The sequence below is a fragment of the Carcharhinus amblyrhynchos genome, chromosome 12 (assembly GCF_965287045.1).
Source record: "Carcharhinus amblyrhynchos chromosome 12, sCarAmb.v2.hapA, whole genome shotgun sequence".
Lineage (NCBI taxonomy): Eukaryota > Metazoa > Chordata > Chondrichthyes > Carcharhiniformes > Carcharhinidae > Carcharhinus > Carcharhinus amblyrhynchos.
Genome location: NC_137335.1, coordinates 48,490,957 through 48,551,904, shown reverse-complemented (window position 1 = coordinate 48,551,904; position 60,948 = coordinate 48,490,957). Strand labels below are relative to the sequence as shown.

The 60,948-nt window shown below is 41.9% G+C and overlaps 1 protein-coding gene across 1 annotated transcript; it reads left to right on the top strand.

Moving 5' to 3' along the window:
• The first annotated feature begins 4,836 nt into the window (after positions 1 to 4,836).
• marc1 (mitochondrial amidoxime reducing component 1) lies at positions 4,837 to 32,368 on the top strand. Its single transcript, XM_080200477.1, has 7 exons — positions 4,837 to 5,443; positions 14,079 to 14,252; positions 16,508 to 16,673; positions 19,054 to 19,194; positions 19,921 to 19,982; positions 20,260 to 20,331; positions 30,625 to 32,368. The coding sequence occupies exons 1-7, from the start codon at positions 5,166 to 5,168 to the stop codon at positions 30,752 to 30,754; spliced, it is 1,023 nt and encodes a 340-aa protein (XP_080056603.1). The 5' UTR covers positions 4,837 to 5,165; the 3' UTR covers positions 30,755 to 32,368.
• Positions 32,369 to 60,948: the final 28,580 nt, after the last annotated feature.

Here is a 60,948-nt window from a genome sequence, read left to right as displayed (position 1 = left end):
GCTGTGAGGAGAGGCAGAATAAACTAGGCTTGTACTTGTTAGAGTTTAGAAGAATGAGGGGAGATCTCATTGAGACATATAAGATGATGAATGGGATGGATAGGATAGAGGTGGAGAGACTCTTCCCGCTCAGAAAGGACAGTAGGACTAGGGGGCACAGCCTCAAGATAAAGGGGGGACAGTTTAGAACGGAGTTGAGGAAGAACTTCTTCACTCAAAGGGTGGTGAATCTCTGGAATTCTCTGCCCGTTGAAGTGGTGGAGGCTACCTCGCTAAATATTTTTAAGACGCGGGTTGATGGGTTTTTGATAAGCGAGGGGATTAAGGGTTATGAGGAGAGGGCGGGAATGTGGAACTGAGCCACGACAGATCAGCCATGATCTTATTGAGTGGCGGGGCAGGCTCGAGGGGCCAGATGGCCTACTCCTGCTCCTATTTCTATTTCTTATCTGCAGGCTTGGCACAGATCCTTTCTGTGTGGACATCCTGTGGCCCACAGTGGCTGGGGTTCCAGTCACACCCCCTCACCAGAAAAACATCCCTATCCTGCTGGGCACATTGCCACTGGCTGCAAAATTTTCTGCACGTCGACAATGTTGGCTCATTTTAAGCTGTGACCTCTGATCTTGACTGCAGCAGAAATAGGCCAGTTCAGACTTTTCAGAACAAGCATAAGAGAGGGAAGAGGAAGAGAGGACATGCTCCCTTTTTAAGGCACTAATTGCCATATTCAGGTAAGTTTTTCAACGTCTTAAAGCCATTCATGAGTTCTTGGATCAATGAATTGTTGAGTGGGTGGGTGGGTGAGTGGGGTGGACGAGTGGGTGGGTGAGTGAGTGGGTGAGTGAGTGAGTGTGTCGGTGAGTGGGTAGGGGGTATGTGGGTAGGTGAGTGAATGAGTGGGTAGGTGAGTGAATGGGTGGGAGAGTGAATGAGTGGGTGGATGAGTGAATGGGTGGGTGAGTGAATGAGTGAGTGGATGAGTGAATGAGTGGGTGGGCGACTGGGTAGGGGGTAAGTGGGTAGGAGAGTGAGTAGAGGGCGAGTGCGTGAATAGGGGGTGAGTGAGTGGCGGGCGAGTGGGCAGATGAGCAAGTGAATGAATGGGCGGGCAAGTGATTAGTGGGCGAGTGAGTGGGGAAGTGAGCAGCCAGGCAAGTGAGTGAGTGGGTAGGTGAGTGAGTGGGTAGGTGAGTGAGTGAGCAGGCGGGTGAGTTAGTGGGTGGGTGAGTAGGCGGGCAAGTGAGTGGCTGAGTGGCTGGCTGGGTGAGTCAGTGGGTGGCTGCATTAGTGGGGTGGGTGAGTGAGTGTGTCAGTGAGTGAATGAGTGGGTGGGTTAGTGAGTGAATATGTGAGTGGCTGCGTGAGTGGGCAGTTGGGTCAGGTTAAGATGACAGTCAGGTTGGGGTGTAGTAGTGTGTAGTAGTATCAAGCTGGGTTGGGGTGATTGTGAGGGGAGGGTCTGTTGTAGTGCTCAGTTCACTTACACTGGCTAATCACTGAGTTATATCAGATATTAACTCGCATAACAGGTCCCTTGTGTCTGGCCAAAGTTGGTGACACTGAAATCTGGGTCAGACACTTTTGTGTAATGTTCATGGTAGTGCAGCTCAACCCATTGGATGGTTAAACTTCCCAGGCAATTGCAGCACAAGTTTGTGCTCCAAGACATCATACGGGTCATGATTTGCAAAAGCAATTTAAAACCAGATTTCACTGCTCTGGCCATTGGAAGATTAGAGATGTCAATGTGCAGCAGCAAGTCGATGAGAAATATGAAAGGAGTTCTAGAGGTGACTGTAGGAGCTATGCGCAGCAAAAGCTGAATCTCTTGCAGGAGTGATTCTCTGGCTATGATTAGATATATAAGAATGGAATAAGGAAAACGCAGCTCCACCTGGCTGGTTGATGATGGACAGTCATTGGAGGAAGATTGTGTGATCAGTCATGTCAAAGGTTACAGACAGGTTGAGGCGAATGAGGAGGGGATAGTTTACCTTTGTCAGTCACATCGGATGCTCTGTGACTGTTGGTGGAAGGGTTGGAAACCTGGTAGGAGGGATTCAAACCTAGAGATCCAGGAAAGATGGGCATGAATTTGTGAGGCAACAATATGTTCATGGACTTTAGAGAAGAAATGGAGGTTAGAGATTGAGCGGTGGTTTGCAAGAATGGAGGGTCAAGGGTTTTTTTTTCTAACTCAGTTTACAATTTAACAATATGAATGAATAGTAAGTATTTCTGCTGTTGATAATGTTACCTAACGGGTAGAGTATAGAAACACAGAGGGACCTAGGTGTGGAAGTCCACAAATCCTTGAAGGTGGCAGCACAGGTAGAGAAGGTGGTGAAGAAGGCATATGGTATGCTTGCCTTTATAGGACGGGGTATGGAGTATAAAAGCTGGAGTCTGATGTTGCAGCTGTATAGAACATTGGTTAGGCCACATTTGGAGTACTGCGTCCAGTTCTGGTCGCCGCACTACCAGAATGATGTGTTAGAGGCTTTAGAGACAGTGCAGAGGAGGTTTACCAGGATGTTTCCTGGTATGGAGGGTCTTAGCTATGAGGACAGATTGGGTAGACTGGGGTTGTTCTCCCTGGAAAGACGGAGAATGAGGAGAGACCTAATAGAGGTGTACAAAATTATGAAGGGTATAGATAGGGTGAACAGTGGGAAGCTTTTTCCCAGGTCAGAGGTGACGATCACGAGGTGTCACGGGCTCAAAGTGAGAGGGGTGAGGTATAACTCCAATATCAGAGGGACATTTTTTACACAGAGGGTGGTGGGGGCCTGGAACGCACTGCCAAGTAGGGTGGTGGAGGCAGACACGCTGGCATCATTTAAGACTTACCTGGGTAGTCACATGAGCAGACTGGGAATGGAGGGATACAAACGAACGGTCTAGTTGGACCAATGAGCAGCTTGGAGGACTGAAGGGCCTGTTTCCTGTGCTGTACTGTTCTTTGTCCTTTGTAGCCTGAACACACATAGGAAATTTATTTTGTGACCACACTGATCTTTTTGCTAAAGCTAACAACAGAAAGAAATTGTAGAGGGGGTAGGGAATGGAGGGGAAGTGAAGTGGGTTGAATCAAGGTAAAGTGGGGTTTGGGGGAGGTGTGGTGAAGTGCGAGGTGGGGGTAAATGAGGAACTAGGTGGTGAAAATAATCTGTGGGCAGAGGAGAGATGATGTTAAGGGAATGGGGATGGTGAATACGTAGGTGTGTATTGGGGAGTGGAGGAAGGGAGTGCAGCGTTGTTGAAAGTGTGAGTTAACCTTCGAGCATGGACAGAGGAGCGTTCTCTCCTCACAACTCAGACTGGTAGGTGGCCAGGCAATTTCTATGGTTGTTCGCTCTCAAAAGGTATTGCTTCTTCCCATACTCAGCTTGGTTCTTTTGATTAGAACTCAAGGTAATCTATGAATTGGAGCAGCAAACTGGTTAAAGTCAGAGGGTCATCCAGACTCGAAAGGTTGGATGGGATTTTCTGACCACACTCACTCCAAGACTGGACAATCCCGTTTGAAGTCAACAGACCTTTGCATAGTCCATATCCTGCCTGCTATGATTCCCATGGCAAGTGGGATGGGAAAATTCTACTCATTGGCTTTGTTGTCTCTCCACAAGCGTGGCACAATGGTTAGCACTGCTGCCTCACAGTGCTAGGGACCTGGGTTAGATTGCTGGCTTGGAGTACGGCCAACGGTTAAACAAAACGTTTTGTTATTATATCAAGTAAAAAGTCTGACAACACCAGGTTTTAGTCCAACCTATTTATTTGATAATATACTCACAAGCTTTCGAGGGACACCCTCTTCGTCAGGTGAATGGTATGCCGGCGTTGGACTGGCGTAAACACAGTAAAAAGTCTGACAACACCAGGTTTTAGTCCAACCTATTTATTTGATAATATACTCACAAGCTTTCGAGGGACACCCTCTTCGTCAGGTGAATGGAGAGAACTCTCCATTCACCTGACGAAGAGGGTGTCCCTCGAAAGCTTGTGAGTATATTATCAAATAAATAGGTTGGACTAAAACCTGGTGTTGTCAGACTTTTTACTGTGTTTACGCCAGTCCAACGCCGGCATACCCACATCATTATTATATCAACACAGGGTTTGGATTTTCCATCAGCAGATGAGAAGGCTGGAAGTGTCTGCCAAAGACAGACGTGTTGACAGGAAGATGATACAGCCTATTGCGGTTTAACCAGCTTTTAACCCAAAATAAAGGCAAAATACTATGTGTGCGGAGTCTGTACATTTTCCCCTGTGCCTGCGTGGGTTTCATCCGGGTGCTCCGGTTTCCTCCCACAGTCCAAAAGACGTGTTGTTTAGGTGCATTGGCCATGCTAACATTCTCCCTCAGTGTACCCGAACAGACCCTGGAGTGTGGCGACTAGGGGATTTTCACAGTAGCTTCATTGCAGTGTTAATGTAAGCCTACTTGTGGCACTGATAAATAAACTTAAAAAGAAAATGCTGTCAGACTGAGATTTTTCAGCATTTTCTGATTTTGTTTCGAGACCCCAGCGCCCACAGTATTTTGCCTTTATCTTGGGTTAAAAGCTAGTCAGGCCGCCAGAGGCTGGATAATCTACCCTGTCGACCCGTCCGTCTTTGGCAGAGCCTTCCCGCCTGTTGATGGAAAATCTAAACCCTGTGTTGATACAATAACAAAATGTTTTATTTAGCCGCTGGCCGTACCCAGGACGCGATTGCGTCAAGTGTTGATAAGAACATTTAAAGTACATTTACTGAAACTTGGTTGCTCCAAGTGTTCCCGATAACTTTAGCGTAGGTTTGAAATTTGGACTTTTAACTCCGGCAGGATTCGGATTGGGGGAAGAGGATTGACTGGAGGGAAAAAAAAAGCCGCCACAATTGCTCAATGTTTAATTTGGGTAACGGTAACCACCTGGAGCAGTGTATCTATAAAAAAAATCTCTTGAGTCAATTTAATACAGAAGACAAAACAAACGGGCCGTGGAAAACACCCCCCCTTTTTTCAGCCCTGAGAGTGAGTTTGGAAGTGCTGTCTACAAGTTGAGCGCCACTTTCCGCCCACTGAGGAGAGGGTCAGTGAAGGCGGGACAGAAGAGTCGCTCCGGCCGCAGGGGTTGGGTTTGCTTAGCCGCCGGAGGCTGCAGCGGCCGCCAATGGTCCATCTGGCCGAGGCCCGGGAGTTGGTGTCCCCGAAGCGCACGATGCTGGCAGTGGCGGCGGGACTTGGCGTGGCGGCGGGGCTGGGGCTGGCGGCTCTGGGACTCCGGCGCCTCTGGGAAGCCTACCGGTCGGGCCGCCCCCAGGTCAAACTGGTCAAAGTGGCCGAGATCTCCAGGCTCTTCATTTACCCGGTCAAATCCTGCAAAGGCGTCCCCCTGACCGAGGTGGAGGTGGATGGGTTGGGGATGAAGAAGGGACCGCTTAAGGACAGGTACTTCATCCAGTTCTCCTCAACGAATACAAGTTCTCTCTTTTTCATTCTCTGCTTCCAAACGCTCTATCAGGAATCCCATTTCCAGATTTCAGCCTTGCTAAAGTTGGCTTCATCTTTGTTCTCACAAAGCGTCTGCTTTTAACACCACATCATTTTCCTTTCTACCCAAACAGTCACCAACAGAGCTACTCACAGCATCAGCAAAATAATACACTAATTCCATACTTCATAAAGGTTTGTTCTGCCAACATATCAGTTACAACACGTTTAAACACGGGGCGTTGTTTCAACGCGAATATCAGTTTTAATCAAGATAATTTGGATCAAGTTCTGTTCTCAGTTTTAGAAATTGACTGACGATGAATCCTTTGCACAGTGTTTCACTCAGTGGTTCATGCCATTTTTGTGCTAAATTACTTTGTTGAGGTTTCACTGAAGGTAATTGTTAATATTTACCATCACTATTGTGCTGAATAATGTCCTTCACTCCAATTACTAGTTCTAGACTGAACTGCCCCACATTCAGATTACATAGACCAAGGTCAAAGCTGCATTTGACTGAAGCCATAGTGATTTTCTGAAAGGAGCAAGGTAGTACTGACTGAAAAAAAATGATGTAGAGATGCCTGCATTGGACTTGGGTGGGCACAGTATGAAGTCTGACAATACCAGGTTGAAGTTCAACAGGCTTATCTGGAATCATGAACTTTCGGAGCACTGCTCCTTCCTCAGGTGAGTCCTGATGGAGGAGCAGTGCTCCGAGAGCTTATGATTCCAAATAAATCTATTGGACTTCAGCCTGGTATTGTGAGGCTTCTTATTGAAAAAAGGAAAACTTGCCCCTTTATTTGCGCTTTTCTCGACTGCTGGACACCTCAGCACTTTACAGCCAGCGTGTTGTCAGGTAGGAAATGCGGCAGCCAATATGTGCACAGCAAACAGCAGTAGGATAATGGCCAGGTAATTTTTTTTTGTGTGATTTTGATTGAGGGTAAATATTGACGGGCACACCAGGGATCACTCCCCTACTGTTCTTTGAAATTGTGCCATGGGATCCAAGTAGGCAGATTGGGTTCCTGGTTGACATCTCAGTCAAAAGTTAGCACCTCCAGCAGTGCATCAGTACTGCAAGGAAAGGTTGTGGTGATGAGGGAGTGGAGTGATAGACAAATAATGAAGTGTCAGAAGTGTAAAGAATGTGGCCTCAGACTTACACCTGGTGAATATTGCTTGGATAAGGTGAAGTGCAGAGATTAGAAAGTGAGAATAATATTCAAAGATATTTTGAATCTAATACAAAGGTAAAATACTGCAGATGCTGGAACCTGAAAGAAAAACAGAAAATGTTGGAAAATCTCAGCAGGCCTGACAGCACCTATGGAGAGAGAATTGAGCCAGCATTTCATGTCTGGGTGACCCTTCGTCAGAGCTCTATTGAGGCAATGAATTTGGGTTTTGGCCTTATTTGAGGGCAGAGGTGGACATGGGGTGGGGAGGCATATCCAGGCAGTATTCTAGGTGTTAAGGTTATTTAGTATGTCACAAGTAGCTTACATTAATACTGCAATGAAGTTACTGTGAAAATTTCCTAGTCATCACACCTGTTTGGATACATTGAGGGAGAATTTAGCATGGCCAATGCACCTAACCAGCACGTCTTTCAAACAGTGGGTGGAAATCACAGCGCCAGAGGAAACCCACGCAGAGACAGGCAACATGCAGACTCTGCACAGACAGTGACCCAAGCCAGGAATTGAACCCGGGTCCCTGGCATTGTGAGTCAGCAGTGCTAACAACTGTGTCATGCAGGTTGGGTAAATTCTTTAAGCAAGAACCAGGCCAGATATAATAATTTGAGGGGGAAGGGAAGAAGAAAATAAGACTAGTAGATACTGAGGCTGGAAATTTCCAGCCATTCCCGCTGGTGAGATCTTTCAGTCTTGCTGCTGATGAACCCCCACCATGGGTTTCCTGACAAGGGGGTCCTTACAATGGGAAACCCCATTGAGAACAGAAGATATCACTGCAGGCCAGTGGTGGGCCTCCTCCACCACCGCAAAATATGTTGGGGGGTGGGAAAATCTTATCCAGAGTATCAGAATAGACTGACAGTTAACATAAAAGGGAGCCCAGAAGTCTGCTCCAACATGTAAGTAATAATTGGGTTGTAGGAGGCAGGGTGTGTTCTGATGTGGAGTTACTAGCATTAGACTGGGGTAGGCACTGTAAGTAATCTCACGACACCAGGTTAAAGTCCAACAGGTTTATTTGGTAACACGAGCTTCTGGAGTCCTGCTCCTTCATCAGGTGAGTGCTACTTTCCTGATGAGGGAGCAGCACTCCGAAGGCTCATGCTACCAAATAAACCTGTTGGACTTTAATGTGATGTTGTGAGACTACATAGGGTGTGTTCTGTTAAGGACAAAAAAGAAGTGCGGGGTAAGGCTAGAATACTTAATGACTGCTTTGCATCAGTGTTTATGATGGGAGAGACTGCTGACAAAATATCAGTATGAGCCGAGATTCGTAGTGGTAAACTTTTTTTTTAGCATAAATGATCTTTCTCCAGGATTGCTCATGGCAGCACCCTGGAGATTGATCTTCAATTCCCGGAAACTCCAGACCCATCTCAGAAGGTTAGCAAGTCTATTATCAATGACTCCCTCATCGACCTGCTGCTGTTTGACAACCAGATGCAGCGATTGTTATTTTCTCCAGCCAGTGTTTGCTCTGTTTACGTTCTTTCCACATAGAACATAGAACATTACTGCGCAGAACAGGCCCTTCGGCCCACGATGTTGCACCGACCAATTAAAAAAGCAATGACCCTCTAACCTAAACCAATCCCTTTCCATCCATAAACCTATCCACGGATCTCTTAAACGCCCCCAAACTAGGCGCATCTACAACTGCAGCAGGCAGGGCATTCCAATCTCTCACCACCCTCTGGGTAAAGAACCTACCTCTGACATCCGTCCTATAACTACCACCCCTTAATTTAAAGCTATGCCCCCTTGTGCTAGCTTTCTCCATCCGAGGAAAAAGGCTAACACTGTCCACCCTATCTAAACCTCTAATCATCTTGTATGTTTCAATAAGGTCCCCTCTTAGCCGCCTTCTTTCTAATGAAAATAACCTCAAATCCCTCAGTCTCTCCTCATAGGACCTTCCCTCCATACCAGGCAACATCCTGGTAAACCTCCTCTGCACCCTCTCCAATGCCTCCACATCCTTCCTATAGTGTGGGGACCAGAACTGCACACAATACTCCAAGTGCGGACGCACCAGAGTTTTGTACAGTTGCAACATGACGTTGCGGCTCCTAAATTCAATCCCCCTACCAATAAACGCCAAGACACCGTATGCCTTCCTAACAACCTTATCTACTTGATTCCCAACTTTCAGGGATCTATGTACACATACACCTAGATCCCTCTGTTCATCAACACTATTCAGAGTCCTACCGTTAGCCCTATACGCTACACATCTGTTATTCCTGCCAAAGTGAATTACCTCACACTTTTCCGCACTAAACTCCATCCGCCACCTCTCGGCCCAGCTCTGCAACTTGTCCAAGTCTCTCTGTAAACTATGACACCCCTCTTCACTATCTACCACTCCTCCGACTTTGGTGTCATCAGCAAATTTACTGATCCACCCAACTATACCCTCATCCAGATCATTTATAAAAATTACAAACAGCAGTGGCCCCAAAACAGATCCCTGAGGCACACCACTTGTAACCAAACTCCATGACGAATACTTACCATCAACCACCACCCTCTGTCTCCTATCTGCTAGCCAATTCCTGATCCAATTAACTAAATCACCCTCAATCCCATACATCTGCATTTTCTGCAGAAGCCTTCCATGGTGAACCTTATCAAACGCCTTACTAAAGTCCATATATACCACGTCAACTGCCTTACCCCCATCCACCTCTTTGGTCACTTTCTTTAAAAAACTCAATAAGGTTAGTAAGGCACGACCTACCCTTCACAAAACCGTGCTGACTATCTCCAATCAATTCATTACTCTCTAAAAGAAAGTAATGGAAAGATAACCTTTGGCAAGATGACCCTCCTCCTTCCATCTGCACTCTACCTTTAAAAATGGACAGTAGTGTGCTCAGTGTTACTTGTAGACCGTCACAAAGAAGTGAAGTGTTTGAAGTTATATTTTTAGGGAAAAATAAATTGCAAGATTAGGTAGGAAATAAATAAAAATTACAAGTATAAAATATAGGATATTAAACAGGAAATGAAAAGAAGATGAGATCAACTGAATTAAAGTACTCAAAATTTCTTAAATATTCTACAGGCATTTTTGTCATTGAGTTTGTTCTCATTGAATCACAAACTGGCAATCATTTTTGTTTATTTATCAGAGTAGAACGACAGCTGAGAACAAGATTTTCATTTCTGAAGCCACATTCAGTACAAGCTGTAGAAGAAAAATCCAGGAGAATGAGAATAATGATAGGGGTAGAGTGACAAAAAAAGCCTGAAGTTGAACCAGAAGATTAAGGTGAAAAAACAAGAGTGCTAATAGTTGCTTCAATACAAATTTTGTTTGAAACTAGTTCAGATCAGAGTAAGACAAATATATCCGATGAAGTGGAAACTTTAACTGAAAGTCAAGGTCAAAACCAGTGTTTGTTGGGGAAAACTTCTCCACAGATCCAGGCCAAAATGCTAGAAAATAGTCCAAAGGGTTTTCCAGACTCAATGTGGGCTCTATTCTCTCTCCACAGATGCTGTCAGACCTGTTGAAATTTTTCAGCATTTGCTGTTTTTGTTTCAGATTCCAGCATCTGTAGAATTTTTAAAAAAAGATTATCCTCTTGTGATCATTTGTGTGTTTGTATATATTTATATGTAGTTAAACCGGAACAAATTAGTTTTTTGGGCGGGTACTTTGAATTTCCATGTGTTGCTTTTTGTCTTGCAAAGATATCATGTAGACCTATATTAAGAGCCATAAATATAAGAAAATCATTGATAGATTAATCATGGAATTTGAGAAAAATTCCCTTATCCAGATAGAGAGAGAGAGAATAGAATGATGAAGTTGTCACAACATGGATTGGATGAGATGAATAACTTAGTTGTGCTCAAAGAATTTTTATAAATGACCTGGACGAGGAAGTGGTAAGTTTGCTGATGACACAAAGGTTGGAGGTGTTGTGGATAGTATGGAGGGATGTCAGAAGTTGCAGCGTGACATTGATAGGATGCACGACTGAGTGGAGAAGTGGCAGATGGAGTTCAACACAGATGAGTGTGAAGTGGTTCATTTTGCAGGTCAAATAGGATAGCAGAATGTAATATTAATGGTAAGATTCTTGGCAGTATGGACGATCAGAAGGATCTTGGGGTCCGAGTTCATAGGACACTCAAAGCATCTGCGCAGGTTGAAGCTGTGGTTAAGAAGGCGTACGGTGTACTGGCCTTCATCAATCGAGGAATTGAGTTTAGGAATCGAGAGATAATGTTGCAGCTATATAGGACCCTGGTCAGACCCCGCTTGGAGTATTGTGCTCAGTTCTGGTCGCCTCATTACAGGAAGGATGTGGAAGCCATAGAAAGGGTGCAGAGGAGATTTACAAGGATGTTGCCTGGATTGGGGAGCGTGCCTTATGAGGATAGATTGAGGGAGCTCGACCTTTTCTCCTTGGAGAGATGACGGATGAGGGGTGACCTGATAGAGTTGTATAAGATGTTGAGAGGTATTGATCGAGTGGACAGTCAGAGGCTTGTTCCCAGGGCTGAAATGGTTGCCACAAGAGGACACAGATTTAGGGTGCTGGGGAGTAGGTACAGAGGAGATGTCAGGGATAAGTTTTTCTGAGTGGTGGGTGTGTGGAATGGGCTGCTGGCAACAGTGGTGGAGGCAGATTCGATAGGGTCTTTTAAGAGACTTTTAGATAAGTACATGGAACTTAGTAAGATAGACGGTTATAGGTAAGCCTAGTAATCTCTAAGATAGGGACGTGTCCGGCACAACTTCATGGGCCGAAGGGCCTATATTGTGCTGTAGTTTTTCTATGTTTCTACTTTTCTAAGGAGAGCTGGATAAATGCAGAAGGTGGGGGCAGGAATAAAGGAAATAAAGATGGAGGATAGGAAATCTGTGGAGTATAAACATCAGCCGCTTAGGCAGAATGGTCTGTGGTGCACTGTAAATCCTCTGTAAATATGTATCTAAGTACTTCCTTCAGGCACCGTGCCCTAAGAGAGCTTTGGACCTCAATTGGATTAGTAATTGATTACGTGCAGCCAAGTATTGCAGTGGCTTGCCATTGCTTTCTACAGTATGGCCGACCTGGAAATTCTCTCGCTCTTACTGTCTACCATCAACGCTATTGGAAGGATTTACAAGCTGATAATCAATCTGTTTGGCCACACTATGAATGCATCTTCTGTGACCATCAATTCCTAAAGTGGGACTTGAACATAGAGCTTCTGGCCCAGAGTATAGGGATTTTACCACTCCACCATAACACTTACTAATGTTGCCTTTACTCATGTAATGATATCTTTGATTATCTATTGCATTGCCCATTGGTTTAAGGTGTTTCCTGTACCAGCTTAACCAGGTTCCTAACACTAAACTTATTTGTGTGTGGTTTGCACAACATTCCGTTCAATGATTCTATCAGAGGAATGGGACTAATTGAGTCAGTTTTGTAAAGACCCAGTCAGGACACAACAAGCCAAAATGCCTCTTTCTGTGCTGTAACTATTTGAACGCAAACATTCCCTATATTACACTAGCAGCTACACTTTATTTTCATGTATGTAGAGTGTTTTGGGATGTTTTAAGGTAATGAAGTGAGTCACATGAATGCAAGTTCTGTCTGTTTGCTTTATAAGTGGCTGAGACATCAACATGCTTTTTATCTCACTTTGATGGAAAGTAGAATGTAAGTAGTATGGGTGGAATAACAAACTACTTTTGCTGAGTCACTGACGTTTTTAAAGTAAACCTCAATGAGAGCAGCCTCAAAATAACCATCTTGAAGCACGGTGCATCAAAAATATCACTCAAATTAACAATGGCTTATAAAATCCTAATAAATAATTTCAGACCATTAAAAAAGACATGAGTAAACTTTTCATATCAGTGTGGATGCGCTGAAGAAATGGATGTGTTTTAAAAATTAATATTAATCGAACAATTTCACTGCATTGCAAGAATTAACAGAAAATAATTTTTTTTTCAGGGATCAACAGAGTGTGAGGCAATACATAAAGTTATTTGAAAAAAAATGGAAGGTATTTAATAAAAGGGAATTAAAACTTCTGGTGATTCACTATCACCTTGTTTGCCAATTTAGGGGAATTTTGAGGAAAGCTGGGGGAAGAAATGCATGTAGCAGCTAGGAAAATGATAGAGTCACTATAGTCAAAAGGAGGCTATTCAGTCCATCAAGCCTGCACTGACAACAATCCTACTCAGCCCCTATCCCTGTAGCCCCATGTATTTACTCTGCTAGTCCCCCTGCCACTAATGGGCAACTTTAGCATGGCCAACCAACCTAACCTGCATGTCTTTGGACTGTGGGAGGAAACCAGAGCTCCTGGAAGAAACCCATGCAGATACAGGATGGACATGCAAGCTCCACAGAAAGGCCAAATTGAACTCGGGTCCCTGAAGCCGTGAGGCAGCAGTGCTAACCATTGTGCCACCATGCCATGCTTTTGAAAGAGGAACATCCTAATTATGAAAGACCAGTGTTAATGATCATATACACCTAGAATGATCAAGTATAAAGTTAAAAATGTATGGATTTGCTCCATTATGAAGTGATAAGTAATTCTTGGCATATGGTGTGAACAATACAATTCTGTGGGGATAAAGGGATATCTAACAAGTCCGAGATTTGTATTTCTGATTCTTTTTATCTGAGTAATGGAATGAGAAACAAATATTGTGAAAATTCCTTTTAAAGTAAGAGTAAGAGTGGGCATTTGGCACCCAAAACTATTTCACATATTGTGCTCATTTTTTTTTCTTTAATAAAATAAGATAAAGATGGTTGGAAAACATGGGGAAAAGGATCTACAGAGGAGTCAAGTTCAAGAGAGTGGAAATGATGCTTATTTAGACATGTTATTATATGGTGGTGAGGGATGACATTTAAAACTGGTAAAAATGCTTCACACTATGCATTTCATGCCTGAGGAGCTGGGTTTGAATTTTGCTTAGAGGATATGTACCTTTTTAGTAATGTAATATAATAAATAGTTCCGAAATACAAACATAAAACTGTCACGTTGTTTAAACATATATATAGACCCGGTGATTTGATGTAGTCAGATCCACTAAAGTAGCACTTTCCCTGCATGATGATTTCTTAAACCAAAATTGTAATGCTATGGCATAAGGACATGTCAAATATGGACATTTTCAGAGTGTGGCATCATGCCAAGTTCCTTGCTTTACCATAGCCTATTTGAACTGACTTTACCTTTTCTCCCAAGGCAAACAGGAGGTGGTTTTAAAAAGGCTGCATTGCAAAGAAAACTGACAGGCTGTTTTTGACTTTTCAAGCTCACAATCTGTCCCATTATACTTTGTTTAGATGAACTCAAGATCTCCTTGTAAGTATATTTATTTTATCTTCTAGACAATGGCTCATAGTTGATGAGAAGTATCACATGATCACTGGCAGAGTGGAGCCTACTTTGGTGCTTGTCACCGTATCCAGTAAGGATGGCTTTCTGTGTCTTAATGCACCAGAAATGGAAGAGCTGAAGGTCCCTTTGAAACTGCCAAAGTCAAATCCTGTGAAGATGTGCAGGTAACACATTTCAAGTTTTGCATGCCTGCCTAGTAATTACTGTCGCCCATAGCTAAAGGTGAAAAAGTCAGAATAAATGGTGTGTGCTTTACTTCAAAGCAATTATTAAGCAGACTTATCAGTTATGAACGTTTAAAGGAAGGGAAAAAAGATAGAGGTGGACTTTGTCGTGCAGCGAATTAGGCCACTTTGCTGAAAGCGATATTTGTTTTTTTTTAACCTCTGCCCACCTGAACTTAAATCTAATCTAGATAAAGGTTTGCATGGCATGCTTCCTAATTGTGATTAATTATGCTTGACTTTATGTCTCAACTGGTTAAGAGTTATAGGTTCAGTTCTGGATTTTTATACCATATTCTAAATCCATGGAATATTAAGGCCAAATAGGACACTGTCCTGTAAATTTTTTTTGCTGCAGTGATCTAAGGTGATAGAAATGGTATTTATTAAAAGGAAGAACCTTAACACAATAAAATTGTTGTTCAATAATCTAAAGGGGTGGATTGTAATCTGATTATGTTATAGTGAAACAGAAAACAAACATTTTGGTTCATGACCATAGTGCCAGCAGCCTCCCTTAATGGGAATACCAGGCAATGGTCATCTTAGAACAATGTAGAAAGCGTTTCCTGGTTTACGCCTTTGGTTTTAATGGAAGAACACATGGATGAATTGTAAAACAGAATTTGATTAAGTCTGAATTTATAGTAACAAGAGGGTGCGAATTCCTTTGGTCACCTTTATGGTTTTGAATTGGAGGAAACCTTCACAAAATAGGCTTACATATAGGAGACTAAAGGAATTTTTAAGACAGCATCATGTATTCGCCAGCCCACTGGCCTAATTTGATCAAGATCAAATACCAAGTGGTATTTTGAGAGACAAACCTACAGGCATTTAGAGATGCAAGTACTGATTAGGGACAGTCAGCATGGCTTTGTGAGTGGAAAATCATGTCTCACAAATTTGATTGAGTTTTTTGAAGGGGTAACCAAACAGATGGATGAGGGCAGTGGAGGTGATGTTGTCTACATGGACTTTAGCAAGACCTTTGACAAGGTACCACATGGTAGGTTGTTGCATAAGGTTAAATCTCACGGGATTCAGGGTGAGGTATCTAAATGGATACAAAATTGGCTTCTTGACAGAAGCCAGAGGGTGTTGTAGAGAATTGGTTTTCAAACTGGAGGCTTGTGACTAGCGGTGTGCCTCAGGGATCAGTGCCTGGGTCCACTGTTATTTGTCATTTATATTAATGATTTGGATGAGAATATAGGAGGCATGGATAGTAAGTTTGCAAATGACAGTAATATGGTGGCATAGTGTACAGTGAAGAATGTTATCTCCAATTGCAATGGGATCTTGATCAATTGGGCCAGTGGGCTGACGAATGGCAGATGAAGTTTAGTTTAGACAAATGCAAGGTGATGCATTTTGGTAGATTGAACCAGGGCAAGACTTACTCAGTAAATGGTAGGGTGTTGGGCAGAGTTACAGAACAGAGATCTAGGGGTACGTGTTCATAGTTCCTTGAAAGTGGAGTCACAGGTGGACAGAGTTGTGAAGAAGTCATTCGGTATGCTTGGTTTCATCAGTCAGAACATTGAATATAGGAGTTGGGATGTCTTGTTGAAGTTGTACAAGACATTGGTAAGGCCACAGTTGGAATACTGTGTGCAATTCTGGTCACGCTATTAAGAAAGGATATTATTAAACTAGAAAGAGTGCAGAAAAGATTTACTAGGATGCTACTGGGACTTGATGGATTGAGTTATAAGGAGAGGCTGGATAGACTGGGACTTTTTTGTCTGGAGTGTAGGAGGCAGAGGGGTGATCTTATAGAGGTCTATAAAATAATGAAGGGCACAGATCAGCTTGATAGTCAAAATCTTTTCCAAAAGAAGGGGAGTCTCAAACTAGAGGGCATAGGTTTAAGGTGAGAGGGGAGAGATACAAAAGTGTCCAGAGGGGCAATTTTTTTCACAGAGGGTGGTGAGTGTCTGGAACTATCTGCCAGAGATAGTAGTAGAGGCGGGTACAATTTTGCCTTTTAAAAAGCATTTAGATAGTTACGTGGGCACGATGGTATAGAGGGATATGGGCCAAATGCGGGCAATTGGAATTAGCTTAGGAGCTTTAAAAACAAAAGGTGGCATGGACAAGTTGGGCCGAAGGGCCTGTTTCCATGCTGTAAACCTCTATGACTCTACGTGAAACCCATTATTTTACTTTTTCAAACTTTTTTCTTTGCAAAGAGTTTGGGGATGCGATATAGAAGGTAGAGATTGTGGTGATGAAGCTGCCAATTGGATCAGTACCTACTTAAAACATAGCAAGGCTTTTCGACTGGTGGCGTATGAACCTTCAATGAAACCGAGATATATAAAAGAAAAGGAGCCACTTTTCGTGGAAAGTGACAAGGTAATTTGCAGTATATGGCACAGATTTGAAATGTGTGATGAAATTGCAATACTTTAAGTTTTGTATTCATCTTATAAGAAGTATTTTTAATTACTTGAACTCACTATGTCCTTTTGAGAAGAGAGGACTTGCACCTTGGCTTCAGCCTGTGATGACCTATGACCAGTTGCTGAAATGTGCATAAAACAGAACTGTTCACTGAACTTTCTGCTTTGGTCTTGAACTCCCTCCGTATCCACTTCCAGTACTAGAGTTGAGGATGATTGTTCATCTCGTGGGGAATTACCAGTGTTACCTGACAGTATTTAAATATTTCTTCTTTGGTACGTGCTATATATTACTATTTTGAAATGTCAAATCACATCATTTTAACTTGTTTTCTTGTATAGCATTTGGATGGTAAGTGCTTTATTGCCTCCGACCCTATCTTCCTCGCTGATTGCTTCCTCAGCCTAAACCAGACAGTATACAAAAACCTTGATGTTTGGTTTATCCGACTGAATTTCAAAGCTCTCTTCCCCTACTTCATAACCTCTGCTGCCAGAGTACTTACTTTATGTTTTTTCTACCTCAAGAATTAACTTTGACAAAATCTATTCTGCCACCAAAGTGACCAGCCTGCAACAAAAACATCCAAATTCAAAGCTCTACCATCCAGTTTGGATCACTGTCTGTGTGGAGTTTGCACGTTCTCCCCATGTCTTCTTTTCTTGATTGATCTATACTAGCTCCTCATCACCTCCCCCGATTTACATTAAAACTTTCATTTATGGATAGATCCTCAGCCTTGTCTTATGTTAATTCTTCCTCTATGATTTCTGGTTCTTCGACTTTAACTTTCAGTGACTTCCTTTCCCTCCAGCTTTGGTGATAGAACCTTCAACTTTTTCTTCACTGTGCTCTGAAACACCTAGCTTAAACTCCTGCATCTGTCTATTATGATATGTTCCCAGATCCTGCACTACTGTACACAGCATTAATTCTGGCAGCTACACTTTTCCATGTAGGCTCCACAGGTATGCACAGTTCAAAAGCAGTGCACAGCAGTGGAGAATTCAAAGGAACATTCCTTCAAATGGAAACTGGAGAATGTCATCTGGCTCTTCGAGCTTGCTAAGTCATTCAGTAAGATCATGGTGGATCTTCTACATCAACACTATGTCCAGCCCACATCCTATTTTCCTCAGCTTCCTTAGGCCCGGATTTTCACAAAGTCAGTACAACTCCAAAGCCATTTAAAAATGACAGATGGGACTTGATTCTGAGATTCCTGCCCACATTGCCAGTGCCCCCATATTTTTGCTGGCATGGGTTAAGGTTATGAACAGTGAGTCTGCACACTGCATTCCTGACCTGGCTAACCGTAGATGTCTCTTAGCTTCTCTCAATTTCACACAGTTGTGCAACTTCTCCAACACTCGTGCTTCGTGCCCCTCAAAGGTGTGAACCCATAGTCTAGATTTGGGAACATTTTCAGTGATAAATTCAAAAAAATTGCTCATGCTTTGCATGCCTGTTCCTTGTGCCAATGTCAAACAGTGCCATCTCTTGCTTGCAGCCACCCTCCAGGGAAATGCATACTGCCCATTCAATTCAATGCAAATTAATGTCCTTTCACCCAGTATGCAGCTTCACAAAGGCAATTAAATGCTCACCTTGCCAGTGATGCCTACATACCATAGACAAGTATAAAAATGATGGGTGATACACTGGCATGGCGGTTAGCACTGCTGCCTCACAGTGCCAGGCACTTGGGTTCGATTCCCAGTTTGGGTCACTGTCTGTGTGGCGTTTGCACATTCTCCCCATGTCTGCATGGGTTTCCTCCAGGCGCTCTGGTTTCCTCCCAAACGCCATAGATGTATGAGCTAGGCGGATTGGCCATGCTAAATTGATACTTAGTGGACTAGTTAGGGTAAATGCATGGTGTTATGGGGATAGGGCCTGCATGGGATTGTGGTCGGTGCAGACTTGATGGGCCGAATGGCTGCCTTCTGCACTATAGGATTCTGTGACATTTACTCAAAGCGCACCTATCCATTGGGCTAAAATGACAAACCAGATTAAACATAACTAAGTGCAACTGTGCTCTTGACTCCAAACTATCTGTGGGGAAACTCTAATTGCAGATTAGGTGGTTTGAAATACAAATAATATTTTAGTAGCTAGTACGATTTGGTAATGTAGAGGCTGTAACAGTCTCTTGTTGCTGCACATGGGTTTTTGCTGTTCACCCTAGGGTTTGAATGATGCATTGTCGATGTGTGTGAAAGGTTAAACTGATATCCTGCTCCTGCAAATCTCTTGTTTCTCCATTGTAACCCCTGTAGAAATCTTTCATTGCAATGAGGTCAATCTTTTTATTTGTCCCCTGTTCTAGACTGTCTACAATGACACCAGTTCCTGCATGATGATGTCCGAGGCCACTGTGGAAGATTTTAATACCAAGTTGGAGAAAAAGGTTAAAATGGAGAATTTCAGGCCCGTGGTCGTAGTAAAGGATTGCAAACCATATGCAGAGGTAAAGAGTTTACTTAAGTATGCATGAAAATGAACGAAAATTAATGCGTAATCTGTACTTCATGGACCAAATTCCACCCCCCCATCCACCCTGCACCTGTTTTGCAATGGTGGAGGTGGCCTGCTATTGTGTGGTGATGGGACTGATGTCAATGGCTTATTCCGTGGCTTGTACCCTCAGCTGCCAGGGAACCTGCCCCAGGGGATTCACCATTGGTGGGGCTGGAAGATCCCACTGGCAGGAAGGGCTGAAGGTTTCAGCTTATGCACTGGTGACCAGACAATCTTGCAGCAAATGTGGTGATGTGCAAAAGTGTTTTTGTTTTGCGGTTACACCCAAAGCAGCATCAGCTTTGTCGCACTCTTCCTCTGAAGCTGCAGTGGCAGCTTCAATCTCATTCTGGAAACTTGTGAACAGAATTAGGGCTGACGGTTCACTACAATGCTGAGGGAGGGCTGCACTGTTTGAAGGGATGCCCTTTGGATGACGAGGCACAGTGAAGGTATTCGATATCATGAAGGGTTTTGATAGAGTAAATTTTGGAAAACAAAAGGCAGAAAGTGGCAAAAGAATCAGCGATTAATATGAAAAATGACATTTTTATGCGGCACATTGTTATCTGGAATGCTCTGCTTGAAAGGGTGTAGATGAGGTTCAATAATAAATAATTGTGCACAGAAATGCTCCAAAGTTTTTGTTGTAATTAATTTCTATGTTAATTTTTAGGATACATGGAAAGGTTTACAGATTGGGACTGCAAGATTGTACCGTAGAATGTGCTGCACCAGGTTTGTATTTTGGCATTTCTCCTGATTTTCTTGCAGCACAATTTTTGCAGCCTATGGTAAGGGAGAGGTGATTCCCGCCAATATTAAGTTTGCAAAAGCAGTTCTTAAACTTCAATGTCTCTTGATAACTGGCATTTGTCAGTTGAATTTTTTTCTTGCCATTCCTTACTGCTAAACATTGATTCTTCAATGCACTATGTCACTGCGTCACTGCTAGTTATTACTATCACCTTTGCCATGTTGGATATCCTAATGTGTTTACTTTTCCTTTTTTTAGATGCGTTTTCACAACAGTAGATCCTGATACTGGAATCATAGACAGGAAGGAGCCACTGAACACGCTTAAGAGGTACACATAAAGACCAACTCATGCAGTCAGCTATCATCTTGATGTCTCAGCGTGCTTAGTCTGTGGATGACTGAGCCACATGGACAAGCAAGTTTCAGGGTTGATGCTGAATTAGGCAGTCTAGTTTTATAACTGGTCTATGTGCCCTTTGTATTCGGCAGGTAAAATGGGACATGGTTTCTGCTCCTGATTGTTATCCAATAATCTGTGCTAGAATTCTAGGTTCAGGGATTTAGAAGGCACTCGGAATATGAGACAAACTCCCCTGTCACCTTCACTCCCACTTCACTTTGTGCAGTTAAACATTTTTCCTAGATTCATGCTGAGTTCCCTTTTGCAATTTTGAAAACATATCAATCTCTTTTTTTTTCTAAATGATTAATATCCTTGACATTTTTTCAACATATAGATTTCTGATACTTGGAATCATCTTTGCTTCTTGCTTCTGTAAAATAATGCTCTTCCCACAATTATATAAAGTATTCCAGATGGAGATTGAGCAATACTACGACAGCAATGTAACTTTAGATCTGTAATCTATACTGATGCTAAATCACCCCATGTTTTTATACTCAATTTTATTGCTGCTAATCACTAAAGTGGTGATTTCATTGATTTTAAAACCTTTAGATCTTCTCTTATAATTTGACTTTTGCCCCACTTTCTCATTCCCTCTCTTTTGATACCTTTCCCCATTCTAATTAATTTACACCCACTAAAATGAATTCATCTGTCACTTACTAAGCTGATTTCCTGGAAGATCTAAATCTTCTGAATTTCATTAAGTTATATCTCTATCAATCAGTTGTTTTAGTACCACCTGTAAAACTTAATGATTTTAATTTGCTGTGCCCTCCATAATTTATTGAAGTGTCTATCAAGCGTGTAGCTGATATGCCCACAGGTGTCCAATGAAACTGCATTATTTCAAAAGCAAGGATGAGGTTTCATGCTTGTTAAGAAGAAAGTACTCAAAACAAAATCAAAACAGCACAATTCACCAGGCCTCTTAAGAATTTAAGACCAAGAATATGCAAAGTAGAAGAAAAGTGTTAAGAAACAAACATTAAGAAATAAAGTTCAAAGATTGCAATTTTACCAAAAAATGGCAACATGTTAAAACCTGACAGAACCAGAGTGTTTTTTTCCAGAAGAACAGACAGGTTTTCTGTCCCGATCGTATGGCACTTTGTACTCAAATCAGTTTGGATCATGTGGATCAAGCCCAAGACAGGAGGTGAGAGCCCTGTCTTGTCAGCTTGGATCGGGAATGTCTCAACTTGTTGGGACTCTGAATTGGCTTTAATTTGACTTGATTGGATTGGCATAAAGTTTAAAAAAAAACTTTATCGGAAAAACAAAAGCAGGGAGGGCATGTTTCATGCTTCGATTTTGAGGGGCAAGGCCTAAAGACACTGGCAAAGTTGGCCCCACAGATATCGTGATACTGTTTTTAAAGGGCACCTGAAGCAAAGCAAAAGATACCCCCCCGCCCCCAAAACATCAAGGGCTCTCCTCCCACTTCACTGCTCACTACCACCCCTTCCCCTCCACGAACCTTTCCATCCCAAAAGAATTAGTTATCATTGGCATCGTATCTCCTTCTTCCCATCCCACTCCCAACTGTCATTACCGGCATCTCCCAAATACCCCACCATGTCGTTGCTGGCACCCAGCCCCTTCACTGCGATCATCACTAGCGTTGACCCCCTTTTCCTCCCAAACACTGCTGGCATTCTCACCGCTCCCACATCCGCTCCTCCCCACCACCAGAAATAAATGCCTCCCTGCACGTGAAGCTCCCCTCGGGCCTGCCTATTAACCACAGTAGAAGTCCCAATTATATGAAAGAAAGGGAGAAGGGGGTTCAAAGGTCTCACAGTAAGGGCAGGTTAATAATCAGAAATCATGCTGGAGACCCCCGGCTACTTGGGAGGAAGAGAAGAGCAGCTCTATTGGCAACCACGATCTAATTGTAATGGGGGTAATTTTGCATCCATGTTCACCGTGAGCACGAACAGCGACGTGGGCAGCACATTTTGCAAGAATCGGAAAACGAAATTCTCACCAGTGAGACGTCATTTTCTGATTTTTTTTTTCCCTGCCCCTTGTTGGTGACATAATTTTCTGAGTGGGAACCTCATTTAGATAAGCTAAACTGTACTTAAAGGGCTTCCCTGCCTTTTGTTCCCCAGATAAAGAGTTCCTCCCTCGCCAATGTCATTTCGGCAAGATTTAAAACAGGCATTTTAAAACATGAAGCAGCCAAGGGGAACACACTGGGAATGAAAAGTTAAATATAGCCCCCCCGAGGATGTGGGAGGGTGGGGTGTTGACCCATTGCTTGCTGGAAGGTTGGGTGGGCTAAGAAGGCCAATCCGTGGTGATGGCAGGGGGGTGCAGGTTTCTTTTCACACAGAGCTGGGCATACTTTAAAATTGTTGCTCCAAGTTCTGTGGAGCCGGCATCGCCACCCACCCTGCCAGAGTGACAGCAGAAACCATCCCCCCCGCCCCGCCTTCTCTGTACAGAGTGCAGAGAACCTGAAGAGAAACTTTGGCTGTTAAGCTGGAGAGCTGCACGCCTGTTTACTCTCACCAGCCAGCACTCTGTGCACAAGAGTGCAGTGGAAATAAAGTGGCTTTCTGACTATTTTGGTGGGACTACTGTTTTATTATATTGGTGGATGAATAAGTTGCAACTGAACAATGCTGCCACCTTCTGTCTGTAAAAAGTCTGACACCACCAGGTTTTAGTCCAACGGATTTATTTGATAGTAAACTCACAAGCTTTCGGGGTTAGCCCCTTCGTCAGGTGAATGGAGAGTTCTGGCCTCAGACAGAGCATATAAAGCACAGACAGTTTAGAGATTACTGATTAGAATGTGAATCTTTACACCTAACCTGCTGTTCAAGTCCTGAAGTGGCTGACAATGTGTGCGGAAGGAGCACTGATCACAGGTTAGAGAGATGTGTATTGTCTCCAGACAGTACAGTAAGTGAGGTTTTGCACACCCAGGCAAGTCACGGGGGTTACAGGTAGTGCAACATGACTACCTGTGCATGCCCCTTGTTTGACAACAAGGTGGACTGACACCTGTGGAATAAGAAGACAAACCATTAACATGTAATACTACATTTCCGGTGTCGTCCCGAGGCTCTGACCCTATCTAATACCCTCTACTATAACCCTCCATCCCTGTTTCACTCGTGTCTATCTAAGTAAACCTTAAACAAGTCCAAACTGCCTGCCTCCACCACCCTACTTGGTAGCGCGTTCCATACCCCCACAACCCTCTGCGTGAAAAACCTTCCTCTCATATCCAAATTATACTTCTCCCCCCTCACCCTTAGATCGTGACCTCTCGTAATTGTCCCCAATCTAGGGAAAAGCCTACCACTGTTGACTCTATCTATTCCCTTCATTATTTTATATACCTCTATCAGATCCCCCCTTAATCTCCGTCTTTCTAAGGAGAAGAGCCCCAGTTTCTCCAACCTTTCCTCGTAACTCAGTATTTCCATACCAGGCAGCATCCTGGTAAACCTCCTCTGCACCCTCTCCAGGGTCTCCACGTCCTTCCGGTAGTAAGGTGACCAGAACTGGACGCGGTACTAACCAATGCGATCTAACCAACGTTCTGTACAACTGAAGCATTAGACGACAGCTTTTATACTGTATACCCCTTCCTATAAAGGCTAGCATTCCGTAAGCTTTCTTCACAACCTTCTCTACCTGTGTTGATACCTTCAGAGACTTGTGCACCTGCACTCCCAGGTCCCTCTGTATCTCTATACTCTTAATCGGTCTACCTTTTATCACATAACTCCTCCCTGCATTATTCCTTCCAAAATGCATCACTTCGCATTTGTCAGGATTAAATTCCATCTGCCATCTATTTGCCCAATATACCAACCTTATCTATATCCTGCTATGTCACCTGACAGTCCTCCTCAGTATCTGCCAATCCTGCCATCTTGGTGTCATCCGCAAACTTGCTGATCACACCATGTACGCCCTCTTCCAAGTCGTTTGTATATACTACAAAGAGGAGAGGTCCCAGTACTGAGCCCTGCGGCACACCACTGGTGACTGGCCTCCAGCCAGAAAAGGACCCCTCGACAACTACTCTCTGTCTCCTATTTCCCAGCCAGTTTTCGATCCACCTAGCTACCTGTCCTTGTATCCCATGTGCCTTAACCTTTCCTACCAGCCTACCGTGAGGGACTTTGTCAAACGCCTTACTGAAATCCATATAGATGACATCAACGGCTCGCCCATCGTCAACTGTTTTTGTCACCTCCTCGAAGAATTCTACCAGATTCGTAAGGCAAGACCTCCCCGGAACAAAGCCAAAGATAGAATCATGGAGGCTGTTTAGCCCATTGATTCTGCGTTGACAACAATCCCAACCAGGTCATATCCTCATAAGCCTATTTATTTACCCTCTTAGTCCCCCTGACACTAAGGGACAATTTACCATGGCCAATCAACCTAACTCTTTGGACTGTGGGAGGACGCCCACACAGACATGGGCAAACTCTGCACAGACAGTGACCTGAGGCTGGAATTGAACCTGGATCCCTGGCGCTGAGGTTACAGTGCTAACCACTGTGCCAATCAAGGTTCAGTGGTCAAGCCTACCAGTTTTCCAGGCCAGTGAAGGAGTCCACAGCACACTAGTTCTGTTCAATTATCTACATCGTGATTTTACTCTTCCGTTCAAGATTTTTTAGATGGCTAACTTAAGCAGAACTTGTATATTTTTCATGCTTTTTATTTACAGTTTGGACTTAGTGACTGCAAACTCATCAAATTATTTTCAATCAATGTCCTTAAAAATTGACAAATACCTTCAGTGTGCTGGATTTAGCATCCTGATTAAGTATGATGGATTAAGCAATGTCCATGTTTTTGATATGAAAAGAAAATGGATCAGAGCTTGGAGATGGGCAGTAACAAGTTTTTCTTTCTTTTTCCTTCACCCCATTTTATCAAATGATGGAAATAAGTACCGATGTTTAGAAAAAAAGTCAACTGAAATTTAAAAACTGAACTGACATCAGTTTCCTGGCTACTGCTTATGCTTATAGAATCATTGAATCCCTACAGTGCAGAAGGAGACCATACGGCCCATCAAGTCTGTACTGACAACAAACCGACCCAGTCCCTATAATTCCTACTTACCCTAGCTAGTCCTGCTGACACTAAGGGGCAATTTACCATGGCCAATCAACCTAACCTGCACATCTTTGGACTTTGGAAGAAAACTGAGCATCCGGAGGAAACTCATGCTGACATGGTGAGAATGTGCAAACTCCACCCAGACAGCGACTCGAAGCTGGGATTGAACCCGGGTCCCATGTGATGTGAGGCAGCAGTGCTAACCACTGTGCCACTGTGCTGCCTCACGGCTGCCTGATGATTCTCCCTGATTTCAGATCTCTATTACATTCTCTCCCTCTTGGCCATATGGAAAGATATGATAACAGTTCATTTGCTTCCCCGCGACCCACACTGTTGCTGTTAGACTAAAATGGCAACGGTTGGAATCAGAGGGCAGAAAAGCAACCCAAGAATACAGAAAATGAAGGGAAATCTCATAAAGCAAAAAGAAGCTTAAAATGTGTTGATTTTATGACCACCTCCACTGGACATATTATTAGCGTGGGGCTAATATAAAATATTCTGGGTGACAAACCCTCTCTTCCTATCCAACCTGTAATGGTCCTCATACAATGGTGGTGGGACTTTGCAGCCCTCCTCTTGATATGATTTTCCAGTCTCACCAAAGCCTACCCTTGCTGGGGGTTTTCTGGCAGTGAGAAAGGGAAACTGCTATAGACTTCAGCAGGATCAGAGGAAAACACGCTGCAGAGGGGCTGGAAAATTCTGAAGCGGGAGCTGAAGTTGGCAGCCTGTCAGCCATCTTTAAGAAAATAACTATTGGACAATTGAACCTCTTAACAAGCCAGTTGACCTGAATATTACACTGTCCATGCCATGTTATAATTGGTGTGGGCTGGCAGGTCGGAGTGGACGAAATGCTTTATAAACCAACTGATTAAATCCATTCTTAAAATCAATATTATAGCAAACATAAGAATATCAAGAAGGAGAAATGGCCAAGTTACCCATATATTGTACCATGGACTTCCCTTTCACCCACTTGTTGATTCCCTATTCTAGGAAACTCCATATTCCTTTCCCTACTTTTCCTAAACAAAATCAAACTATGCTTTTAATACTTATAATCTGTCTTTTCAGTGGCTTCCTTTCAAAAAAAAAAGCAGCTGCCAGAAATCTCTGTCCTCATTCACGGCTGGTGAATGGAGTTTTGGCCAAATTGTCTGTTCTCACGGCAGTGAGGCCACGGACAACATCAGAGAATCCCGGCAATATTTTTTGTACTAGCTAGACTGTTAGAATAATCTGTGGCTATACTGTACCAATTTCCTAAATAGCCAGTTGGCGCACTGATAATGGTATGAATCAGAATGAATATGGTATGAGCAGCAATGAATCAGAAATTGATTGTAACCTTTCCTGTCTGTTGGAAATCAGGTGGGTGGGAAGTTAAACTGAGCAGGTTAATCCTTTCGCAAATCTACCCATGCTTGCTGTTTTCAAGGTGAACTTGCAGAAATCTACAGGTGAACAAGACATTTACCTGAAGCAGGCAGGAACGTCATGAATTGATGCAAAATTGGTCTATTATATAATTCGGTCCTCAGTGGCACCTTGAGTGATGTTTGTTCAAAGAAATTGTTGTAGCTTTTCTATCAGTCTACTGGTCCCTAGTTGGAAGGATAGCTCAGCCCTTCCACATAAGTCAAAATATGTCCTTCGTGGCTCTAAAAGAAGCAGAAGGCCTCTGAACCACACACAAAAAGTCATAGCCTCCTTGTGTCAGATTCCCTCAGAGTCACAATAGATGTATTTTAACATAAACTAGCTGTGATATTTAAGCAAGGAACACCATTTCAATCCCATACAATGTTTTTTGTGGTTAAATTTGTCAAACATGATTGTTCGCAAGAAAATTTTATATGAACTTCTGATATTATAGTTGCTAAAGGAAGCGTGTCGTGAAAGAAAAAAATCAAAGTTATGGTGTGTGTTTGGTTTAGCTGAGAGCAGGGGTAAAGATTCAATAATTGCCTCAGTGATCCTGGGCTGCAGGAAGATAAACCTGCTGAAATTCCTGCTCCTGATCAGTGGTCCCTGGTGTTTGTGTCAGTGTTGGATGTGTAAATGCTGGAGGAGGATCAGATCAACTTTGTTAAAATGTCCTCCACAATCAGACTTCCTGGGTGGGATTTTTCAGCCGCTCTCCCCAAAACATAAAATCCTGCCTGAGGGTGAATGGACCTTTGCATTGTATCTATTTCCGCAACCACCCCCCCCCACCCCCATTTTATACATGAAATGTAGCCAACTGGGTGAGGTACCAGAGGTTGATGCTTTCAGAAGAAAGGATTGAAAATTATCAAAACAAAATGTTAATGAATATGGGCCTTAGTTGCTGAAAGATCACCCAATCATTAAAAAAATTCATGAAGAATAATTTGTTCATCTCCTTTGTGAATTGGTACTTAATGATTCAAGATATATTTTGAGGATTGTTGAGTTTGATGCTATAATAGAATTAGTTTATGGACACATTCCCACAGAGCATTGGGGGAACTGCATGAAACTGGTCAGATAGGACCTTTTGCTATGCATCACAAATAAACCAATCTTGTGTATCTCCATACCAAGAAGTCTCACAACACCAGGTTAAAGTTGAACAGGTTTATTTGGTATCACGAGCTTTTGGAGCATTGCCCCTTCATCAGGTGACGTGAAGGAACAGTCCTCTGAACGCTCATGATACCAAATAAATCTGTTGGACTTTAACCTGGTGTTGTGCAACTTCTTACTGTGCCCAACGCCAGCATTTCCACGTCATGGCTACCATGTCCATACCAAGTGCCGGCTGGAACTCTGGGTCAGGTAGCAGCTAATGCTTTTGCCACTAGGTGTCATTATTGGAGCTATCTAGAAGCACAGAATAAAAACAACACAAAAACGCCATTGCGTCCATTGAATTCACTCCCAAACCCAAATACAAAACTTCCACTTTGATTTTCCCTAACTTTTTTAGTTCTGCATTTCCATCTTGCAGATAATTCCATCTTTTAGCAGCCTTTGGACAGAAGAAAAGTTTGTTCTTCACTAGCATTGTTCTGATAGCGTGACTTACTGTGAAAAGATTTCCTGGATTTACATTCAAAAGATAAATACCTCAAACAGTTTCTCCTCTTTAAAGGCTGATTTTCATTTGCTTTGCACCCAAAAATAAGCATTCCCTACACGGGGAGAGAGAAGACAGGTACAGATAACTATGCAATTGGCTTTTTGCCCATTTTATATTGCCTGGGCATTTCCTGAGAATTCCTTGTGTGGCATAGATCCCTTGTTGCCAGAAGAAGCTCAGTGATGGAAATTATGCAGAAGAAAAAGACTTGATGGCGCCTCCTAACTTATTATCCTATCTCAACCTTAGCCAATCAAGTGCCCACAAGGAAGTGCACCTAGAATAAGTAGGCTTTAGGCTGACACCTGATTTTGCTCAGGTGGTAAAATCTGAAAGGAGAAAGCAGGAAGGAGGTATAAGGCACTAAGAGGTTAGGCATCTTTTGGCAGTTGTTTTGGATAGAGGCCAGGAAACTCTGCAGCTGATGACCATTGTCAGTGCTGCATGCCTGAGATGCGCAAATTATCACAACTCTCATGAATTTGGATACTTGTTCTGTTAGGACCTGTAAAGACATTGATTTTCTGGGTGATCTGGAGCCAAGTGAGAAAAAAAGTCTTGTCACCCATCTTCCACCCAATCCCTTGCTTGACAATACTCCCAACTAATCATTTTAACACTGAATGCAACACTAGTTTATTTACTCAGTAGTGCAGAAAAAATATATTTTCTTATTGAGAATTAACTAAGTGGACAGCAGCAACCAGGAACTCTTCATGAATGCTCCAGTGAGCAGCATAACCTATGAGATGTTAACTATGCTTCCTGATCATAGCACTTGCTGACTGTACACTGAGCCACATGGTTCCACCCATTGGGAACGCTAAGTTTCAGCAAAAATTACCTACTTCTCTGCAGCCTGTTAATGGTAGATAGTGAGAACATGTTCCTTCCCGCAACTGCCACAAACCCACCTTATAACTTGGTTTTGAACATGGATCAAAGGATGCCCTTCCATTGCATGTCTAGGAATTCTGAAATTGTTGAAGGAGTTGACTTGTTGAAAATTGAACCATGGTTTATCAGTCAGTCAAATCATAGGACATTAGACTGGTTGCATCATTAAAATGGTTCAGTTGAACTTCAGACAGTTTGCAAGTAGCTCATGAGTTAATTAGGTTATCCAGCAGTGAAGGCACACCCAGAATGAGTTTTCTGGTTGCTGACACTTTTGGGGTTACAGGGTCAAATTTATTTCATAATTTATTCCCCTTTCCCATGTGACATCTGTTTGCAGTACCTTTTGGAGGGGTTTAGGAACAAGCTGTTCTCTATTACTTTAGCGTATGAAGTGCTGCCATTGATATTTTTAACTTGACTCAGAGAAGCACATGGAAAATTTGTCCTATGCTAAGATTAACTCTGTTTTAAATGATACCTATTTATGGATTCTTAATTCTGTGATGTTGCATTAAAAGTAACAATACAACCCATTAATCTGAATTAAATAGTCGTTTTGACTTCCCATGTCGCACAGCAATATTCTTCCATTTTGTTGCGTTTTGTGATTTCTGTGGTACCAATGTGATTGTGTACTGGAACGTCATTTAAATTTTATCTATTTGGATTTGATGGTGCTACATCTGCCTCGTGCTGCCAAATAAAGGAGATATTTTAGCTCTGCAGAACTCAGGACTGTATCAGCCTGCCATCGACAGAACAGCTGAGGTATTGCAACAAGTATGGAAAGTTCATGAATACATTGCTGTGGTGGAGTTGAAGAAAGAGACATCTGGTATATGCATTAATTATTGCAGTTCTAGGATTTAAAACTATAACCCAAAAATGGGTTTGCCTTATGAATTAGTTCTTATAACAGATGTTCATATGAGTTGCCATCACTATTTATATTAATCTTGCCTGGATGAACTTTGGTTCTACCTAAACATGGATTGTATAATTTATGTTACTCAAATTTTTTTTTGGGGGGGGGGGTATGAAAGAGTTTGCAAAGACTGCCCATGTCAGTAGCTCTCTTTTTGTTTTTTTTTCAGATACCGTCAGTGTGACCCAGCTGAGAAACACATTTACAAATCTGTTCCTGTGTTTGGTTCTCACTATGGAATTGAAAAACCCGGAATGATTCGCGTCGGAGACCCTGTGTACATGATTGTTGAGCAGTAGGAGTGAACAAGGACAAGTCTGCTGGAGAAAAAACAATTACAAGTTTAATGTCTTTACATCTAGAAGCACTTTTGATTACTGTCATTAATTGCTTGTAAAAGTAGTAGTTTCAGGATTTAATATGAAACTTTTCTCCAGCTGAACATTGGTTTAATCAAATAGCTGAAACTACTTTTTTAAAAAAATGAAATAGCAAATTATTGTGGCCTATTTTTACAGATTTTTATTGGCATGAATCATTTAATTCATCCATAAAAAGAAATGAAAGTTGTTGTTAGGACTTCAAGTTACAATTGGTAACTTTAACACTATTAATTTTTATTCTGCCTGTACATGTAAGTTTTTTTTCAAAATACACAATAATTTTGAACATTCTCATAGGAGAATTGACTTTGAGGGTTTATCGAGCCCAAGGAGCTGAAAGTAACCAATCAAGCTAGTGACAAGTTCACTGAAGTATTTAATATCAAGGACTTATCTCTGCCAATATTAATCCTGCTCCACCTCATTGTATTCAATTCCAATTATAGTGTTCTCCAATTCATTTCAGCACATACGGGTGTTACGTGCTTTGTGCACCTACATCTTAAGCAGTTGGAAATGGATGGGGGAGGCTTGATATTATAATATTAAAAGAAGTGAAAATAGCTGAAACCATGGTACTCAATTGTGAAAGGGGAAAATAAGCCTTAAAAAGTAGGAAGTTCAAGATATATTGAGATATTTGTTATTATTGCCAAACTTTCTCATAGTTTCTGAGAACAACCTCAGCTGTTGGTTAAAATGCTGAGCAAATATCTTCATCTAACTGCCTCACAATTAGGAATTGACTACATAGAGGCTTTAAACCTCATGTTCCTCTCACTCTTTCTCTTTAGGTTAGTGACATGACTCCACAGCTTCATTGTTCTTGTCCTTTAAAAACCTGCACTTTCTTTTCATTGGATTTTTCTGAATTTTCTATTTCAAAAAAAAATCTCGAAACTTGAGCTTCTAATGATTTTTGCAAAGGGTGCATTTCTACTCCTGCAGGTGGTGTGCATAGATTCTTTGTTCAGAGGCACGTCTCCCTGATGAATGTTGTATTTTTATACTGCCGATCACTGGTTCCAGCAGTCAATTAATTTTGGTACTTTATTCCTCCCTGGAGTCTGTGCTGGATGTACTTTTTGATTGTACTAAGGACTAGATAAACAACTTAGGAGCGGTGGTTTATTGGGAAATAAACCACGTTGTGATGATGTGACTGTATAACCCACTCAGCCTTGTGCATTGACTCATGATTTCTATTTTTAATTATTTCTAGGCCAATGCTTTTTATCTCAAATTGACTAAATTTGTATAAATGTTTTCTATGCATCCGTTTGAATCCTATATCAGCTTGAGTGATTTGACATATTTTGTATAATATTGCTCCTGTGAAACACCTTTGGGGTGTTTTATGATATTAAAAGCAGTACATAAATTCAAGTTGATGCTGTTATATTGCCCTTTCTTTTGTTGAGGAGCACAGGACAAATAGTGCCAGTGCATGTTTTATGATAACTTTTGTATCTTATTTTCTGTATACATATAAAGTGATAACAAATAAATCCAGGTAAAGTACTAAAATGACATTTGTCTTTGACGTTATCTTATCAAGTTACTCACTTTGGAGAATGCATTTTGTTTGCACTCAAGTATCAGGGTGTTCTAATCTTATGCCCGTGGAGACTGATAACTGAAAAAGATCATAGAATATCCAGTAACTGACTGGAAGGATCACACAACAAGATGTAAGGTTTAAGACTTTTACCATAATAAACTAAAGCAATATTATCTAGACACTATTTAGTAATAGTATTTGACTTATAACTATTGAAAAAACACAGCCATGTAACTTTTAGATTGAACAAAATCCCCAACATGGTTATGTCTTACTCTGTCCCTTAAGTGCCACTCCATGCTCTAGGAACCAGTCCAAAGCTATTCTCAGCTTCTAATGGATTTCTTCCTTTTCAGACAGGATAACTTCTAACCCCTGCGCTGACTTTCATGATGAGAGTTACCCGGAGTTTGTTTCCTCTAGACAAAGCTAGGTGAAATTTCCAGTCTTGTCTAAATCTTCAAGGCCTTGATCTCTCCAATCCAAGCTTGAGCTCCCATTGCATTGTGTATGGTGAGCATTGGAGACTGAATTCCTTGGTTGTTTCCCTCTTGTGGGACTGTCTAGGACCAGAGGGCATAATCTCCAGAGTAAGGGATTCTCCATTTAAGACAGAAATGAAGAGGAATTTCTTCTCTCAGATGATGGTGAATTTTGAATTCTTTACCGCTGTAGAGGCTGGGTCATTAAATATGATCAAAGCTAAGATAGACAAATTTTTAATCAGTAAGGGACTCAACAGTTATGGGAATAAGGTAGGAGAGTGGAGTTGAGGATGATGTAATTGAATGTGGATCAGATTTGATGAACCAATTGTTCTACATCTGCTCCTACATCTTATGGTCTTTCTCTCTACCTCACAATCCTTGTGGACTGACCTATCTGTAAGACTTAAGGATATTGTAAGAAAAGCCTTGCAACCTGACATTGCAGTGGCCTGTTATGGACTCTTCCCCTCTTAAAACCCATCTCCATGGCAATGTGAAACACATCGGCCTTATATCCAGATAGAAATGCTAATTAGCTTTTTTTTTAGATCCCCAATTCCATTCTGTCTCAAAAGTTATATGTAACTTAAAATACATCTGTTTACCAATCCTGACATTCGCAACACCTTCTTGTGATTTGAAAGGTGGAGTTTTCCCACACCGCCTACCATGGGAATCATAGTGAGAAAGGACAGACCATGCAAAGGTTCGCCTTGGGCTGGATTTTCTGGTTTTGGGGCGAATGCGGCTGGAAAATTCTGTCTGAAGTTTCTTAAGGATCAAATTTTCACCAAGACTGAAAGGCATTTCCTATTTTTACAGAGGAGGGGCTGGAGTTGTGTTGGAGTTAATGCATATGCATGTGACAGAAGTATCTGGATATTTAGATCATAAGTTGACTCTGCTGAAGTGGGGTTTCAGTAGCTGAAAATGTGAAACTCAGCCTGTCCAAAATGTGTAAGGTAAGAACAGGTCTGAAATGGAGAAAGAAGGCACTCTTTTGAATACGGTCCCAGGACATCTTTGGGAGAAGTACAGCATCCTATGGAAAAGGAAAGGCACTCATGGTGATTGTCAAAAGTAAATAAGGTTGCATATAAAAAAGTGAATAAACTCACTGGAACTGCCATTGCTGTCAATGTTGTTAAAGGACTGTCAAAAATCATTGAAGGTGTCAACATTGTCAATGGATTTTGCTCTGCTGGGTTTTAAGTTTAAAAGATGTCTGGAGTTCCCAAAAATGGTGCTTAATATTCCATTCTGTCTGTTCAAAAACCTGAGAGCTATCACTATCAGATTTGTGCTGCAATGAATGCTTTTACAAATTAACTTTATCGTAATAGGGTGCCTGCTAAGTGAACAATTTGACAAATCTGTGGTTAGAATAGAAATTTTTTTTTCACAAGAGGTTAATTGAAGAAGTTTCTATTTGTTGAATGTGCTTGTTATCAATAAGAGCTTTAAATAGTGACATACAACTTTATATTAGCATGGTTTCTGAGGTTTGCCCATGGAGGGGGGAGGGCAAAGGAGTGCAGGGCATGGAATGATACAAGTTGACACTAAGTTGGCAGGGGCTATAAAGGGCCATGAGAATGTAAAGGGCATAGGGATTATGGAGGTTCATTGGTATAGGGAAGAAGGACATGTATTGCTACAGATGGTATGAGGGGCTATGAATGATGGGCAGGGACACAAAATGGCATGGAGAATGTTTGGGGGTGAGACTAAGGTTTTTTTTGTTTTAATCATTTTTTAAAAAATTAAATTCAACAAAGTGCCTGAGTATAGAGGCAGGACTTCTGTGCACCTGGCAGCCTCCACACTTGTCCTGGGACTTCAGGACCCAACTTCAAATCTAGTCCGCCCTTCTGGAATGGAAGTCAGAACTGTGGGCTGACATTTTTAAACAACACAGAATTCTCCCATCTCTGTGCACCTTATGCGATGATGAAAATCTAATATTCGTTCAAATCCAATTTAATACAGTTGTCCTTTCCGTTATCCACAAGTGTGGACCCATTAGATCAACCTGGGCCTCACTGTTCCCATGGCTAAGCCAAACATGCTGGTTGTCAAGCAGGTTGCATGAACCCTTCACTATTTTTTCCTTACATTAATCCGAAACATAAAAACTGTTGAGGTAGAGAATGCTGAGGGATAGCATAGGGGAAAGGGGAATGATCCAGGCCCTTATCTCTCTTGATGTGCTGTCCATGAATAAATTTATCAGGTTTCAATTTTCCTGAAGGAAATCCCAGATCACATTGCTACACCTTTCTCTAGCTTAAATTTTGTTATGGGCTCTTGAACAAAACCCTGAAATAAAAATCACCATAAAATATAATTTTATACCAACTTTGCCCAACATTTTGCCTGTTATGATTCCCATGGGCTGGGACAGGGCTATGCAAAAGTCCATTGACCTTGGGCAGGACTTTCCAGTCTTGAGTGTGGTGGAAAATCCCATCCTGGATGCCTTTAGCCTGGCTGAAATGGATGATTGGCTTTGGTCATTTGATGCTGCATTGGGTCTACAAGTGTTTTAATGGAAATGGTCTTCCAAACAGGAAAGGATAGGCTCCAAGCCCTGTGTCTAGTTTCAGCCAGACTCCTCCATGCTCTTTGATAGTGACAACAGCCTCTCTGGTAGGCCAGCAAGTGGATGAAGCATTCCTGTATGCATGCATGTTTCCTGTGCACTGTCCTTCAAAGTTCTCATCTGAGGCCCTTGCTGCAGAACTTGTCTGTGACCTCGCCCTCACTCTCTGTCTCAAGCCATCCTGTAGGTTTTGCATAGCCTGTTGTTTGACCAGCTGCATTTTGTGGGCAGCATCATAAAAAATCAACCCACCAGCTGCTGACTCCAGAAGAAGAGATAGAAATCATTCATCAAAATCTTCAAACCATCTTGATGCAGAATCTCAAAAGACCAGTGTGAAAAATATTCAAGTCATTTATCCACAGGATCTGTATAAAGATGACCTTTATTTGGACTCTTAAGCAAGTTAACCTAGAGTTCCTCTTTCTAACTTACTTTCTGTATGTTTGTGTGACCTTGTATTGCCAAGAAATTTAGAGAATACATCTGAGACAGAGGAGGTGGAAAATATTCAGCATTTTCTCAAGCCCAGCATATGCTATCCAGGTCTCACAATTGTAGAGGAATGTAAAGGCTTGATAGGCATGCAGTTTGGTGTTGCTGTTGCTCCAAACTCCCTTTCAGCTCAGGCACAAGAGCTGAAGCTTTTACAACATATGTATTAATTTCAGCATTAAGTGGCAGATTGGTGATTGTGGAGCCTAGATATGTGAAATGATTAATGACCTCCAGAGCCAATTGTCAGTGGTGACAAATAGCAGTATGGCAACATCTTGGACCATGAAATTTGTCTTCATGATTTTGATGGTCAAATCAAACTCTTCACAGGTGCATGAGAGTTTGTCCATTTGACACTGTACATGTTCTCCATTCTAGAATGTTAGTATGGTATTGTCAACATGGAGTAATTCTCTGATGAAGATTTGGTGCATCTTTGTCTTGGATTTGGCGAGCAAGGCTTAACAACTTTGCATTATTTTCAGGTATGCAAGTAGACACCCTCTGTAGGTGACCTGGAGACGCATAACAACAGCAAAGAGAAGAAAATGCCAAAGAATGCCAGTGCCAGACGCAGCCATCTTCAAGTCCTTGTGTATTACAGTGAGAAAAGATCCCACTTGTGGACTCACTGTGAACAACCATTGTTGAACTAACTTTATTTATACCTCTCCAACATAAATGGAGACAAGGAGAGAGTGTAGCTGTACAATATTTTACATTCCCTTCCCACTTAAAAGAAACTTATGTAAACTGATCTTTACTCAGAGGGTAGTAAGGGCGTGGAATGCCCTGCCGGCAGCAGTTGTGGACTCACCAACTTTAAGGGCATTCAAATGGTCAGTGGATAGGCATATGGATAACATTGGAATAGTTTAGGTTAGTGGGTTATTAGATTGGTTCCACTGGTCGGTGCAACATCAAGGGCCGAAGGGCCTGTACTGCGCTGTAATGTTCTATGTCCTATGATATATGTACTTGACTTCTCAGAATGCAATATGACTAAACATTGACAATACCTGAAATTTAACAGGCTGTGTTGCTTATTAGATTTTATTACAACTGAAACATATATGACCAATATTACCAGAGTAATTACATGTAAACAAAATATTGCTTTTCTTTAATACCAGTATATATTGAAAAAAAATCATCATTTGCCACTAACGAGAAGAACTACTTCTATTTTTTCTACAAATTTTCAATTAACCTTCCTGGATTATTTCTCTTTCTATCTGAGAATCTCCTTTCAGTTCCATTTCCATTAGCATGATATGCTGATTTGTAATGCTTAGTATTGTACTGATGGGCTATCAAAATCAAGGCCTATACCTGAAACCTGTGCTGTCACTGGGGGTAGTATCTCCTTCTCTAAATCAAATATGATAGTTAGAGCTTTGTGGTCAATTAACAAAGTGAATTTCCTACTGTAGGGGTAATTGCAGAACTTTGCAATACTTATATGGTGCTACGATATCTATTTTTCAACTTGAGTAATTTTGTTCTGACTTCTCACCAGCTTTTATTGTGTGAGATAACCACACCCAGGCCTCGTGGTGAGGCATCACACTTAAAACCAAATGTTTCTTGGAATCACACCAGGCCAAAACAAGCACCAGTCTGTGCTTTCTTCAATTCAAATGCTTTCTGATACTCCACAGATCACTCTCAAACTATTCCACCTTTGAAAATGGAACTAATATGTTAGATAAGTCAGGGATGAACTTAGAATAATACAAAACAATTCCTATCACTGCTAAGTTCTGCTTTGTTCTCTGATCTCTTTGTTTTCAAAATCTACTTGACTTTCTCTGCCATTGAATGGACACCTTCATAATCAATTTAGTGGTCCAGATATATTACACTTGATACAGTGAAGCAAGATTTGTGCTTTTCAGCTTTGATTCCATACTCTTTAAATTGACCTAAGACTTTCTTCAACTTTACATTGTGTTCTTTCTCTATTGTACTGCTAATTAGAATGTCATCTAAGAAACAGTACAATTTTTTCATCCCACTTAGTACCTGATCCATGGCACTCTGGAATATGGGAGCAGTAGACATCCCAAATAGTAACCTTTCATACTGGTACAATCCTTTGTACGTAGGAATGGACAGCAGTTTCTTGCTATTGTATGTTAACTGCAGATATACATTTGACAAATTCTTTCTGAAAACCCTTCCATTTACCAAATTGGAAAACAAATTGTCACTGGTAGGCAATGGGGAAGTATTATTATTTTAAATTATAGAATCATAGAATCCCAACAGTGCAGAAGGGATCCATTTAGCCCATCGAATTTGCTCCAAATCTCTGACAGAGCATCTTACCCAGATCCTATCCCCATAACACCATATATTTACTCCACTAATTTCCCTAACCTACACATCTTAGGATACCAAGGGGCAATTTACCATGGCCAATGCACCTAACTTGTACACCTTTAGACTTTGGGAGGAAACTGGAGCACCCGGGAGAAACCTACGCGGACATGGGGAGAGCGTGTAAACTCCACACAGTCAACCGAGGCTGCTATTGAACCCAGGTCCCTGGCTCTGTGAGGCAACAGTGCTAACCATTGTGCCACCATGCCATCTCTGCCACTGTGCCTCCCTTTCACCTTATTTACCGATTGCTTATAGTCTTCACAAATCAGAACGGACTGATTTTTAAACGACCATAATGAATGTGGCCCATTCACTGCCCTTACTTTCTTAACTGCCTCTTTCTTTATAAGCTGTCCAGTTTTTTTATTTACAGCTTCTAACTGCGGATAAGGCACTGGCCTAGCCTTGCAATATGTCGTCAGTAGATTGTCCTTTACCTTGACTTTGGCACTTTGGCCTTGTGATGCCTAATTTTCCCATTTGGCCTCAGACCAATTTGTGTGCTCCTAGCACTTTCCCAATGTCAAATATGCTCTTATTGAGCTCAACTAAACCATACCTTTTTAAACAAATTTCTTCCCATCAGGAGTCTTTGTTCTCTCCTAATGCAACGAGTGGCAAGTAATAGGATGCTTAATCATATTCCACTTGACCTTGACCCAACATGGAAGACTGTCATTGGAATAACTAGTCAGTCTCACATCATTTTTGCATAAAAGAATGTGAATTAGGGATTTCTTATATCTCCTTCTGAGATAACAGGCACAGCTGCAGCTGTATCAACAATGAAAGTAAGTTGTGAATCTCCAGCATTCACTTCTACTGTGGGGACTGGAATTTTATTTTCAGCTGTATTACTCTCATCTTCTATGTACTGTTATTCTTGCTCTCTGACTGAGTACAACTCTTTCTTCCTGTTCAGTGACATCAATTTCTGTTTGCATATTTAACATATGTACATTCAGGGATGTCTAGGCTGCTGAATTAGCTTTAGATTGACCACAACTTTGACCTGTGCATTACTGCAAACTGGAGCTTTACTCCTGCATGTTAGCAGAATATGACCGACTTTTCTGTAGGAATAACATGTTGACTAGAAATGAGCATAATAGATAGGAACAGGAGTAGACCGTGTGGCCCATCAAGACTGCTCCACCAATCGTAGAAATGTAGAAACATATAAATTAGGAGTAGGCCATTCAGCTCCACCATTCATTATGATTATGGCTGATCATCCAACTTAATGACTCGTTCCTGCTTCCCCTATTCCCCCCCCCGTATCTTTTGATCTCTTTAATCCCAAGAGTTATGTCTTCTTGAAAACAAACAATGTTTGGGCCCCAACTGCTTTCTGTGGTAGAGAAATCCACAGGCTTACCACTCCCTGTGTGAAGAAATTTCTCCTCATCCCAGTCTTAAATATCTTACCCCATATCCTCAGTTTGTAGCCCCTGGTCACCCTGCCATTGAGAACATCTTTCCTGCATTTTCCCTGTTATATTCCTATAGGTTTCTATGAGATCACCCCTTGTTTCTTTAAACTTCAGTGAATATAATCCTAACTGACTGAACCTCTCCTCAAATGTCCATCCCACCAGCCCAAGGCTCAGTCTAGTAAACCTTTATCGCGCTCCAATCAAAGCAAGAACATCTCTCTATATCACTACCTTGGGATTCAACTCCATTTTCCTATCTGCTCCCTATTTCCTTTAATTTGTTGGAAGTCTAAAAAAATCTGCTTACCCCAGCCTATTCAATGATGGAACATACACAACTCTCTGGAGTAAAATATTTCAAAGAGTCACAACTCTTTTGAAGTAATGTTTCCTCATCTCAGTGCCAAATGATTAGCCCCTTATCCTGCAATTGTGCCCCCTTGTTTTAGACTCCCTAATTGGCATTGGGGCATTTGGATGGTTGGTGATTACCATGGCAATGGTGGCATGTTAATTTCTGACTTTGTAACTGTGAATTTAGCTGCTGTTGTCTAGATCCTGCTGAACTCCAGAGGAGCTCCCTAGCTCACTCTGGAAAAACACTCCCTTGCAATTTGTACCTATCTCTTTCGGCCATTGCTAGTGTTTCCATTTGTGGTCAGGGTCTAGTCAGGGGTTTTGGGGCTTGCCTATTATTCCAAGATATGTGGCATGAGTCTGCAGTTTCTTAAAACCGTGATTCATTATTTACAGAAAGTACTTACACATTTGTACTCTGTACTTTGTATGAGGTTGGAGATTCTCCTCCTTCCAGATCTTTCATTTCTCACTCCTGTGATCTGATACAAATATTAGATCAACATCATTTGTGTTTCTGTTGTTAACCTTTTACTCTACATTTCCGACACGTCTTTATCCCCATCATATTAACATCCTCGTACATCTCCCCCCAAATCTCAGACTTCACAATGTTAGTTCCTGATCTTGTTCTGATGTCCTTTTGAGATTAAGGTTATTCTGTATTCTCCTTTCTGTCAGTGTGAGTGTTTTTTTCTTGAGTGATTGTAGAGTTTGTAATAAGTCTTTTGCATCATCAGGATCTGTGTAATAAGCCCATGTCTCTTTTGGTTTTCCCCCTAGGATATTAATGATGTGGAGTTGCCAGCGTTGGACTGGGTTAGGCACAGTAAGTAGCCTCATAACACCAGGTTAAAGTCCAACAGGTTTATTTGGTAGCACAAACTTTCGGAGCACTACTGCTTCATCAGCTGACTCACGTCTGGTCCCCATTGCTGGGGACCATACATGATCCTCGCTGGTGAGGACCTCTGCCAGCGAGGCCATTAAGACAAGTGTCTCAGGCTCACTAATAATATTAAAATTAGAATTTAAATATGAACATCAGCCTGATTGCAATGACAGATCAGGGCCGATAAGATCACGAGAGATCAAACCCACTTTTGCGCCGCTGTTACGATCTTATCAGCTCACCATGCCATCAACCAGTGTTACAAGCCAGTAAGTTTGCCTCCTTAGGCTTTGGCACATTTTCTCTCTAATGGCCTTGAAACTGAATAGTCTCCACAGGACTTCTCCCTCCCCGTGAACAAAGGCCTGATTCTGTTTTCTGAGTTTTGTTTATTTTGCAATCTACGCTGCTTTTACCGGTGTTAAATCCTCTCTTAAGACATACGATAATGCTTCGTCATTGGACTCTGACTGAATCAGCTCATTCTTTAACATTCCATAATTGCAGCTCCCTGCTGCCTTAAAGAGATCCTAAATGAGAAAATCTATTTCTGTGTGATCTTTTCTTTCTTAAATTTAGTCCTCTATTACTAAATTTGTGTGGACTTTGAAATAAGAATCAAATACTTGCAGGATTTATTCATAAGAAGTTAATGTCACAGCAACTCCCTGACGTCAACAATAGATCCTACTGCATTAAATAGTGTGCTGATCTAGTCATTTGGAATTTTAGTGTAATCCTGAAGCACTCCTGTACCTTGTGAATCTTTTTCTCCTGCTGTCCCATTTCTGAGACTGTTGTAATCCTCCTGCCCTCTGTAATACTTCTGGGAGTGGTGGTGTGGATTTCAAGTTTCTGCTGAGCCCTAGAATTGTTCCTGCTTTTATGCTACTGCTTGACGCTTCAGGCCTGGGCTTGCTGCTGTTTGCGCACTGTCTCAGCTTTTTACTGCTGTGATATTCTAACATCTTGCTGAGTCTTATTTTTCTTTTTTTTGTCCTTGTCATGATCTGGCTGATGGTAAGTGGTACACAAACCAAATCCCAAAGGGAAACCAGGCAATCAGTCACAACTCTTTCCTTTATGCATTTTAACCAGGAAAAGACACTCACTGAAGTCAAAAGCTGCAAATTCCAGTACGACTTTTGGAGATTTTAAATATTAAATTAAAATATTTAATAAAAGGAAACACATAAGATTATGATGGGGATTCACCAGGACCACTAGCTTCTGGTGAGGATCTGGACAGCCCAGTAAACTGGGTATCAGAGCTAAAATGGGAATTGCGCCAGGTTTCAGACCAGACTGATAGGTTGAGGGAGCTGGAACTCTTCTCCCTGGAGAGACGAAGGTTGAGAGGCGACCTGATAGAGGTTTATAAGATGTTGAGAGGAATAGATAGGGTGGATTCTCAGAGGCTATTTCCCCGGGCTGAAGTAGTCGCTATGAGAGGACACAGATTGAAGGTGCAGGGAAGCAAGTACAGAGGAGATGTTAGGGGAAAGTTTTTCACTCAGAGGGTGGTGAGTGAATGGACTTGGCTGCCGTCAGTGGTGGTGGAGGTGAACTCGCTGGGGTCTTTTAAAAGACTTCTGGATGAGTACACGGGATTTAATGGGATTGGTAGTTACAGATAGTTCTATGGCCTGGTAGGTATGGATATGATCAGTGCAACTTGTGGGCCGAAGGGCCTGTTTATGCTGTAGTGTTCTATGTAGACTTCAGATGTCAGTTTCACTGTCGGCTGGGGGGGGGGTGGGTTGGTGTGGGAATTCCCTTTTGAAGCCTAAATGAATAGCATGGGCAGCCTGGCTATTTTGTGGTTGACAGCTGCGCAGCAGGTAAGACAGTTCATTGTAGACACAATCCAGGAAGCTTCATGGAGCTGGTTGTTCCACCACACCAGCTTAGTCAGCTCCATTCTTTTAACACTGCATTTTTTCAGGTCTCTGAGGCTCAGTGGCAAGCTCAAGCTCAAAGCCTCAAAAAGCCTTGTGTTCATTCAATTTCATGCTTAATTACCTTTAACTAGACTTTGATTGACAGGCTGCATCAATTACCCACCAGCCCTGAGGTTTCACTTCCTCTTTTCCAATTAAATGTTTGAAAAGCACTTGAGATTCATTCAGCTGTGAAGGGATAGAAAAAACAAACAAAGGTCATGGCTGGTGGCTAATTAGTGCAACCTCACAATAAAAGGCTCCTTCCAGCTCCTGTCAGTCTGAGGACTTCAAAGGGATTTTCTCACACCTGGGGCTTTTGAGGGCCAGAAAGGGAATCCCTTCTGAGAATGGAATGCTGCTGTGATTTGAAAGTTTCCAGGTGGGACACGGACAGTAAAGTGACCAGGACACCTCAAAGATTTCACAGTACACAGACAAGACTAAAGATTTTGAACAGAAAGCTGCTTGAGATCACCTTGCTAAGGGCAAGTAGGGCAGTCACAAGATCACTAATCTGGGTGGGAGGGGGTGTCGAGGTTCATTCCTTCCCCTAGATTGAGCCCACCCCAGCCCCACAAGTTATTTTGGGGGACTGTTCCTCTGCAGCCTGGCATCAGCAGATGGACACATGGGCACTTCCCTGCCCCCCCTTAGAATCCAAAGCACCAGATCAGAGTGTTACAAACAGGGTACCAGTGCTGGGTGCCAAGGGGAAAGGCAAGGTTGGCACTGCCAAGGGGCAAGGCCTGAAGGGGAGCCTGAGAGGGCAGGACCTGCTCAGACCCAATCTTGTAATGTCTCTCTTGAGGGAACGGGTGATGGGGCCTCTGGCTCGGGGAGGCAGGAGGTGGGGAAGGGAGGAGAAGTGCTCAGGCCACTTGGAGGGTGGGGGTTAGCTATTCTTTCAGTGGTGGAGGGAGAATGCCCCTGAGCTGAATAGTTGGGGGGTGCTCCCCTTGTGAGTGAGCTTTGCCATGTCCGTTGAATGGGGGGCTTGTCTCTCAACGCTGGGATCAGGGTATTGTTTAAATATGGCGTTACGATCTCTGTAAAGCCGGGCTGGCCGGTGTGTTCTGTGGCATGCATCAATTTAAATGCTTAAGGTGAGTGAATCCTATCTAACAGGCACTGCCAGTGGGAAACAATCTGGTTTCCCGCTGGCAGCAGTCACATTGCACCCTATTTTACCATTGCCTCCTGCCTGTTTTTGGGTGCATTTAAATTGAATTAATGAACTGCCCGCCCAACTTTATCAGCATTTCCCCCTTTACCACCGCATTTGCCAATCCGGAACTGTGCCGTGATAGACCTGCTAAATAAAAGTCTGAGTCAGGTGCTCCAGCCTCTGAAGAACACGATCAGTGTTTCCAACGGCTTTCTGACTCAGATCAGTGGTGGGGAGGGGGACGAAGGAGGCGGGTCGGATCATTCTTTGGTTAGGGGTGGAGGGGAGTGAGGCCAGATCGTTGTCTGGGGGGGAGGGAGGAGAAGGCGAGTCAGATGTATCTCTGGGTGGGTGGGGGGAGGGGCACTGATCATTGTCTGGCGGTAGGGAGGAGGAGGCGGCTCAGAAGTTCCTCTGGAGGGCGGGGTGACTGAGGCCAGGCCATTCTCTAGGGGAGGATGAGTGAGGCTTGATCGTTGTTGGAGGGAGTGCGGGAGGAGGGAGACACGTAATATATATCTCAGGCACAGGGGTGTCAGATGCATCTCTGGCGAGGGAGGTGGGGGGAGCAGATAGATGTCTGGTGGGGCAGACAAATCTCTGGCTGGAAGGGCAGACGGATCTCTGGTGTGGGTTGGGGGGGATGGGGGATGATGTGTGTGGGTAGTGGGGGGGTTGGATAAGGGGGACAGTGATGTGTGTGGGTAGTGGGGGTGTGGATAAGGGGGACAGTGATGTGTGTGGGTAGTGGGGGTGTGGATAAGGGGGACAGTGATGTGTGTGGGTAGTGGGGGTGTGGATAAGGGGGACAGTGATGTGTGTGGGTAGTGGGGGGGTTGGATAAGGGGGACAGTGATGTGTGTGGGTAGTGGGGGTGTGGATAAGGGGGACAGTGATGTGTGTGGGTAGTGGGGGGGTTGGATAAGGGGGACAGTGATGTGTGTGGGTAGTGGGGGTGTGGATAAGGGGGACAGTGATGTGTGTGGGTAGTGGGGGTGTGGATAAGGGGGACAGTGATGTGTGTGGGTAGTGGGGGGGTTGGATAAGGGGGACAGTGATGTGTGTGGGTAGTGGGGGTGTGGATAAGGGGGACAGTGATGTGTGTGGGTAGTGGGGGTGTGGATAAGGGGGACAGTGATGTGTGTGGGTAGTGGGGGGGTTGGATAAGGGGGACAGTGATGTGTGTGGGTAGTGGGGGGGTTGGATAAGGGGGACAGTGATGTGTGTGGGTAGTGGGGGTGTGGATAAGGGGGACAGTGATGTGTGTGGGTAGTGGGGGGGTGTGGATAAGGGGGACAGTGATGTGTGTGGGTAGTGGGGGTGTGGATAAGGGGGACAGTGATGTGTGTGGGGGCCATCGCTCCTGCTTTTCGCTCCCAGGCTGCTTTATGTGCTTTCTGCAGCCCGGGAGTGATCTGACATGGAGCGCTTTTTCAAATTTTTTTCTTACTGTGCATGCGCAGTTCAGAGTTCCGACCGTTTTGGCTGTGCGACGCTCTGCCCACAGCGCAAATGGGACTGAAGATGGCTCAGAGCATATGGGGGTGCCTGAAAGCAGATTTCTAAGTTGGATCTGCATATTGCCCAGATTTAGCACTTAGAATGAAAATAGTAAAATCAGGCCCTATATGTATACAGTTCAAAATCATCTTACAGAACATTCCCCAAAAAAATTTCCTACTTGGTTAGACTCACAAATAAATATTCCTTTGGACACCAATCCTTATAGATATTTAATCTGTAAAATCCAATAAAAATACCCCAAGGCAAAATTACCATCACTTCAATGAGTCATACCACACAATATCTCACTCCTGTTTTACACTCTGCTCTGAAATCTCAACTTCAGACCTAAGATTGCTGTTTGCAGTCCTAAGACCTTTCCAGCTTAACTTGATAGCTGATTTAAAACTGTTTTCTGGAAAAGGGACACTTTCTCGGTTTGCTGGAATTCCTCACATTGTTTCCTCACAATTTTCTCTCCCAGCACTGCGGAAGCTTCGGGAGGTCTGTCATGGCCAATCCCCATCTCCTTACAACAATGCGGTTAGGTGGATTGGCCATGGGAAATGTGTGAATCTTTGGCTTCAGTGACATATCTTTTCCTGGTTAAAATGCAGAAAGAGTTGTGATTGCCTGCCAAGTTTCCCTTTGGGATTTGGTTTGTCTAGCACTTACCATGAGCCAGATCATAACAAAGTGGATTGGCCGTGGGAAATGTGTGAGGTTAACAGGGACAGGGCCTGGATAAGAATACTCTGTTAGAGACTGGTTGGACCGAAGGCCCTCTCCTGCACTATAACATTCTGTGAAATGTGTGGGGTTAACAGGAATCGGGCATAGGTAAGATACTCTGCCAGAGAGTCAGGGCAGACTCAAGAAGCAGAATGGCTTCTTCTGCACTCTAGTGTTTGTAAGCTCTCAGAATCTCTCCTTGCATACTTTTGATTCCATTGCCCTTTTCGATTCCATTGCCTATCCTTCTTCGAGATTTAACTTTCCCAAAATATAAGTATCTTTTATGTTTTCCCTATTGCCACCACTTTTGGGCCAAGTAAATTTTTATAATTTTTATAAATTTTTATAACTTTGCCTTATTTCTTTATGACCTTTTCCAATTTGTAAACCCTTTTGCATCCAGAGAACAAAGAACAGTACAGCACAAGAACGGGCCCTTCAGCTGTCCAACCCTCAATCACATTGTCCTATCCAGACCAACTGTTTATACCCGTCTATTCCCCATCTGTTCATGCGTCTTTCCAGATAAGTCTTAAATGCCGCACATATATCTGCCTCAACCAACTCACCTGGCAGTGCATTCCAGGCCCCCACCACCCTCTGTGTAAAAAAACTTCCCCCGCACATTTCCTCTCTTATCTTGAACTTGTGTCCCCCTGTAATTGTCATTTCTGCCCTGGGAAAAAGCTTCCAACTGTTCACTCTATCTATACCCCTAATAATTTTATAAACTTCTATCAGGTCACCCCTCAGCCTCTGTTTTTCCAGAGAGAACAATCCCAGTTTATTCATCTCTCCTCATAGCTAATACCCTCCATACCAGGCAACATCCTGGCAAACCTTTTCTACACTCTTTCCAAAGCCTCCATGTCCTTCTGATAATGTGGTGACCAGAATTGGACACAGTATTCCAAATGTTGCATAAGCAATGTTTTATATAACTGTAACATAATTTGCCAACTTTAGACTCAATGAAGGCAAGCATGCCACATGCTTTCTTCGCCACTTTTTCCACCTGTGCTGCTGCTTTTAAGGATCTATGGCCTGCAAGCCCAGATCTCTCTGTGTGTCTATGCTCATGATGTCTCTGCCATTTTATTTTGTAGCCCCCACCTGAATTGCATCACCTCGCATTTGTCTAGATTAAATTCCATCTGCCATTTCTCTGCCCAGTTTTCCAGCCTATCTGTATCCTGCTGTATTCTCTGACAATCTTCATCACTGTCTGCAACTCTGCTAATCTTAGTATCATCTGTAAACTTGCTAATCAGATCAGCTACATTACCTTCCAAATCATTTGTATATATTACAAATAGCAGCGGTCCCAGCACTGATCCCTACGGAACACCATAGTTACAGATCTCCAATCAGAAAAATACCCTTCCACTGCTACTCTGTCTTCTATGGCCAACCCAGTTCTGAATCCATCGAGCTAGTTCACCCCTGATCTCATGAGATTTAATCTTTTGCACCAGCCTGCCATTTGGGACCTTGTCAAATGCTTTACTAAAGTCCATGTGGACAACATCCACAGACCTTCCCTCATCAATCATTTTGGTCACCTCCTCAAAAAACTCAATTCTATTAGTGAGGCATGACCTCCCTTGTACAAAACCATGCTGTCTGTCGCTAATAAGACCACGCAGTTCCAAATGTTAATAGATCCTATTTCTAAGAATCTTCTCCAACAATTTCAATATCACTGACATCAAGCTCGCTGGCCTATAACTACCTGGGTTATCCTTGCTACCCTTCTTAAATAACGGGATAACGTTGGCCATCTTCCAATCCTCTGGGACCTCACCAATGGTCAATGAGGTAACAAAGATTTCTGTTAGAGGCCCAGCAATTTCACCTCTTTCTCCCTCAGTAATCTGGGATAGATGCCACCTGGCCCTGGAGATTTGTCTACCTTAATGTTTTTAATTCATCTAACATTTCCTCCCTTATAATGATGACTTGTCTGAAAGGTTTATATACCCCTCCGAGGTAACATCAATCGATATGTCCCTTTTCTTTGTGAATACTGATGCAAAGTGCTCATAAAGGATCTCATCCACTTCCATTCTACACATAATTTCCCTCTTTTGTCCTTGAGTGGACTGGCTCTTTCTCTAGCTACCCTCTCGTTTCGAATAAATGTATAAAATGCCTTGGGATTCTCCTTAATCCTGTCTGCCAAGGACATTTCGTGATCCCTTTTTGCCCTTCTAACTCCCTGTTTGAGCTCTTTTCTACTTTCCCTGTAATCTTCAAGTGCTCCATCTGTTTTCAGTTGCCTGGACTTAATGTATGCATCCTTTTTCTTTTTGACTAGATTCACAATTTTCCTGGCCATCCATGGTTCCTGAATCCTGCCTTTCCTGTCCTTCCTTTTCATAGGCACATGCCTACACTCCGATCAACTGCTCCTCAAAAGACCCCTACATTTCAAATGTGGATATACCCTCAAACAGCCTCTCCCAAACAATAGCCTCCAAATCCTGCCTAATCCAATTGTAGTTAGCCTTCCCTTTGAAATTGTAACTGAAAACAAACCTTACTTAGCACATAATGCAAATTTCTACCTATGGCTTATTTACTCTTTGGAAAATTCAGCTTGACCTGTACTTAGTTCAAGTGCCTGCCTTTCTCATCTAGACCCCTTTGATGCCCTCAACCCTGTAAACTCCTAGTTCCCAGCTAAATTAAATTAGTCTCACATAGAGACACAACAAAATTTACTATTTTTTCGATTATATAATATGCAGATTCATTAGCTGACATGGACATCATGGGCAAATTTTCCCATCCCACTCACCATGGGAATCAGAGCGGGCGATGGGCAGACCATGAAAAGGTCCATTGACCTCAGATGGGATGTTTTGGTTTCGGGGTGAGTTCGGCTGGAAAGTCCCACCTGTCATGTTCATGCAGGGCAATTGTTTAAAATGCTCAAACGTCTTCAACATCAAATTTAGGATTTGTAAAAAACATCTCACAATGCTCTTCAAGCCATATTTTCTTAAATGAAATGTAGTAATAATTCTATTGTATCCTCATTACCATCTTACTATTTGCAGCTGTTATTGAACTAACTTTATTTACATTTCTCCAATATAGAGAGGGCAGCAGAAGGGCAGCTCTCCAATATAACAGTGTTGGTGTAAACCTGTATGCCAATTGGTTATCACCTATTTTGCATTACTGCCAAAGACCAATTTCTGCATAACTATGACTATTTGATCATGAACATGAAATGATTTCTTAATCTGACTTAAAAACAAAGTACTGGGATCCTGTTGTCTCCCATACCACCCTGCTCTCCTATCCACATATCTATCCTTGGCCTTTTGCAATGCTCTAGTGAATCCCAATGCAAACTGGAGGAAGAGCACCTCATCTTCCAACTGGACATTTTATAGCCTTCTGGACTAAACATTGAATTCAATAACTTCAGAGGATGAACTTTCTCCTTCACCTTGGCCCCATTTCCATTTATTTCATTTCATTTAGTTTCATATAATCTCATTCATCCATTTTATCATTCTTCTTTTTCACTTCTATTTTTCAACTTCTCCATTCCAACTCTCCTTCCCACTCCCTCCCCGCTCCCTTTAGTGCAACTGCCACATTTTGCAGGCAGTCCCTTTAACAATCTACCCCTGTGTTCTGCCATTCTTACATTCTGACCACTTAATGGACACTTTTAACACCTTCTCAGTCACCTGTATCCTCATTTACATTCCCTTTGCCCAATTCCACAGCACTCCCCCTTTCCACCCCAATAGTATAAATCTTTGCTGATTCTCTTTGCTCTCAGCTCTGATGACTCTGTTCTCTCCCCACAGATGCTGTCAGACCTGCTGAGATTTTTCAGCATTTTCTGTTTTTGTCCTTCATCTGACTTGCTTTATTGTTTCGTCTTCATCACTTTGGAGCAAATCTAATATTACCTTCCCTCTTTCTGGTTCCCTCATTTGCTGCAAACAAATATTATTCTTTGAGCGCTTGAATAAACTCAGTCCTGTTTACAGCTTGTTCTCACAGTCAAAAGATGTGTTTGGAAGTTTAAGATTTTTAATGATTACAAATACGGGCTTAGAACCAACATTTTTTGCGATGTTCCAAAGCAACTTTTTATGTGGCTGAGTGACATTCCTTCTACATTTTTTAAACATCAGAAGGTCACCTTCTACTCAATCCACTGTATAAGGCATTCTTCTGACCAGTTTGAGAGAAAGAAAAATATTGAATTTTGAGCCACTTTGTGCTGTAAGCTAATACCAGTTAGGAACAGCAATTAGATTGTGCAAATTCATTACACATAGAAAGAGGCAACTTTTCTTTCTTTAATCTGGATTAGCTCTTTACACAGTCTTGAGGTGAAGCAATAGTAGATGAATATGCTCTCCAGTCTGATCTGCAGTTCAGAAAATGAATTCAGAGGTGCATCCAGTAATATGCTACATACTTCTGCAAGAGGAAAGACCAAAGGAGCACTCGTCACTTCCTACTTACAAGTCCTCATGCAGAAACTCGGGAGGAGATCCACTCTTGCTTTAGGGCAGTGCTTTTGAAGAAACTGACCAATATTCCCTGATAGATCTGCAACATTGGGAACTAGAGGAGTTAGTGTAAAGAAAATAAAGTGCATTTTGCATAATGAACTGTCATTATAGAATTCATTTCATTAGCTGCTACTCTGAACTGTTGGGTCTACATATGTCCCCACTACAAAGTCACTTAATTGTTGTAGGATAGATTTAAAAGGAGATATTCAGCCAACAATTTTCTATCCACTAAAGTTAATAGATTGAAAAACATCACTAACAAGGGCAAAGCCAGAAAACCCCAGCATAATGGTTATCTCTTAATGATTGTTTCTCATCTATAAACAAAATCATAGATCACAAGACATGGAAGCAGAAGTAGGCCATTCGAACCATCAAGTCTGCTCTGCCATTCAATTAGATCATGACTGTTCTGATAAACCTCAACTCTATTTTCCCACCTTATCCCCTAACCTTTCATTTTCTCATGGATTAAAAACCTCTCTATCTCAACATTGAACATACTTAATGACCCAACCTCTACAGTTCTCTGCAGTAAAGAATTCTACAGATTCACTGCCTCGAGAAGAAATTCCTTCTCATTTCTGTCTTAAATAGGTGACTCTTTACTCTGAGATTAAGCCTTCTGGTCCTAGCCTCTTCCACAAGGGGGAACAATATCTCAGCATCTACCCTGTCAAGTTCCCTGAGAATCTTATATGTCTCAATAAGGTTGCCTCTCATTCTTCTCAACTCCAATGGGTACAGGTCCAACCTACTCAGCCTCTCCTCATAAGAAAATCCCTCCGTAATCAGGATCAACCTAATGAATCTTCCCTGGGCTGCCTCCAATGCCAGTACATCTTCCCTTAGATAGGGGGCCCAAAATTGTATTCTGGGTGTGGGAGAATTGATGTTATGATACAATCTTCCTGTTAACTCTCTCTGTAAAGCTGTAACTTGCTACCTCTAAAACTTAATACAGGCTTTATATGATTTTAAGCAAAATTCATAAATGTCTTCCATCATCAAATACTGGGTCCCATGTGGAAATATTAAGGTTCTACATTCTATTAGTGGATTACCATACAGATCCTGTCCTCACTGATTATGTCATTCTTCAGTACTTAAAAATAATGGCCAGAATTTTACCGTCTCACCTTCCATGAGAATCTGTGCAGATGAGGGGTGGACCACTAGAAGTCTGTTGACCTTGGATGTGATTTTATGGTTTTGGGATGAGGGAGGCCTTAAATGATGATTTGGGTTAACAGCTCCAAATAAGTGAGCACGAACTAACCACGACAAACGCTCCCAGTGGTGTGATTCAGTCATTTAAATTATTTAAATCATTTAAATTAAGATTCACCCAATATTTTAAATGCAGTAAAATTAGAAATAGGTGTGTTACTTGTGTATTATTGATGTTGCAAGTGAAGTTGAAGAAAAACATTTAAAAGCACTGAAATAATTGTTGTGGGCCTCACAAGACCATGAATATTTACAGGTCTTTTTGTTCTTGAATCAGAATACTAAAAGTTAAAAACATAAAAACAGGACCGAAAAAGGTCATGAAATCCACAATGGTATCTCTTTTTAACGTAAGCTCAGCCCATGTAACTCCCTTTTTAGCCTACCTCTCAATGTTATGTCAGTCCAGATACACTTCTATTTGCTCCATAAACTTCTCATATTTTCTTCTGTGGTCCCTCCCCACCAGCCCCCCTCCCCCACCCCCCCCGCCACCCCAGCCCCCCCCACCAGTAATTTACTCTGTAAGCCAATTACCCTTGGTGTTGAAACATCCCACCTGACTCTCCTCTCAGCCCTGAATTCTTCATCTTTTTTAACTTAGGTCCCCTGACTTTCAAATTCTTTCCAAAATGAGCAATTTAATTCTCTTTATTGTCTTGAAAACTTGAAGTCACCTGGAAGTCTGCTTTTCTCACTCTGTAGCTTTCCCGCATAACACCACATTTGACCTTTTAAGTGTTATATTTGAGTGCTGTAGAGAAAGAAGACTATAAGGCTGTTTTGACATGCGGTTTCACAATTTCTACCAATAATTTTATGGAATTGTTTCCCTGGACAGAAAGCCATGGGTGGGAGTGGTATTGTTGAGTGTCCAAATCTTTGACATGTTCTCCCAGTGGGCAAGGGTTTGTGTCAGGATTGTGATTTTGTAAAATTACCCCTATGTGTTGACCAAAGTAAATTATATAAACATCTGGTTTGAAAAAAAAAGATCGCTTCGTGTAACATTCTGATGCCAAAAAAAGCTCATTTTGAAAATGTGTGTAGGAATTTTCCCAGATTGTGCTTAAAATAAAACTGTTTACCTACAAGAAGAGTACATTGTGCTGCCCAGTGTCGCAAATGTATTTTAAGAATGCCCTCAAGGAATTATAACAGTAGTTCAAATTTTAGAAACAGAATTACAACAACTTAGTGATCCTTTAAACACTTGATTGAGTTATTCAATTAAGAAATCTACGAAAAGCGCCATGTCTTAACAATGTACTGTCAACTGAACATTAATTATCTGATATGCGCATTGTAATTATGGGTGGTGGGAATTATCGCTGACTTTCTAGTGACTCCAGCTGGACAAAGTATTTATGAGCATTGGCTGACAACTGGAACAGGCTTTGGCTGTAATAAGCCAACGGTTAAAATCCCTACAGATCCTCTCTGCTGAGATACATGGCGAGGTAGTTCAAGATGGCTGATAGCATGGAACAGCATTCTAGCATGCCTTCAGAGAAAACTGGAGAGAGTGGAAAAGTCCTATTTATAAAGGTGTGAGTGGATGTTGGAGCTTTGTATTTTTATGTTGAGTCTTGACATTGCTTCTGCACTCATCTTACAGCCATACACCTGCCAGGCCTCAGTCACAGCGTGTTAATTGGACCATATTGTTTATGTCAAGGTAGTACCAGATTACTTAGGTGCCTATTAGAACCTGAGCCCAGAGACTCGTGGGACAGTATGACAGCTGCAGTCCCCCTTTCTGCTCTTTTCCTATGTTCTGGCTAACATCAATGAGGATGTATTTCAGTAAACAAACCACCAATCGATCACCCTGCAGTCACATGGCTACTGCTTTCTCATCCACAAGGACTCATTTGTGAACAAGTTCTGTCAGCTGAATGCCATAACACAGGAAAAATGATTATTGGTCTAACAGATTCTGCGGTGGAGATAGCAGTGCTTTAACTGCCAAGACTAATGCAGTTATGATTTGTTAATCTCTGGCTTTCTTGTTCTGCTTCATTCAAGTTGAATTTTCCACAGAAATGGTACAATTGCTGGCTTCAGTCTGAATTGTAAAATTTGTTCAAAGAATTAGAAGAGCTTTTTGCTCGACTCAAATGCTTGAGTCACAATTCATGGGAGAAAAAAATAAGCCTATGGAGATGGAGCAAAACATTATTGTCCAAACACAATAATTTCAGTGTCTTTTAAAAATGAATAAACATTGCTTTTACGCATGGAGAGTAAAGCAAGACTATTCCAACTGCACTGTCGCCGGTCTGGAAGGGAGAAGTCAATTAATAAAATGAAATATCTGTTTTATATTCATTGAATTAGACTAATAGAATCTTGCAGCTGATATGAATTGCATACATTTAATTTAACTACTATTTAAATCCAGGGGCTAAGTGTTCCCTTTCCACTTTCTCCCTGGTGAGAGCAAAATACCACAAGTTGTGTTCTGGGTCAAGTAGCATTTTTGCATTTTTGCCACATGGTAAATTCAACAAGGTTGTTTTGGCACTCTTTAAAGAGACTGGCTGTTCATGAGAAAGTTCATCTGAAAGTACATGCCATGTTACCATAAATTGTGCTGAAATTTACATTATCATTACCTCAGCGACGAAAACGACACAGGGATAAAGCTGTACTACATCCATAAACACATAAAGATTTGTCAAACATCTTTACAGTTCACTTGCATATGAAGCTGTCTGTTTATTCCAACTGGCTTTGCCTACAAGTTTTGAACTCCTGTCGAGAGAACTGGTGCTTAATAAATGATGTCTAGGTGTAGTATAACATAATCCTATATTGCATTTAAATTGGCTGTTTGCCAACCTGTTCCTCATTACATCTTGCATTTCTTTAAAAGGAAATTTTCCAGAAGAAAGTATTTTACTGCCTAGAAGTGATCCCATGAAGAGATCTCCTTTGCGTTTGACATCTAGATGTAAAATTCATCATTTCAGTCTGGAGCTCTATTACAATTATGCAGTCAGAACCCTGCCCATAACAGAAATAAAGCATCTTAATTATCCCGGCATGTCAGACTTTGTTCACCTTCCCCACACTAAAATGAAGTAAACTAGAGTGAGTTAATTCTTAGAGTAATGAACATACGAACAGGTAGCAAGAGGAAGTCACTCAGCCTCTTGAACCTGCTCTGCCATTTAATAAGATCATGGCTGATCTGACAGTAATCTGCACTCCATCTACTCCCGCTAACCTATCACCCTCTTGCTTACCAAGAATCTATCAATCCCTGACTAAAATGTTCAAAGATTTTACCTTCACTGCCTTTTCTGGAAGGGAGTTCCAAAGACTCATAACCGCTTGAAAGAACAGTAGTTTCCTTACCTTAGTCTTAAGTGGGTGATTCCTTATTTTAAACAGTGATCCCTAGTCCTAGATTTTCCTACAAGAGGAAACATCCTTTCCACATCCAGCCTGTCAAATCCCCTCAGGAACCCATATGTTTCAATCATTGCCTCTTACATTTCTTATCTCCACTGAATACAAGTCTAACCTTCCCTTATAAGATAATGTACCCATTCCAGGTATGTCTAGCAAACCTTCTCTGAACTGCTTCCAGTGCATTTACATCCTTCCATAAATAAAATGAGCAATACTGTACACTACTCCAAAATATGACCTCACTAGTGCCCTGTGCAACTGAAATTTAACTTCCCTATTTTTGTATTCCATTGCCCTTGCAATAAATGATAACATTCTATTAGCTTTCCTCATTACTTATACCTGCATTCTAGCTTTTTGTGATTCATGAACTCAGACACCCAGATCCCTTTACATTTCAGAGCTCTACAATCTCTCACTATTTAGATGATATACTTCTTTTTTATTCTTCTTGTCAAAATGGACAACTTCACATTTTCCATCACACTCCATTTACCAGATCTTTACCCACTCACTTAACCTATCTATATTTTTTGGTAGCCTCCTTATGTCATCTTCACAACTTGTTTTTCTACCTATCTTTGTGTCATTGGAAAATTTGGCAGCCAGCCCTTCAATCCCTTCATCCAAGTTATTTATATAAATTGTAAAATATTGAGGCCCCAGAACTGATCCCTGTATCACACTACTTGTTACATCTTAGAAAAAGACCCATTTATGGCTGTTCTCTGCTCCCTGTCAGCCAGCCAATCTTCCATCTATGCCAATTTGGTACCCCCTGTAACATGAGCTTTTATTTTCCACATTAACCTATCAAATACTTTCTGGAAATTTAAATATAGTACACCTACTGGTTCCCCTTTATTCTCGGAACAGGTTACTTCCTCAAAAAACTCCAATACGTTTGTTAAACATGATTTCCCTTTCATAAAACCATGTTGACTCTGCCTGACGACCTTGGGTTTATCCAAATGCTCTGCTGTAACTTCTTTAGTAATAGTTTCTAACATTTTACCTACAACAGATGTTATGCAAACTGGCCTCTTTCTGTTTCCCTCCCTTTTTGAAAACTGGAGGTACATTTGTAATTTTTCAATCTAATGGTACCTTCCCTGGATCAAAGGAGTTTTGGAAAATTAAAATCAATGCATCAACTATCTCGCTGGACACTTCCTTTAAGATCGCAGACTATTATCCAACAATTTGCTTAGTACCATTTCTCTGGTGTCTCTAATTTTCCTGAGTTCCTCCCTCCCTGCCATTTCCTGGTTAAAAGCATCTTTGGGATGTTACTTGTATCCTCTATAGTGAAGACTGATGCAAAATATCTGTTTAATGCACCTGCTATATTCTTGTTTTCCATTATCAATTCTCCAGACCCACTCTCTACAGAACACATACTCACTTTGTTAACTCTTTTCTTTTTTAAATATTTATAAAAGCTCTTACTATCAGTTTTTATATTTCTGGCTATCTATCTCTCGTACTCTATTTTTCCATCCTTGATAATCATTTAGTCATCCTTTGCTGTTCCTTATATCTGTCCAATCCTCTAACCTTCCACATGTCTTTGCACGATTAATTGCCTTTTGATGTTTGGGGTCATTTTTAATCTTTCTAGTTAACCATGGATAGTGGGTCAGTCCCTTTTACTTTATCTTACACATTGCAATGTATCTATTCTGTGCATTGTGAAATATCCATTCAAATATTTACCACTGCATATTCATTGACCTATCCCTTAATCTAATTTACCAATTCATTTCAACTAGCTTAGCTTTCATGCCCACATTGTTGCCCTTATCACACTTGGTCCTAAGAAGACTCAAGAAGATACTCTTTAAAATGACTGTCACTACACCTTTATTCAAGAAGCTCAGCTTTAATGCCAAACTTTTTTTTAAACTTCCAACCTATCCCTATCCTTCGTGTTATTTCTAATATCCTTCAACATATTTGGTGGAATCCTACCATCTTTGAAGAGTTTATAAAGTTGGGAAGAATTCTGTGTCTCAATCTCAATGGTTTCAGCTGGCAGCTGCATTGTGATCTTACCGAAGATGGCCAATTAAAAGGTTGCTGTTGCATTCACCATCAAATTAAGGCAGTTGGTTGGGTTCTCAAGGTGGGAGGCTCAGGTCTTAGATCTGCTCCCTGTAGTAGGCTCTCAATTTCTCCTTGCACTTCTCATCCCACCACCACCCCTATTATACACCATATCCCCACCCCACTGCACTAGGCCCGAACTCCAATCCTCAATCTCAATCACAAGCGTTAGCTCTAACTCTCTCACAGGCCTCGGATCCCACCCCCCCCGGCCCCCCAGGCCCCTCACCTCATCCACACCAAAGAATTCTACAGGCCTTTAATTTTATCCCTATCCACTTATCAGCTTCCCTCTCAAGTCATTGACTTATTCCTCTGCTCCCAGGCTTCCAATGCTCCACTCAGCCCTTTGATTCTTTCCCACTGTTCTTCTCCCCCTGAGATCTCTAAGTCACCTCCTGACTTCTGAGCTTCTCTCTACCACTGCCTCCCCAGTGCAGGTGGATCAGCAGTCCACTTGATAAAACTCCCCCTCCCTCCAATAATTCGATGATCAACACCCACCTGGTCTCATGCCAATGAAATATTTCCTCCTTAATGCTAACTTATTTCTTACTCAGTCCATACTAACAAACTGCCACAAGATCATAAGAAATAGAAGCTGGAATAGACCACTCAGCCCCTTGAGCCTACTCTGCTATTTAAATAGATCTGATGTGACCTTAACTCTGCTTTCCTGTCTGACACCATAACTATTGACTCCTTGTGGAACAAAATTCTGTCTAAGCCAGCCTTGTCTCTATTCAATTGCTCTCTGGGAAAGAGAATTCCAAAGACTAGTGGCTCTCAGAGGGAAGAAATTCCTTCTCATAATCTTAGAAGGGAGATCCTTATTCTTAAACTGTGCCTCCAGTTCTAGATTCCACATAAGGGGTAACATCCTCCCAGCATCTCCCCTCTCAAGTCCGCTCACCTTATATGCTTCAGTAAGATCATCTCTTATTCTTTTAAACTCCAATGAGCATAGACCTACCTTGCTCAATCTTTCCTTCTAAAACAACCCCTTCATCCCTGCAATCAGCTTGGGGAACCTTCTGTGAGCTACTTCCAATACAAGTATATCCCTCCTTAGGTAAGGAGACCAAATTACTCAGTAACGGGTCTGGCCTCACCAATGCCCTGTGCAGCTATAGCAAGTCTTCCCCACTCCATCTCCTTGTAATAAAGGCCAACATTCCATGTGCTTTCCTACTTAATTGCTGTGTCTATGTGCTAATATTTTGTGATTAATCTACAAGGATGCCTCTTTATACAGCATCCTTTGTCTCTCTTCATTTGTTTTTCTATTCTTCCTGCCAACGTGGAAAACATCACATTTTCCCATACTACACTCCAGCTGATAAATTTTATCCATTTACTTAACCTACCTAAATCCCTCTGCAGACTTTTGTAGCTTCCTTGAAACTTGTTTTTCTCCCTATCTTTGTATCATCAACAAAATTGTCAAGTTTCTCTCCCTTCTTTCAAATCATTAATATAACTCATAAGTTGAGACCCAAGCACTGACCTCTGTAGTACTTTGTTATTTACAGTTTGTTAACCTGCAAGTGATTCAATTATTCTGACTCCCTGGGAGAGTTTTTGATGATAACACCTATTACCCTCAACACCATGAGCTCTTTGATGTGGCACCTTATTGAGTACCTTTTGGAAATCCAAATACCTTACATTTATTTATGTCCCCTTTATCAATCCGGCGTGTTACATCTTCAAAGAACTCAAATGAATTTGTCAAAGATGACTATCCTTTTACAAAACTATGTTGACTATTCCTGATCACGTTATGATTGTTTAAATGTCCTACCATCATCTCCTGCATAATGGACTCTAGCATTTTCCCACTGACAGAGGTTAGACTGTAATTTCTGTTTCACTCCCTTCTTGAATATAGATGTTACATTTACAATCAATCCTTCTGGAAACGAACCATTACCCAGGCTGGCTGCTGGGCTGGGTAGTGATACATTTGCACACTGTGGAATTAAAAATGAGATCAATGTTCCATTCAAATTTCTGAATTTATCAATATATCCTCAGTGAGTTGTTGCTGCGTATGTTATAGATGGTATGAATATTCCCTCCAACAGCACACTGCCCGCACCTCCTTTGTTGTGCATTACCTGTTTGCTGCACTGTGTAGTCCCTTTAAGATTACTACCTGGCTGTGCATTTGCCGTCTTGAAGGGATTGCTGCTGTATTTACTATAATGCAACAGCAACAACACTTCAGAAGCAGTCGAGTGGCTGTAAAATACTTTAAGAAGTCTGGTGGTTGTGAAAGATACTATATAAATGCAAGTCCTTTTTAAAAATATTCTTCTCCTCCTATTTCAGTGATCTCTTGATGTTATATAGTGCTTCTGAAAGAAAAGCCAGTGGGATAACCTACTCCTAGGCCTTTATCAGACCCACGTGAGTTGGAATTTTCAAGTCATCCACATCAGGTGGGATCTTCTGGACCTGCCAACAGTGTATCCCCACTGTGGATTTCACAGCAGCAAGAGGTGCATTCAACAGGAAACCCTGTTGACAACGGTGGGGCCTGAAGATCCTGTCGCCCGCCAAGGGCAGATTGCATCCAACGCCATGAAACTTGTGGCTGGTTGCGGGTAAATCTCACCCATGGAACCTTAAGGCAGAAAAGGAGGCCTTTTGGCCCATTGTGGTTGGCCTACCCCTTACTAATAGCATTTCATTATTTTCCCTTTGAAGTATGTATCCAATTCTCTTCTAAACATAAATCCATGGAAATAAAAATCAGTGGTGGTGTAAAGTGGGATGTTGATTTATCCATTCACACATATTATGCAAAGTTAAAAATGCCCCTACTGTTCCTTAAGCTTTGGTGCTGAGATTTATATTCAGGTCAGTCTGATTGATTAAAAGTCTTCTCCCTTTGTGGTTAAAGACTCGGTATGAAATTAGTTTGGGTGATGTCAGAACATATTGTGATACCAGAGAATAGCAGAAAAAAATCATACAGTATAATAACATGACTGTACAGCATAAAACCTTCCTAATTTGACACTAAATTGCCACTAAATCAGTAATTTAATTCAGAAAGACACTGGGATGCCTGAGGTGGGAAATAGAATGATCACATTGACAGAAGCAGGAAAGCATGTTTAAAACAAGATTTGGGTGAGGGGACATGTTTGAGGAACGGTATAAAGAACCTTCATTTTCCATTTAATTTCCCATTAAAGTCCTGGGTGTGGACATCAAATGGCCAA

Excerpts from the sequence above, each read along its gene's own strand:
- marc1 (XM_080200477.1), top strand. The coding sequence starts at position 5,166 with ATGGTCCATCTGGCCGAGGCCCGGGAGTTGGTGTCCCCGAAGCGCACG. Across the intron at positions 5,444-14,078 it reads AAGGGACCGCTTAAGGACAG|ACAATGGCTCATAGTTGATG; the intron begins GTACTTCATCCA and ends TTTATCTTCTAG. Across the intron at positions 20,332-30,624 it reads CCACTGAACACGCTTAAGAG|ATACCGTCAGTGTGACCCAG; the intron begins GTACACATAAAG and ends TTTTTTTTTCAG.